At 47.0% G+C, this 70,536-nt stretch overlaps 4 protein-coding genes and 1 long non-coding RNA gene across 9 annotated transcripts; 3 read left to right on the forward strand and 2 right to left on the reverse strand.

Annotated features, from left to right (window-relative positions):
* The first annotated feature begins 14,530 nt into the window (after nt 1-14,530).
* Nucleotides 14,531-18,657, forward strand: LOC120667306 (acyl-coenzyme A oxidase 4, peroxisomal-like). 2 transcript variants are annotated; one of them, XM_039947409.1, is made up of 13 exons: nt 14,531-14,696; nt 14,810-14,911; nt 15,802-15,908; nt 16,098-16,175; nt 16,266-16,389; nt 16,480-16,553; nt 16,683-16,742; nt 16,858-16,967; nt 17,109-17,268; nt 17,358-17,434; nt 17,523-17,694; nt 17,807-17,899; nt 18,095-18,602. In XM_039947409.1, exons 1-13 carry the CDS (start codon nt 14,681-14,683, stop codon nt 18,221-18,223), a joined length of 1,302 nt encoding a protein of 433 aa, XP_039803343.1. In that variant the 5' UTR covers nt 14,531-14,680; the 3' UTR covers nt 18,224-18,602. The 2 variants fall into 2 exon arrangements, 1 of the variants encoding a protein (XP_039803343.1); XR_005672140.1 differs by having other exon boundaries at nt 14,537-14,696; nt 17,109-17,239; nt 18,095-18,657.
* A 1,043-nt stretch (nt 18,658-19,700) lies between these two features.
* On the reverse strand, nt 19,701-28,376 carry LOC120667308. Its single transcript, XR_005672141.1, has 6 exons — nt 28,287-28,376; nt 28,123-28,215; nt 27,896-28,012; nt 27,761-27,793; nt 27,632-27,682; nt 19,701-20,084 (listed from the first exon to the last, which is right to left on the reverse strand). It is a non-coding gene; the product is annotated as an uncharacterized LOC120667308 (long non-coding RNA).
* An 8,480-nt stretch (nt 28,377-36,856) lies between these two features.
* Nucleotides 36,857-39,721, reverse strand: LOC120667307. The gene is made up of 3 exons (XM_039947410.1): nt 37,935-39,721; nt 37,524-37,781; nt 36,857-36,964 (listed from the first exon to the last, which is right to left on the reverse strand). The coding sequence occupies exons 1-2, from the start codon at nt 38,738-38,740 to the stop codon at nt 37,673-37,675; spliced, it is 915 nt and encodes a 304-aa protein (XP_039803344.1). The 5' UTR covers nt 38,741-39,721; the 3' UTR covers nt 36,857-36,964; nt 37,524-37,672.
* Nucleotides 39,722-42,136: 2,415 nt separating this feature from the next.
* LOC120667309 (B3 domain-containing protein Os03g0619800-like) lies at nt 42,137-46,534 on the forward strand. Its single transcript, XM_039947411.1, has 7 exons — nt 42,137-42,274; nt 42,958-43,131; nt 43,700-44,027; nt 44,094-44,284; nt 44,394-44,895; nt 44,983-45,218; nt 45,690-46,534. Exons 2-7 carry the CDS (start codon nt 42,958-42,960, stop codon nt 46,125-46,127), a joined length of 1,869 nt encoding a protein of 622 aa, XP_039803345.1. The 5' UTR covers nt 42,137-42,274; the 3' UTR covers nt 46,128-46,534.
* An 8,125-nt stretch (nt 46,535-54,659) lies between these two features.
* On the forward strand, nt 54,660-57,574 carry LOC120667310. 4 transcript variants are annotated; one of them, XR_005672143.1, is made up of 4 exons: nt 54,660-55,069; nt 55,178-55,220; nt 56,771-56,933; nt 57,369-57,566. XR_005672143.1 is itself a non-coding variant. In XM_039947412.1 (4 exons), exons 1-4 carry the CDS (start codon nt 54,692-54,694, stop codon nt 57,449-57,451), a joined length of 561 nt encoding a protein of 186 aa, XP_039803346.1. In that variant the 5' UTR covers nt 54,689-54,691; the 3' UTR covers nt 57,452-57,566. The 4 variants fall into 4 exon arrangements, 3 of the variants coding, with proteins under 3 accessions (XP_039803348.1, XP_039803346.1, XP_039803347.1); XM_039947412.1 differs by having other exon boundaries at nt 54,689-55,069; nt 56,877-56,933; XM_039947413.1 differs by having other exon boundaries at nt 54,702-55,069; nt 56,883-56,933.
* Nucleotides 57,575-70,536: the final 12,962 nt, after the last annotated feature.

Below are 70,536 nucleotides of genomic sequence, written 5' to 3' on the forward strand. Positions count from 1 at the left end.
CCACCCCCCATACTGGACGTAGGGCATTTTAGATCCGAACCAGTCTAAATCCTCGAGTCTTTGCGTGCTAGACCATATCCGATCAAGCGCACAACAAACAAGCAATCGAGTAGTTTTGTAGTCGCCCATTTCCTGCAGCGACAGTTTTGGCGCCGTCCGTGGGGAGCGTTTTGTGCGTTCACTGCTTCGGCGATCGGCTGGTTTCGATCACCCCATTCGCCGCTCCGGCGGCGAGCCACGGCGAGACGATCCGTTTCGGCTCCCTGGAGTTTCCCACGATCCCCCGCGACGGATTGTGGGCACTTCCACCATTCCCGCCTTCCCAGACCTTCCAGTTCGGAAGCCTGGAGTTCGTCACTGACCAGCTCGGTGCACTGCACCTCCATGAGGAGGAAGCCGCCCTGGCGGACACGAAGGAGCCCTCTGCTCCCACCAAGCCTCGCGACCTGAGGTGTCGAAGATCAGTTCGCTTGCGCATCAAGAAGCGCATGCCATCACAGCCGACCCGCGCGGTGCTCCGCCGCATCGCGCTCATGATGGCCTCCAACCCCGCCGTCGAGGACGTCAACTTGGTCCCCTTTTCTCTGGCCAACGTCTCTCAACAGCTCGCGGGTGGGTCTCCACTCCCGACGCCCGTTCGGCCTACGCAACGCCGCGAGCGTCTACGCTCGGGAGGTGCGCAAGGCCACCCAAGGGATCCACCCCGCGTCGCAGTTCGTGGGCATGACGGAGAGCTACCCTGACTCTGTCCACGACCTCCTGTGCTTCGAGGATTCCCTGAGTGATTCCTCTAGCACGGGGGACAGCCGCCTGGAGGGAACATTCTCGCCACCGCGCATGTGCCATGGCCGACGGTGACCCGCCGCCGGAGAAGGCGCCGTCCGAGCAGACGCACACCCCAACAGACCACCACGAGCGCGTGCTCGCCAACGCACAGGCCCATGGCAAAGGTCTCCTCCATCGCCAACAGACGCCTCCGCCCATGGAACAGCCCCCGCGGGCCCCCTCCGGGTCAAAAGGGATAAACCCCGTGGGTTCCGTGCGTCGGCGCGCACTCAGGGTCAACCACGACATCATCAACGACGCCCGCATGCAACTCCCGCAAGGGTTCCGTGCGGGCCAGAACATCGCAGCGGCCGCGATCCTCCTGCAGACGCTGCCCGAGCTGGAGGATCCGGCCCAAAGGGACCTTCACTGCCAGGTGAGGAACCTGGTGGAACTCGCCGCCGTCCAGCAGGCCGAGAGCTCCTCACTGCATCACCGGCAGCCGCTGCCTCGTGTCCCGCTGGCGGCGCGAGCCATGGTGGGCGGGAGCCATCCGAAGTGCAGCGCACCCCACCCGCACGGCAGCCTGATGTAAGCGGCGCACCAGCCCTGGCAGCGGCGTCCGCTCCTCTCCCGCCAAGGCCACCGATTCACGACCGCGTCGGTCCCAACTACGATGCGCGCAGCGTAATTCGAGGCCGGCAGCAGGCGAGGCACCATGCCGACGTCGACCGTGCGGCCGGTCGAGTAGAAGATGCGCGGGCATACGCGCCCCACCCGGAGCGCTCACCGCTCCGGCGTGGGGGATGCCCCTGCGACCCCGACGTGGATCACGACCGGAGTCCGAGCCCGGACCCCACCGGGCCAAACGCCTTCTCCAGAGCGATCCGGGGGGCGCCTTTCCCCCAACGCTTTTGACCGCCGGCGAACATCGTGAGGTATACTGGGGATATGAACCCCGGCGTGTGACTGGAAGACTACCGGCTTGCATGCCGGGCCGGAGGAGCAAGCGACGACAGCTTCATCATCCATTACCTCCATATATGCTTGGGAGAGAACGTCCGCACCTGCCTAGATTTTTTGCCTGCCGACTCCATCGGTAGCTGGGCAGATCTCCGGAAAGTGTTCATCGGCAACTTCCAAGGCATGTACCTACGTCCTGGCAACACTTGGGACCTCAAGAACTGCAAACAGGAGCCCGGCGAGTCCCTGCGCCACTACATCCGGCACTTCTCCAAGCAGTACAACTCACTGCCGGGCGTCGTCGACGCCGACGTCATCGGTGCGTTCCTCAGCGGGACGCACTGCAAGACCCTGGTCCACAAATTGGGGTGCCAAAAGCCGCGCACTAAGCACGAGCTCCTGGAGATCGCCACCAACCATGCCTCCGTCGAGGAGGCGGTCGAGGCCGTTTTTGAACGCGACCAGCACGCGGCGAAAGAAAAGTGGCGTGACCGCGACAGGCCCTTCTCGAGCTGTGAGGACAGGAAGAACAAGAAGAACTGCCGACCTCCCGCCGCCGGCGAGGTCGCGGCGGCCGAGCGCCAAGGCAAGTGTCCGTCGAGAAACGACCACTTCAACCAGCTCCTGGAGAAGCCATGCACCAACTATGGCTATCCGGTGAACCACAAGTTCAAGGATTGTGATATGATGAAGCGCCTCCTCCGACGGACAGCCAAGACTGATGGCGACGGCTGCGACAAGGGGCCCGACGCCGACCAGGACAAAGGGAAGCCGGCGGAAGGGGAGTTCCCGGACGTGGATCGGTGCTTGGTGATCATCGGCGGCTTGGAGGACGAGTGCTCCAGGCGACTGCAGAAGGTACGGCTCTGCGAGGTATGTACTGCCGCAAGTTCCATTCCTAGAAAGTTGAAGTGGGCGTCCACGCCCATTATTTTCGATCAGGATGACCATCCGGCAAACGTCCCTCGACCCGGGAGCTATCCCCTCGTCGTTGACCCCGTCGTTAGCAACATGCGTCTGTCCAAGGTGCTAATGGACGGGGGTAGCAGCCTCAACATCCTCTACGTTGACACTTTGGAAGCCTTGGGAATCCCACGAGCCTGCTTGCGGGAATCCCTCTTCCCCTTCTACGGCATCCTGCCGGGTATGAAAGCATATCCGGTCGGCAACATCGACTTACCAGTCACGTTTGGCAGCAAATCCAACTTCCGCACCGAGACCCTCACGTTCGAGGTGGTGGACTGGAAAGGGGTATATCATGCCATTCTTGGGCGCCCCGCCTACGCCAAGTTCATGGCGGTGCCCAACTATACCTACCTCAAGCTCAAGCTGCCGGGCCCAAACGGTGTCATCACCGTGACCGGCTCTTTCGAATAGGCCTACATGAGCAGCCGCGAGTACTATGACCTCGCCACCACCGCGGCAAACTCAGCTGAGCTCGGCCAGCTTCGCGCCACCACCGCCGAGTGCCGCCCTGACCCTGGCAAGTCTCGCCAGGCACCGGCCTTCGTCTCAACCGAAGAGACCAAGTCGGTCACGGTCGATGACGTCGACCCAACCAAGACGGTGCGGATCGGCTCCCAGCTGCCGGCCAAATAGGAACACGCGCTCGTTGACTTCCTCCGCGCCAACAAGGACACTTTTGCCTGGAAGCCGTCCGACATGCCGGGCATCCCAAGGGCGGTCGCCGAGCACGAGCTCCGTATTTTGCCGGGATCCAAGCCCATGCAGCAACGACTGCGCCACTTCGATGACGAAAGGCGCAGGGCCATAGGAGAGGAGATAGCTAAGCTTTTAGCTGCCGGCTTCATAAAAGAAGTCTACCACTCCGACCGGCTATCTAACCCAGTCCTTATAAAAAAGAAAACCGGTCAATGGAGGATGTGTGTTGATTACACCAGCCTGAACAAGGCTTGCCCCAAAGACCCTTTTCCTTTACCTAGGATAGATCAGATAATCGACTCCACCTCTGGGTGCGAAATCTTGTCTTTCCGAGACACTTACACGGGCTATCACTAGATAGCGATGAAGGAATCCGATCAGCTCGCGACATCCTTCATCACACCATTTGGCTCATACTGCTACGTGTCGATGCCTTTCGGTCTAAAAAACACAGGGGCAACATACCAGCGATGCATGCAAGCCTGCTTCTCCAACCAGATCAACCCACCGATCGATCCCGACCGGCCGGACCCGCCTCGGGCGACGATCATGGTCTAGGTTGACGACATCGTCATCAAAACACCGCCCACGGACGACCTGGTCGCCACCCTGAGCGCAACGTTCGCAAATCTAAAGAGATTCAACATCAAGTTGAATCCCGAGAAATGCACATTCGGTGTGCCCAATGGCAAACTTCTCGGGTACATGGTGTCCGAGCGTGGCATCGAAGCCAACCGTGACAAAATTGCAGCCATCACTAACATAGAGCCCATCCGCGGTGTTAAGGGTGTCCAGAGGTTAACCAGGTGCCTGGCGGCGCTCAGCCGGTTCATCGCCCGGCTGGGAGAGCGAGGCTTACCGCTGTACAAACTCCACAAGAAATCCGACACCTTTGTCTGGACAGAGGAGGCACAGGCGGCCCTCGACCGCCTCAAGACCCTCCTATCCTCTCCGCCAGTGCTCATCGCACCAGACCCCTGTGAACCCCTTTTGCTCTACTTAGCAGCCACTAACCATGTGGTCAGCGCCGCCCTGGTGGTCGAGAGGGAAGAATAGGGATATGTCCTTAAGGTCCAACGACCCGTTTACTTCGTCAGCGAAGTGCTGACTGACACCAAGTCGCGGTACCCGCAGACACAAAAACTTCTCTACGCCATCATCATGGCGGCCAAGAAGCTGCAACACTACTTCACCGAGCACGAGGTGTCAGTCATCACCTCATTCCCACTCGGAGAAGTTGTTCGCAACCGCGACGCCATGGGACGGATCTCCAAATGGGCAGTCGAGCTGATGGGCTACGACGTCAAGTTCGTGCCATGCACGGCGATAAAGTCCCAGGCCCTGGCCGATTTCATCGCCGAGTGGACGGAAGTCCAAGCTCCGACCCCAAAAATCTCTCACGAGTACTGGACCCTCTACTTCGACGGGTCGGTCATGGGACCCGGCGCAGGGGCCGGGGTCGTCCTGGTCTCCCCAGAAGGAGGCAAATTCTAGTACACAGTTCGCCTCCACTTTCCTGCATCCAACAACATTGCAGAATATGAAGCACTCATCAGCAGCCTCTGCATAGCCATCGACATCGGAGCAACCCGCCTGTACGTCTACGGTGATTCCATGCTCATAGTCGACCAGGTCATGAAGAACTCCAACTGCGAGAGCCCCCTCATGGACGCATACTGCCAAGAAGTCCGCAAGCTAGAAGGCAGATTCCGGGGTCTGGAGCTCCACCACATTCCACGGAAGCAAAACCCCGACGCGGATGCTCTCGCAAAAATGGCCGTCGAGCGCAAGCCGGCGCCCAGCGGCATTTTTGTCAACGACCTGAATGCGCCGTCGGCGCGATAGAAGCAGCCGGCCGCAGACAGAGCAAAAACAGAGGAAGCAGAGCATGCGCAAAAAATAGAGCACACTCCCTCCGACCTAGCCCCCGACCAGGTACCCAGGGGCCCAACCTGCCTCGCTACGGAACAATCCGACCCAAGCCAGGCAGACAACACAGATTGGAGACCCGATCTATTGGCTTACCTCCTCCACGAAGCCCTCCCTGGGGATCGCAACACAGCCTGCCAGATAGCCCGACGAGCCAAAACCTTCGCAGTAATCGACGGTGAGCTCTACAAACGCAGCCCCTCAGACACTGGCATTCTCATGAAATGCATCCCCATTGCCCAGGGCAAGGAGCTCCTTCTCAAGATACACGCCGGAATCTGCGGACACCACGCTACACCACGCTCCTTGGTCGGAAAGGCCTTCCGACAAGGATTTTATTGGCCAACAGCCCTACGCAATGCGGAAGCCATCATCTGTGCATGCAAAGGCTGCCAGTTCTACGCCAAACAAACCCACCTGCCGGCCCAAGCGCTTCAGACCATTCCCATAACATGGCCATTCGCCGTATGGGGTCTAGACATGGTCGGGCCACTCAAGAATGCACCAGGAGGGTTCACCCACCTACTTGTTGCAATTGACAAGTTCACCAAATGAAAAAAGGCAAAACCGATAACCACGATCGACTCCAAGGAAGCCGTCAAGTTCTTCCTGGACATCGTGTACAGATTCGGCGTGCCCAACTCCATCATCACCGACAACGGGACCAACTTCATAGGTCACTACTTCCAAGAATTCGTGGAAGGATACGGGATCCGGATTGACTGGATATCGGTTGGACACCCGCACACAAACGGGCAAGTAGAAAGAGCTAACGGCCTAATCCTCCAAGGGCCCAAACCGCGCATTTTTGACATGCTCAAAAAGTTCACAGGTCGTTGGGTGGAAGAGCTGCCGGCAGTGCTCTGGAGCTTGCGAATCACACCTAACCTGTCCACAGGACTAACACCCTCCTTCCTAACATACGGCTCCGAGGCTGTCTTGCTTTCCGATCTGGACTAAGGTGAGCCAAGAGTCAAAGCCTTTGACCCGACAACGGTAGCAGAAGCCCAGAGAGACGCCACAGAAGTCTTGGAGGAAGCAAGCCTAGCTACGCTACACCGATCGGCCCGCTACCAGCAAACTTTACGCAGGTACCAGGAGAGGCGCATACGGGAGAGGACGCTGCAGGTCGGAGATTTGGTTCTGCGACGGGTCATGACGACGAAGGACAAGCACAAGCTCTCACCGCCATGGGAACGATCTTACAGCATCGCAGAGGTGATATGACCAGGCACCTACAAGCTAAAAGACTCCGACGGTAACATTATGACCAACTCTTGGAATATAGAATAGTTAAGGTGTTTCTTCCTGTAAGAAGCACTAGTGGCTCAGTCCAAGTGCCCCGACCCGGCCACTTCCGGCTCGGAGCACTCGGGGGCCCGACACCTGTCGATTTTGTCTCCCCGCACAATACAATGCACTCACTCGGCGACCCAACCCGGCCACTCCCGGCCCGGAATCACTCGGGGGCCGGACACCTGCATTCCTTACATGTTTATAGCACACACGAACTATCTGGTTTCTAGCACCCCGACCCATACACATCGGGCTTGGAGCGCTCGGGGGCCAGACCATGGTCTTCAACCATCCTACTTTTCGTTGTTTCCCGCCTCTACAGCCCCTTGCCTTGAGCACTCTCAGGCCAAGGCGCTCGGGGGCCTCACTGGGATGGATTGTGCAGTACGCGCACACCAGTTCATCCTATCACAACAACACACAACTCCTTCTGCTGATTCGCGTGCTTTTCATTCTACTCAAACGTCTTTTCCGAACTATCCAATTGATTGCATCCGTGTAACAATCTACGGCAACCAGCGAATGATGCCTCTGGGCCAGCTCCCGGCTATACATCGCAACCCACGATCAGCACGCAGTTCCAAAAGAAAGGAATGGAGAGGACCAAAAATGTTCACGAGTAAGCAGAAAAGCAAACAGCAGAACCTTTTCAAAAAAAATATATAGAAGAATACTTTGACCACAAAGCGCAGTATGTTTTTTCCTCACTAGCAATCTTACATAAGACGAAAACTAATGCGTCGTTTATTTTTGCAACAATGGATCCGCACTCGAGGAAGGAACGGCAGACCCGCCGGTCGACGATGCGTCCGCCATGGCCCCAGCACTCCCGCCGCTGACATCCAGTTCCCGCTCCGCACGCCGGACTCCCCTCACCACTGCAAAGGTCAGACCCCGCGCCACCTTTTCGGCGATGGGCTCCAGCCTCCTGGCCACCACAAGGACGTCTTCGTACGGCTTCCCGGCGGAGAGATCATCCTCAAGACCCGCCAGATCTAACTCCGGATGCCGCAGTACCATGACGCTCAACGCGGTCGAAGCCCCGTGGTAAGCCGCTATGGCCGTCAACGCAGCCAATTCCTTGGGAACCCGCCGAAGTTCATCTTGCAGAGGACTCGAAGGTGGGGAGCTATGGATGCAGGAGCAAACCTCTTGGGCCGATGACCGCAGTCGGTCGAACTCACGGCGCAGGTCTTGGTGCCGAGTAGTCATTTCTGAAAGAAAACATCACTACACCATGAGACCATACTACAAACACAATCAGAAGAACTGCGTCGCGAGGGAAATCACCATCCAGCGACTTTTCCATCACCTGACGCCCGTCTCCTGCTTCGCCAAGTTGGCCTCCGCGCGGACGCGACGGGCCCGCTCTTCCTCCAACCGAGCCTTCACGGCCGCGAGGTTCTGGCGATACTCTTGAGTATCTGAGGAACGCGCGGCCTCCACGAAGCCAGCCGCTTCGTGAGGTCCCGGCGCGCCGCCTCACCCGCCATCTCGCGACCATATTCCTCCCGCAAGAAAGAAGACTTCCTCTTTGAGATATTCTCCAACACCTGGAAAACGAAAGGGGGTCACAAGAAGACACTTGTGGGCAGAAAAGAACAGACCCGACGAAAAGACCTTACCCCAACAGCAGGATGTAGGCCAGAAGTAACAAGCTTTTCAGCTCGCTCTACCTCCTTCAACACCAGGGCAATACGGCTTTTAGCGGAAGCAAGCACTTCCTGAGCCTCGAGACCCTACCGACCCATGTGCCGCCAGACCTTGTCCTCCCGAGAGTCGTTCAGCACGAACCGCGCATCGCCGCCCTCGTCGCAAGACGGCCACTCTAGTGGCCCTTCCGGTAGGCGGTAGGGAACCAGCGTGCCCTCCACCGACGGTGATCCCTCCAACACAGTGGCGCGACAGGGGAGAGTTCTCAGCAGGAACACCCGCGTCGCCCACCGAATGTGGCACGAACACCGTCGCCACGCCGACCGGCGGAAGGATGGGACCTGGCATCGCCACCGTCACTATCTGCGACGAAGACATCCCCAAAGGCACGCGCCCTCCCCGACACCTGGAGAGTAGAGTCGCCAGCAAAGGATGCTCAATCCACTCCACCGGCTCAGCCATCGACTGGAAACCGGTCGGGACCCTGCATCGCCCAAACAAGAAAGCACATCACTAAAGGGCTGCCTCGCCGAAACACAAGAACGAGAGCGGCACTTGCGATTTTGCCGTAATCTTCGTCAGGACGGTCTCGGCCGGTGGTGTAGGGGGCGAACTCGCCACGGCAGCCATTACCACAGGCGGCGGCAGCCCGTCAGCCCCTCCGCGACCTGGAAAAAGGGCGCATTCGTCATCCCGAGAGACATCGCCGATGGCCCTCGGTGCGTCCGAACTCTCGCCCTTGAGTCGTTTCGCCGACTCAGGCTCCGCCGCGTCGCGGGCGTGCTTGGGGGCCCCGGGTCCACTCATCCTGCATAGGGACGTGTCCAGACCAGAGTCCTCACCCCCAAACGACTCCAGCTCCTCTTCCTCCTCCTCCCTGTCGGATCCAGACTCCGGATAATTCAGAGGCCGGGCGTCCACCAGGTCCTGAGCCTCCGCAGCATCCATCCCCTCGCGGAAAAGCTTGGCCACCACCTTTTCACGACTCTCGTGATCCCGGGCACGGAGCGCTCTCTTCCTCTTCCTCTCCGCAGCCCTCCTCTACTGCTCGGCCTGGCGAGCGGCCCCTTTCGGCCCTTTGCCGTGATGGTGGAGAGACTTGGGCTTGCCAAGGCCCTGCAGTCACGAACTATGATGAAACAGGCAAGAAAAGAGATACAGTAGGAGGGAACAGGAAATAGAAGGCAAGACGGATACTTACCAGGTTGGGGGGCGACCCCGACCAGAAAGGAGACGGACCACCATTGGGTCGGCGGCCCTCCCCCGCGATCATACTATCAAGCCACCTCCACAGCCCAGAACTGCCGGGATCCTGTAGCTCCTCTCGCGGCTCGTCGTGCTTGTAATCCCACATCTTCCCTCGCAACACAGAAAGAACAAGCACTTTGCGAAGGAAGATGGTGGCGAAGACACGGGCGCCATCAAGACCGCGGGCCACCAACGCCTTCAGCACCTCCTCGATCATCTCCACACAATTCTTCTGCCTCCAGGAAGCCCCCCAAGTCCAACTCTCCCGCTTCTCCGGGGCATTCCTGGTGAACACAGGGGACGCCTCCTCTCTGCTGGAGGGGTTCCGGATGTAGAACCACTCGTCATGCCACCCCCGGTTGTTATCCACGGGGGTGTACCGGGGATATGAGGCCTTCCTAGGTTTCCGCTGCAAGCCGAAGCCACCCACGGGCGCAATCGCCGCCTCCGAACGCGAAGCCCCAGCATCATGCCTAAGCGTAACTGGACGACCAACGAACATCTCCCGGAATAGATCCACATGTGGATCTATCCCGAGGAACGCCTCGCACACCGTCACGAAGCCCGTAATGTGCAACATCTCGGTGGGGTTGAGGTGATGCAACCCGATTCTCCACTCCTCCAGCAAACCCAGCAGGAAGGGGTGGGCGGGATGACTGAGACCCCGCGCATAAAAGATGCGGAAGGTGTCCACCTCGTCGGGGCGTGGATGAGGACTGACCTCCCCAGGTGGCGATGCCCTCCAGTGAGCCACATTCCTTGGGGGAATCGCCCCCTCCGCGGCCAACCTCTCGAGTTGGGTCTCGGTCAGGGAAGACGGCCTCCACAACGACATCGCCGCAACGGGACTCCGACGGAATTTAGGGAAGAGAGGCCGAGGCGAGGACGACAGTGAGCAAAAGCGGAAAGGGAGTGAACGCTAAAGGCGGCGGAGGAAAGGGGGCGAGGCCAGGCAAGGAAGAAGGTAAAACCCCTCCGCTCCGCGTATTAAAAGGTCAGAGGGTTCGGCCTAGTGGGCCCCACCCACCAGCAAGGAGTCCGGAGCGGCACGACATCGAACACACCCCCGCCGTGCGGAGGGCAGGCCGGGCCCTGTGAGCCAATCACTCGTTATGCACAGTCAAAGCCCGACCATTCCCGACCGACCCCTCGGGTCGGCAGAGCCCGAGGACAGTAAGCAGAACGACAGCAAGGGCAATGGTTACCTTTGACCCTGTCACCCACGGCAAGAACGACCCTCCACCGAGGCGGTGCGCATTTGCCGACCGCTAAAACATGGACAACGATGCCAAGTCTGATCGCACGGAGCAAATTTACTTCCAGAACGTTTTCGTCAAAACAATCTGCCAAGGGCCATTACAACAAACAAGGGCTAGCTGTCCTCGACTCAAGGAAACAGCAAGTACAATGGATCAAATCCACTACATCCCTCACGCGGGAAACCAAAAGAAAAAAGGTGGGAAGGCGCCTCAAGAACGCCTTCTCCAGCTATGGCCTCGCCCCTCAGCTGCAGAAGACAAAGGCAACGATCACCCCGGGCGAGGGGCAGAGGACATGCTCAAGAGAGCCCGCGGGGTGTCCTCTGGAGTTTTCACCGCCTCTGTCTCCCGGGGCCTGTTCCACCAGAAGGCCCTCAGCGGTGGGGAGCATGAGAGGCCACGGCATGGGAAGACTCCGAAGCGGACGCAAGGTAAGACGCTCCGAGAGCGCTACCTTCTGCTTGCAGCACCATGCCCCCGGCCGCGCCAGCGCCGAGGAATACCAAGGGAGCCACAAGGGAGATATGGTCGCTTACCACGCCCCTAGGAAAGGGGACTAGTGGTCAGGCTCGCCTAATCTCGCCCCATGGCACCCCGGTTCCTCAGCGCCAGCACGCGACTCACAGAAGGAGCGCGATAGCAGGTGCGTGTCTGAGGAGGACCCCCCACTGTTCGCAATTATTCTTCTAGCACCAGAGACATAAGCCGTGCTCACTCACATCTGGAGGACGGGTGTGGGGTATGAGGAAGAGAACTACCAAAGGGATTTCCATGATCCGCTTTCTTGTGTGGAACCATGAATCCACAATACCTCTATTTATAGGCAAACACGGGCACAAACGGCCCCAGCGCTCAGCGGGTCAGCCAAAACGGGGCACACCAAGGGCCCTCACCTAACCGAACCCCCACTTGAATACCGACGGGACGACGCCAGGCAACCGCCGCGCCACTCAGGGCACGATCGCCGCACGACCTGCCAATGGGAGGCGGCCCCGAGCGGGGGAAAACAAGGCGCCCGCAGTACAGCGATAAGACACTGCAACCGGCCTCGAGATTCTACAGCGCCAGCGCCCCAGTCGACCATCAAGACGGGCCCGACCCCGTCACTCCATCACTAGCGCACGCCGAAAGCTGAGGGCGCGGGCAGTTGGATGGGATGCCCTGGTCAGGAGTCGTCAAAGCCAAGTCTAGAGGCTCCACGATCATTAAAAAAATCGCGGAGCCGCTCGGGGGCCTCTGACGGGGGTATAAACCCGGGATCCCTAGCGGGCCAGACTCGTACGATCGGGAGCACAGCAGGCTCGCCGGGCCATGAAACGCGACGACCCACTAACCGACGCAGGAAGCTGCCTTCGCTTCTAAGGCAACGAGTCCGGGTGCCCGGCCTCCCGGGACACGCGGCAGCCCCCCCGACCTAACGCCCCGGGTCAGAGCCATGCCGATGACCCAGGACGTGCGCTCCAAGAACGCCGTGCCTCCTGACAGGCGTGCCGGCCAAGATAGGCCCCGTGCAGGCCCCAAGACGCCGGCTCTCCATATCTTGCGGCAAGAGGTTAGCCAGCAGGACCCCTGACAAGGGGACAGCGCCACTCACGCGGGCCCTACGACACAACGGGAGGGGGCGTCCACAGACGCTGCCTCCCCTCACCGTAATGATGGTTGCCTCTGCACACCATCTCATTACGCCAGCGAGTGTGACCGGACGCCCCCGGCCAGACCTCGGTAAGACACCCCTCACCAGGAGTGCCGTCCGGCTGACAAGAGCTACGCAGGGAGGCGTGGGATAGCCCCGCAGACAAGGAACATAGACTCTGGCGGACAAGACCGGAGGAGACCCCCCGAGTGACCAACCAAGCGGTCGTGCCATCCCGACTGAGCCAAGATGGGATAATACCGGGGGAACGCGTCGCCCAAGAGGATCGCCGGGATCATCCCTTGCCCAGAATATCGCCAGGATCAAGCATGCACACTCCCGACCGACCGAGTGGGCCCCGACGACTGACAAGAACGAATCGCACCCCGACGGTGCCAAGACACAGCGCTAGATAAATGTAAACGGGGGCCCCCACCTTGGACTATAAAAGGGAAAGCCCCCCACGTAGGAAAGGGTTGGACTCCCACGGGTTCGACACTGCTTGACCAGCTTGTAAGCTTCCCTCTGAACTTTGAGCACCCGGGCTCGAGAGCAATAGAGCGAGAACACCACCCCCATACTGGACGTAGGGCATTTCAGGCCCGAACTAGTCTAAATCCTCGAGTCTTTGCGTGCTAGACCATATCCGATCAAGCACACAATAAACGAGCAATCGAGTAGTTTTGTAGTCGTCCATTTCCGGCAGCGACAGTTACCTTACCTGTCTGATATCGGGGTTTCCAGGGAGATGGATGAGATACTTCTTCATTCGCTGTGTTCGCTTGGCTGGGGCAGATGGCTGGTGCTGATTTGTTACGAGAGAACAATACTGCTGACTGGCTGGTAGCTAGTGGCTGGTGCTGATTTAGTATGAGAGAATAGTACTGCTAGCTGGTTGGGTGACAAGCCAAGCGAACACAGCGACTGGTTGGGGGTGCCTTTTTCTGTGTATATAACTTACTTGTCAAAAACTGCACACAACTTGGAAGAGAATGAGTCTTTCGTGTTCAAGTTCTGTGGGAACTCGACGGTTTTTATGAAACATGAGAGGGGAGCCCCTACTGAATATACATTAGAAAGTCAAAAAGAATAGAAGTAGAGTTACAGCAAACGTTCGTGAAAAAAAAAGAGAAACAAAGAAGATCAAAAGATTACAATAAAACTTCTAGCCATAATGACATTGCTTCATGTCGATAAACTCGACGTTTTAAGTCTAGATATACATACAGATACAGCTCACATAGTGGTTCACAGGAGATCACTTCATTTGTTACTTGTTGATGCACCTTCTGAGATCCTTTGAAGCTGTTCTTCCCAGTACTTGTGATCATCAGTTCATCACGTCTCAAAAATGGTAAAATGAACTAGAATTTAATTTAGATACCGTGATTCTGCAATCATTGCACTAACCTTATCTGTGTGCAGGAAATGAGGTACCTTATCCCAGACGCTAATCTTGTTCTTCGATCATTGGTGTCAACGGGCAGGCACCGCACGCCTGCGCTTCCAGTAGCCGGCCGGCGGACATGCCACGGAGACGCAACGCGGCGGCGGTATCGCAGCCAGCTCGAGGTGCCGCTCCCACCGCCACGTGGGCCCGCGCATTCGGTCGCCCACGTCATCGTCGGCTGCAGGGCGGGGCCCGCCTGATGATAGGGGCGTGGGAGCCCATGCCCATCCCTATCCACCACCACCAGCGACGCCACCGCCCCGCTCAGTCCTCTATCTATGACAGGTGGGTCCCGGGACGTTCCCGCACGTCAAAAGGCTCTGCCTCCGGGTCTCTGACCCTCCGAGGCCTTGCTTGGTTTAGTACATTTTAGAAAATAGTAACACTTTGATTGCTAGTTACGGCGTCAAATAAAATTAGTTTACAAAATTAACTTTAGAATACCCGTGCTAGAAACCTCGAAGATTTTAATAAAATCTTTGACCGCGTGATTTGAAAATAGTTACTGCAACATCACTGCAGCCAATCATCGATTAATTACCGTCATTAGATTCGTCGCGAAAAGTTACATCCATCCCTAAAAATATTTTACAAATAAATTTTATTTAATATTTCATACATACAAAATTCATTTTTTTAAAAAACGTGCGCGCTAGAAAAACAAGCTAACCAAACAAAAGCCCAAACATCGTCGCGTTTCGTATCGTGTCGTGCCGCTCTTCTCGTCTTCCCTCTTACTCTTCCTCCACCTACTGCTCCGTCTTGATCGGGGAGCTCGCCGGATCCGCGAGGGGGAAGTTCGCGGGGGCCTCGAGCGCGGTGATGGGCAGCTTGGGAGGTGGGTGCCGGACCGAGCTCCCCCCGACGGCGGGATCCGGCTGGGGGAATCCGGTGGCGGGTTGTGTTCATCTCGCCGTGGCTGACCTGTTCCTTCCGCTGCTGCTGATGCAGGTAACGATGGCGCCGGGGCCGGCGGCAAGGTCGGGCTTCCGGCGCTGGACGTGGCGCTCGCGTTCCCTCAGGCCACGCCGGCGTCGCTCTTCCCGCCCGCCGGTGAGATGTCCCCTCTCCGCCTCCGCCTCCTGCTGTTTCTGTCGTGCCACTAGTTTTGCTATTTTTGGTTCGAATTCGAGAGGTCGGAGTAGCTCGATGGAGTCGATTGCGGCTGTTCGGGCTGCAAATGCTCCTTGCTTCCGCGTTGAAGAGATTGGGAGCAATGCCTTGCTCATCGCTTTTTTAGAGTGGAGGGTTGACTGTTCTGTTCATACTTTGCAGTAATATCTCGAGTCTCGTGTTGCTTGATTGGGTGCAAATTGGCAGCGGTCTCGTGTGCACTAGCTTACAAGAGCTGTTAGGTGGAGAATACGAGGGGTTGTTGGGCATCCGGAGGCTGCAACCCTGATTTGGAATTTTGATTTACTTCAAATGCGTTTGATTTTTCCCTCTTATCCATGGTCAGGATTAGTGGAGTTTGGTTCGATTCAGAGCTAACTCACAAAGGCTAAATGCTTAGAAGGATATGGTTGGCATGGTCACATAGGAAATAAAAGTAGTCTTTGTTGTGCATTAAAATCAACTGATGGGCCATCGTATGGATGGATAACTTTCGATCATAACAGTTGACTTTCCTTGCTCTTCTTTTCTTTGTGACAAGTACTTCTGATTCGATAATAATTGGGCGGCTCACTAGTACAGCTTGCATTTAACCACATGTGATGTGGACCTGTTTTGTTATGCTCCGTTGTTGTCAGAAAGAACTAGAGTTTTGTTTTTCAAGCTCTATCCCACCTAGTCCTACTTAACTAAATGCTGGTGGCAGTTTGGTTAGTTAGCAGGGCGTAGTATTACAAGCTTGGATTACTGTATCAGAGCTTGCAGCAGGTGAATTACGACTTGGGGCATTTTTTTTATCAACTTTTGAGCTCACCTATTTATGATTGCAGTGTCGGACTACTACCAGTTTGATGATTTGCTGACTGATGAAGAGAAGGCACTCAGGAAGAAGGTCCGAGGCATTATGGAAAAGGAAATTGCGCCCATTATGACTGAAGTACGTTTTCGCTTCTTAGTGAAACATGTCTTGTGTGCTGAATCTTGTAGCAGCCTAGTAGATACCATACTTCTTCTCTACCATGACATTTTAATCTCCCTTGGACTGACTTGCTGATGCATTGTAAGTCTGCGATACTGCCTATCGTCATGGGCTATTAAGCTTACATGGTGTCATTTTCCTCTGCAGTACTGGGAGAAGGCAGAATTCCCATTTCATGCCATTCCCAACCTTGCAACTCTTGGCTTAGCTGGTGGTACAACAAAGGTACAAACCAAACAATTCGTGCTCTGCTTTCGAATGTCAGGCCTCATCCACATGCACATTTTATTGATGTTTTTCCATTCAATTGTACAGGGGTATGGGTGCCCAGGACTGTCACTTACAGCTAGTGCCATTTGCATAGCAGAAGTTGCACGTGTCGATGCGAGCTGCTCCACATTTATTTTAGTACACTCCTCTTTGGCTATGTCCACGATTGGTAAATCTAGCATTCGATCTTGGCTAAGAAAACAACTTTGTACAATAAAGCTCAGTGTTACAGTTTTTTTTCTTTCTTTTTTAAGTGTAGCCCTTTGTGGATCCGAGGCTCAAAAGCAGAAATACTTGCCATCACTTTCCCAGTTCAAGACTGTTGGTTGTTGGGTGAGTTACATTGTCCAATTTATTTTTAATCATTTGCTCTTGTACTGTCAGCACCACCACTCATCGCTTCAGTATTGTGGATGCTATTTGATATTTCACCTTCCTGAGAGAACTATCTCCTTTCTACAGGCATTGACAGAGCCAGATTATGGAAGTGATGCCAGCTCCTTAAGGACGGCAGCAACCAAGGTATATTTTATTTGGAAGCATGATTTTTTTTCCTGAAGATAAATTTGGATATTTCTATTGATGATAGAGATGTGGCCTTTTGACACTAACCATGTTGGGGTTTTTTTTTTGGAAGGTACCTGATGGTTGGCATTTGGATGGCCAAAAGCGTTGGATAGGTAACAGCACTTTCGCAGATGTGCTCATCATTTTAGCTAGAAATGCAGATACAAACCAACTAAACGGGTAATCATCTTTTTTTTCTAGCCTTATGTTGCTGGTACTGTTAATATTGTTCCTGTTCATCTCAATATGACGCTTTAGCTATTGCTGATCAATGCAAGGAATATATTGCTCGCTGACAATGATTGTGATACACTATTCTAGATTTATTGTAAAGAAAGGAGCTCCGGGTCTAAAAGCCACAAAAATTGAAAACAAAATTGGACTCAGAATGGTTCAAAATGGAGACATAATTCTTAATAATGTATTTGTCCCTGAGCAAGACAGATTAACAGGTATTAATTCATTTCAGGATATAAACAAGGTACTTATACACTTTTACAACCTCCCATACTCTGTGCTTTGTCGGACAATCGGAATTTTATTTGGTTAAAGTTCTAATTTCTGAAACAGGTTCTCGCTATGTCTCGCATTATGGTAGCCTGGCAACCGATAGGCATATCAATGGGAGTTTTTGACATGTGCCATCGGTGGGAGTCATTTTACTAAATCTATTTGTAGTTTGTCCAGCCTAATATGTTTAAGATTTCTACTAAATCACATTCTTTTACCGGACAGGTATTTGAAAGAAAGGAAACAATTTGGAGCCCCACTGGCAGCTTTTCAGCTCAACCAAGAGAAGCTTGTACGTATGCTTGGCAACATTCAGGCCATGCTTCTCATTGGCTGGCGACTATGCAAGCTGTACGAGTCAGGCAAAATGACACCAGGCCATGCTAGTTTAGGCAAGGTTAGTAATCTGCAATATTGCTAGCAATTGTTTCCTCATCTTGGCTCCCACGAAGATTGCATCATTATTTGTATCTTGTACAATCTACTGAGAATTGATAACATTGATGCAGGCATGGACGTCCAGGAAGGCAAGGGAGGTAGTTTCTCTTGGCCGAGAGCTATTGGGCGGCAATGGCATTTTGGCTGATTTTCTGGTTGCCAAGGTAAGAAGGGCTGAACATTTGTTGAGATTTATTCTTCTGATATTCTCCAAACATGAAAAAATAATTAGAAAATTTATAGATTTTCTACTACCTGCTTATTTATGATAGACTCATTGCACCTTGTAAACCATGTGATTCGAGTTTCGACCTTCCATGAAGAAATAAGTTGCCCATAACAGTCCCTTGTCTCTGCAGGCATTCTGTGATTTGGAGCCGATTTTTTCATACGAGGGCACGTATGACATTAACAGCCTGGTGACGGGCAGAGAGATCACCGGGATCGCTAGCTTCAAACCTGCTGTGTTAACAAAATCACGCTTGTGAAATTCTCCATGTTTTCTCTTACAGAGGAAGCCACCGTGAACACAATAGATGCCCACCTTGTATAAAGTCTCATGACTGGGAAAAGGAGCCACGGAAGATTATATTAATTGCACTGTCAGTTTTTCTGATGGTGCCCGTGGTCATTTTAATTTCGTCTTGCAAATTTTCCTAGCTCGAAATAATGCCATCTGTTCCTACATAGATGCCACTGCTACATATATATGGCTGGTAGAAAATATATCATTATGGATTGAGTTCCTGATGTAACACACATTTGTTTTTAAGAATCTTCATCCTAGTGGTTCTAGTACTGTATTATAAGACAAAAAGATGTAGCTATATGCTTATAATCAGATAAAACAAAAGGATTAAGGTAAAACTGTGGGGATCGCTCGGAGACGGAGCTAGAAATAATGTAAGTGGTGATAACTCAATCAACTTGTGTTTATGCATGTTTCTTCACAACTCATATCTGTTCATCTTTCCACTCCTACTGATTGGTAACAATAAAGCTGTGAGTTACAAATCAGTTCTTTGTGGTGCCCTTAATCCATTTCCTCTTTACTTTGAACTTGAGTCATGTTTTTGCATAAAATAACTAGTATCAGTTCTGCAGAATAAGGAGTCTGTTTTTTTTTTCCCGAAAGAACTAGTAACTGTTCTGTTGAGTAAGGAGGCAACGACATTCCTGTGACGCGTTCTGGTGAAGTGATGATGAGCAGCAAAAGCTCAACGAGCTGTCCAATGCGTAGACTCCAAACTTCATTACCAGACCAAAATCTGTAGAAATCTGTAGGATCACTGGCGTGCACGATTGAACTCATTAGTCGTCTCCTTTTTTGATACGACGCATCATGTGAGAAGCTCAACTATGGGTCTGTTTAGATCTAAAATTTTTACACCCAAAAACGTCACATTGAATGTTTGGACATATACATAAAGTACTAAATAAAATCTATTTATAAAACTTTTTACACGGATGAGTTGTAAATCGCGAGACGAATCTAATGAGCCTACTTAATTCATGATTTGCAACAGTTATGCTCTAGTAACCCTTCACTAATTATGGATTAATCATAAATTAATTAGATTCATTAATTACAACTCATCTGTGCAAACAATTTTGTAATTAGACTTCATTTAGTACTCTAAATTACCAAAATTCTTTTCCAAATTTTTTCGGAAAGGGGATCTAAACACGGCCTATAACAAACTTGGATATACATAAACAAAGCCTGGAACAGAAAATTGGACAACTCCAGTGCACGAAGAAAGAAAGACAACAGCTACCGGCGTTGGATTCACTCTATTTCTTCTTTGGACGTCAGAAAAAATTTGGAAGAATCCCTAGCGAAAAACTATCTCTTGTCGTCGCTCATGTTTCTGTATTTTTTTCCACGCACTCCAGTCATGCGCCTGTCACTCATGCTCAAGCACCCAATGGCAGTTTGCTACGCTGAGACGTAAAGATGAACACTATCATGCAATTTAAAATTGGTTAATCCATTTTTGCCGCTTGCGACAGAAAAAATAGCAAGGTGATAAATATTTGCTGCCAGACAAGCAGCAGCATAATACAAACGCCAATTGTTGAAGAACCATCCTACGGATCTAGTACAATTCAAGCAAAACCTATCTGCTTACCCAATCCTGCAATAAATAGTATTATAAAACAGTTGTCAGGCTGCAAATCTTGTCTCGTTATCCACCAGAACAGATTCAGATAAATACTTCACTAATTATGGACTAATTAAGTAACTAGGAATCCGAAGTTACTACGGTGGGAATCACTCCAATAGCTTTGGCGACTCCTATCTTCTTTTCAACATATATAGTGCGCATAGAACTTTGGTCTTCTCCTCTGAAATAAAAAAATAAAATCACTTTCGCTACAGTACAGTGACAAAAAGTAGACCAGTTCTTACCACCACTACCGGAAAACGCACAAATGCCGAGTGTCTCCAGTTTTGCCGAGTGCCAGACCACGGGCACTCGGCAAAGATTCACTTTGCCGAGTGCCAGACAAAAGGCACTCGGCAAAGATGTGGCACACGGCATGCCAAAACGTTACCGAGTGCCGGCCGTCGGCAAAGAAAGGCACTCGGCATAGCTCGCCTTTGCCGAGTGCCAGCGGGCGAGCACTCGGCACTCGGCAAAGACGGCTCACGTGCCCAGCACGCGCGTCCGCCGTGCGACGGCCGTCAGGGTGGCTGACAGCCGTTAGCTTTTGCCGAGTGCTGCAAGGCCGGCACTCGGAAAAGACTAAATTTCGCCGAGTGCCTGTAGGCGGCACTCGGCAAAGCCAGTTTCGCCGAGTGCCATCCACATAGCACTCGGCAAATAATTTCTATTTTTATTTTTATTTTCATTCAACTTTTTTATTATCAACTCAAATTTGAAAAGTTAATCCCTGGAAGCATATGATACTTTTATTAATTATTTTACTATATTCTGATATTTATTTCTGTTTGCGGTAATATTCTTTGAAATTATGTATAAATTATAAGTGGTTCGAAATTTCAAAATCTTTGAAAGAAAAAGTTATATTCATGTATCTGGATGAAAACTGATGCTGTATCAGTGAAAGAAATAAATAGTTGAAGCATGTTTATCACGAAACTTGACCGCAATACTATGCACGGACGTTCAGGAAAAAACTAAAAATAGCAAACAAAGTCTCAAAATCATGGGACATGTTGAGATGTCATGGCTTCATGCAGGGATAGTGTGAAAAAAAATTCAAAGCATTTCGTACAAGTGATAACGTACACTGCTTACAAACCAGAGGATCTCCGAAGAAATTTCAGAGATATGAAGAATAATCGGATAGATTTATACTCAAAATAAAAGTCGCATATGAATTTAAATTTGAAATTTTTTGTTTAGACAAATAATAAAAAAGTATGTATCCCATGAAATTTGGGTTATTTTTTTTGAATTTGTTTTTTTTTGCCACTCATTGGAATAATTGTATTTAGTTTGAATTTTAACTTTAGACGCATGAAATAATAGATTTTTCTTCATGAAATTATGATCCATAAATTATTGACTTATGTTGGCAAGTTTTTTAATTGATATTCATTAAAATTTTGTAAAACACTTGATCAAAACAATTTTGTTGATATAAATTAAATTTAACTATGAAATACATGGAATAATAGTTTTTTTGCATGAAATAATGAAAAATGAAAAGTCAACTGTTCTAATCTGAAATACAAATAATAATGCATGAAATAGTAGATTTTTTGTTGAAGGTGTACATTAATATCATTTTTTGAAGCGAGTTCTTTGATTTTGCAGGAAAATTTCTTTGCCGAGTGCTGTACGGGAAAGCACTCGGCAAACTTTTTTTTTTGGTTTTTTATATACTTTGCCGAGTGCCGGGTCGCGGGCACTCGGCAAAGGTTTTTTTCCTTTTTTTAATAGCTTTGCCAAGTGCTGGATCTTAAGCACTCAGCAAAGATTGTATTCGTATTTTTTTCAATTTCTTTGTCGAGTGCCGGATCGGGCACTCAGCAAAGAGGGATGTCCTGGCACTTAAGCGTCCGTGCCCATCACGAAATTCTCTCACTTCTCACTCTCCTCCACACCCGCCCGTGCAGCCGCCGCTGGCACCAGCGCCCACCACCTCCCGCCGTCCTCGCCTCCCGCCGCCGCCGCCCCACGCGCCCGGGCCGCCGCCGTCCCGCTCCATGCCCGGGCCGTGCCTTCCCCCGCCGCCGTCCCGCTCGCCGCCCCGGGCCCCTCGCCGCCGCCGGCCGGGCCTCCCCCGCCGCCGTCCCACGCACCGGGGCCGCCGCCGTCGCGCTCGCCGCCCCGTGCCCCACACCGCCGCAGTCCGAGGCCACGCGCGCCACGCGCTGCCGCCGCCAGCGCCGCCGCCGCCCGGGCCCCGCGGCGCCCCACCGCCGCCTCGGCTCCGCCCCGCCGCCCCCACCCCCACGACAAGGTAAATAATTAGTGTATTTTGTTCATTTATTTAGTTTAATTAGTGTATTTGTGTATTTAGTTTATTAGTTTATTTAAAATATTATTTATATGTTTAGTTAGTTTTTAAATATTTAGTTAGTTTTTAATTCTGATTGAATTTAGTTAAATTGTTATTTATATTATTAGTTAGATGTAATCTACAATTCAATTAAAAATTAGATAGTTTATTTAGAGTCTGATTTAAATATTTATCTAGTTTTAAAGTATGATTTAGTATATTTTCGCCGTTTTTAGTTTATTTAGTAAATCATGTTCGTAGATCGCGTAAACCAGTTAGGCATCTCCCGTTCGGAAGAGATACGACTGGAGATATGCAGATGTTTGAATATCTTTAATCATATCTGTTTCGAATTGTCCACGCTTCTTTGGACAGCCCGATGATGCGTAGATAGGGTCAGTTTCTATGGTCCGCTCCGATCCGAGGCAGAGTTTCGGCATCACCTCCCAGTTGTTCTCGGGATACATCTCCCTTTCGGGACGTGTATCTGGAGAACAGCAGGGAGGTGCTGCCGAAATTATGTCTCGGACAGGAGTGGATCATAGAAGCTGACCGCATCTACGCATAGTCGGGTGGGATTATGACCTATCTTTACCTACTAGACTCTAAGCCAAAATTTGATAGTAGTCGCTGATATCTTGGAAGATGGATGACCATGAGTGGATGTATACAGGCCGGGTAACTCGAGCTAGCATGACCAATGAATGGATTGAGAAGACTAACGAGTTCTCGGAAGGGGCATGGGCGCAAGCTGAAGGGTCGAGTTTCATGTGGTGTCCCTGCAAGAGTTGTGGAAACCAGAAACGAAAGACAAAGAAGGTCATGGGCGAACATATTGTCAATTATGGATTTACGCCAGACTATACCCGGTGGATCTTTCACAGTGAAGCCCATCGTATGAGGGACGAGGACATGAGGCAACGCATCAATGAATGTGATGTTGCTGGTGGGATTGGAGACATGTTAGACGACTATGAGGAGGCACATTTCGGTGAAGGACCGCAGGAGGAGCCAGAGGCAAGCAAAAAGGCGTTTTACGAGATGTTGGAGGCGGCACAGAAACCTCTTCACGGCCAAACAAAGGTTTCTCAGCTGGACAGCATTGGACGCCTTATGGCCTTGAAGTCCCAGTTTGGCCTGAGTCGAGACGCCTTTGATAGTATGTTGACCGTTTTTGGGAGCATGCTTCCGGAGGATCACATTCTGCCCAAGACAATGTATCAGGCGACAAAAATTCTTAGTGCACTGAAGATGCCATATGAGCAGATACACTCTTGTCCTAATGAGTGCATCTTATTTAGAAAAGAGCACGAGGCTGAAACTTACTATCCAAAATGCAAAGCCTCAAGGTTCTTGGAGGTGGATGCTGGTGACGGTCAGCCTAAGAGGCAGCTCACGATTCCTGTGAAAATCGTACGTTACCTTCTGTTCATTCAGAGGATCCAAAGATTATATGACCGAGGAAACCGCAAAACAGATGACATGGCACAAAAAAGGTGTTCGATACAACCCTGATAAGATGGTGCATCCCTCCGAGTACGCCCAGCCTCACACAGCTTAGGGCACGTACCACCGACTCGACCCCGCCCATACGCCCACGGCCTGAGACTTCTATGTCCAGCGTGCACCAGAGACAGGTTAGTTCAGATTTAATTGTCGTTTTATGATTTTTACGCAACTTTGCTTCATATTGTAACATGGATGTTAAATTCTTGTAGACCGAGATGGAGCAAAAGTGGGCTGAGGAGAGGAGGTGCTGATTGGAGATGGAGCGGAAGCTGAGGGTGGAGCAGTCGGCGATGATGCAGGGCATGGTCACCTGGATGCAAGGACTTTGCGCGTCGTTGAACTATGCAACGCCGCCTCCTCTCATCGCCCTTCCAGCTCAGCCTTACCTTCCTTAGGGACCTTCTAGCACTCCCGTGAGTATGCAGAACCAGTTCATGTGTTTCTATTTATATCTTTGTTATTCTTACTCAATTTATGTGTTTCTATTTGCAGAATCAGTCGTGGAATGCATCGAACGACCCTCCTCCGGACCAGAACTCGCCGGCAGCGCCGTGGCAAACACGCCCCCCCCACCTGTAAGGATCACCGGGGTGTCCGACCCTAGAGGGGGAGGGGGTGAATAGGGTCGCTAATCGCTTTTCTATCCTAGGGCTCAATCTAATTGCATAAGATAAACCTAACACGTCCTACACATGCTAGTTATGACTAAGGTTTATCTATGCTACCCTCTACTTACCCCAAAAGACTTGCAACCTATAGCCAATCCTAATCAAACTAACTAGGAAAGTAAAGGTAAGCAAGAAAGAGTCAATTCGGAAACGTAATGCGGTAAGTAAAGCGGTAAGGGAGAGGATATGCAAAGTCCCGTGAAGACACCAAGACACACGATTTAACGTGGTTCGGTTAGGACACCAAAGTCCCTCCCTACGTCCACGACCACTTGCTCACAAAGAACAAGTGGGATGCCGAGTCTCTTCGCTTGATCACCGTCTTGCCACGCCTCCAAGGCTCTCGACAAGCAAAGGCTAAGTGACGCCAAGTCACAAAGACGTGGTCACCGCCACCGTCTATCTCGAAGCGTCACCACGGCACCGTCTTCACTATCTTGGAGCTTTAACACCAAGTAGGGGCCTCCTTCCCGCACAAAGTGTCGTTGCCACTCCACACCAAGTCGGAGGGTCACACGACGAGTACACAAGTTGCTTGCCGCAGCAAGACTTTCTCTCAAGCTAGTTCTCTCAAGAACTAAGCCTAAACAAGCACTAAGCACTCTCACAAGTGTGCTTAAGCCTATATGATGTACAATGAAGCTCTATGGTGGTTGGAGATGATCTTTAGCTCTTGTATACTTCCTTGAACTCCAGCCCTCTCAAATGACCTGGCCTTGGGGGTATATATAGGCAGCACAAGCAAATATAGCCGTTGGAGAAAAGCTGCCAGAAAACTGCGTAACGCCGGTTAATCCGACGTACCCCAAAAGCCATCATCGGTTTAACCGGTGTATGTAAACTGCTACGTGAAAAACTAGCCGTTAGCAATTAACCGGTGTATCGCCGGTTTAACCGATGCAATCAACCGGTGTATGTAAAATTAGCGTCGGTTTAACCGGTGATTGTAACTTCTTCACGTTCCTCCAAAAACCACCTCTCTGGACAACTGAACCGATGCAATTGACCGATGCATCGTCGGTTCAACCGGTGTATGTATTTTCATCGGTCTTCGTTTGGCAATGCACCGACGTATGCATTTTCTTCAACGTCGGTTAATCCGGTGAGTGTATCTTCAGTTTCCAGCTTCTGGACAATTACACCGGCGTGTGTCTTTTCCTTAACGTCGGTTCAACCGGTGTATTGAATTTCTTCACAGTCTCTTCGATTCTTAACGCCTCCCTTCTCTTTGTCATCACTTGAACCTAAAAGCCTGAGAATAGTCATCTTAACAATCACATTAGTCCAAGTGTTGTGTGTGTCATCAATCGCCAAAACATTATATTGAAATATGGCATGAGATGCCATTTTCGCTACACCACCTGACCGTGAGTGATTTGTAGTACACTAGTGGACTTGTGACATTAATCATGGACATATTTTATGTATTGGACTCATTCTGTGTATCGGACTCATTCTATGTGATGGACTTGTGTTATCTATCGGACTTGTGATATACATCATCACTTGTGTTTGTCGTGGAGTGGAAACCCACAGCCGGGTGGCGTAATGCACCCGCCTAAACCCAGAGGGTGAGTACTCGGGGGTTAGCTAGGAATAGTTCGATCTCGCTGGAAGAACACGATGAACACAACTGGTTTAGAGTGGTTCGGGCCGCCGGAGCGTAATACCCTACGTCCACTATGTGTTGTATTGCTTGTGTTCCCTTCGTCTCGAGATCCGAGAGGACTTGAAAGAGTCTGAGAGAGCTTGAAAAGGTCTGGTGCGTGCAGCGAGCGCCTCCCTTTTATATCTCAAGGGAGGCGCGTACATGGCCGTTGGGTCCCCGACAGGTGGGCCCAATCGAAGTAGTATAAAATAACATATTGTTCATACATTATGGCGTTGCAGGCGAAGGAGATCTCATTCCTGGATTTCCTTGCCTGCCCACGGGATTCCTCCGTCCAGCATATCCATGCACTGTCTTGTCGAACGGCGCCAGGGTGTAGCTTGCGGCGTTGCCTGCAGTGTAGCTGAACGGGCCGTGTAGTTTGCGGCGTAGGCGGTATGATGGAAAAGTGACGTGCCGTCGTATTCAATTAATGCGGCAGACGGGCTCTGCGTGGTTGTGGCGCAGGCGGCTGCACTTTGTACCTCGGTAATACGCGGTCTACAGTGAGGCCTGACAAAGGCTACCCGGCGTGCCGCGGCGGCAGAGCACGCCTCAACCACCCGCATTGAATGCGGTGGGTGGGCGAGTCTTCCAGCGGAAGACTCGCGTCCGCGCCCGCGGGACACGTGGCCACCCCGGACCCCGCCGCGGCAGTATGCTGGTTCTGCGCGCGTGGGAGGTCCGGACGGGCGCAAGGAGGTCCCGGACCCCTATGGGGGGGTCCAGGCCCTCGGCTGTTGGCTCGGAGCTTCCCCTCCTCAGGGACACGTGGGGTCACCAGACCTGTCCCAGAGCGAGGAGCGGGTCCGGGGCCGTTGGCCCGGTGAGGTAAGAGCCTGACCCGTGGGGCCTGGCTGCTCCGCCCCTTATGGCGTAGTTACGGCTGACTACGCGAGTCCTGCCTTGCTGCAGTAAGAGTGGGTATCCCTGCTACAGGGTACCGACAGTGTTATTTGTATCGGTGCTATTCTCGTAATTGTCAATTATATATTTGTTATAATAACTGCCTGTAATGTCCTTGCATTCAGATATAATTTTGTTGTATTTGTATCGAAAAACAGAGAAAAAAGGAGAAAAATACTCGGCAAAGTGGCCTTCAAAGGGTCAGCAGAAAAAGGACTTTGCCGAGTGCTAAACTCCTGGCACTCGGCAAAGCCTTGACACTTTGCTGAGTGCTAAACAGTGGCACTCGGCAACGTGTCAAGACTTTGCCGAGTGCCAGGGATCTAGAACTCGGCAAAGAAGCCACGTGGGACAGCCGTTGCCGGTGGCTTTGCCGAGTGCTTGGACCCGGCACTCGGCAAAGTTTTAAACTTTGCCGAGTGTCTACCGTTAGGCACTCGGCAAAGCAGCCGCTAACTGTTGCCCCACGTGGTAGCTTTGCCGAGCGCCGAGGCACTCGGCAAACTCTTTATCGAGTGCCCAAAAGTTGGCACTCGGCAAAGCCCCCTTTGCCGTCAGGGGCTTTGCCGAGTGGTCTACACTCGGCAAAGGCTTCGCCGAGTGCAAACAGGCCTTTGCCGAGTGTAACTGGCACTCGGCAAAACCCCTGAATCCGGTAGGGCACCGTAAAAATGGTCAGAGTACTGTACCTGGTGTCTTATAGCATATGCGATCAACTCTCGACCTTTATCCTCTGTCACCTAAAGAAATATCATGGTATCAAGTAAAAGCTATGTTCCAATACAGTCCAGTTAATGTCAGATACGAAAGGCATATACTTCCGGAGTAATGCCTACTGTGCAAATACGAAACTGAAAAGGGAATGAAGTGAAGCAAATAAGCATATAAAATACGAACACGAATGAGCATATATATTGCATTGTAAAGAATTATTTGGCAGAAATTTCACTGACATCCTTTTCCATCTCAGAGCAGTTGCAGTCATTGTCCAGCGCATCTTTCATTTCATGATGGCGTAGTGGAAACTTCTCCGATTTAAAGACTTCATTCAAAGCCTCCTTGAAACTCTCCTGCTCAATGTTCAAGCGAAAAGGCATGTATTAGTAGTGATCATCAACAAGCAATCATCACTACATATCTGCTTAGCTCCACAGGAGATTGCCTTGCAGTACAGACTAACCTTCAGCTTTGTGATCCGCTGCCATATTTCAAAAAACACACCATCTAACTCATTATACCAAAAAATATCGAAGCACATGCAATCTCTGCATTCCTGAATCAAAACATGCAATTGTTAGATACAAATTACCTAAATCAAATTATTGAGCATGTAAGGGATCTTACATAGTAGGCAAGGCGAGCTAAATTCTCAGTTATCATGGAAAAGTGAGAAGCGATCTTGATTGCTTGGTAACATCCTCTGGTGCATATTTGTAACAATCCTAAAATTTGAATTCAAATAAACAAATTTTCTTACACGTGGCCCCCACGTGTCAGTCTCTCCCTCCCCTCTCCCATACTTCTTCCTGTTCTGCATGTCGCAGTAATGGCCCGATAACCACTCACTAGCAAAAGTTATGAATTTTTGGACGTATAGTTTGGGAGGTACTGTCAAATCTATACCGCGAAGATTGGTGATATTGAGATTTAGTTGGGGCCTATTTTGTATTCACTAGTTGATGCAAAAATGGTTTTACCTCCCTCATGTATGATCCAGTTATTCTTGTTCCAATTGTGGGACATAAAAGTGGAGATACAATTGTTGAGTTATTTAATCGGTGTTCTAAATTCAGCATTTTTCATGAATTGAATATTAGTTGCTATCATGATTATTTAATTTAATCAAGGTATTGGGACTAATCAATTCATGATTAATTGCAGAATGCCGAACACCGATAATGACTCCTCTGCGCCCAATGGTGCTAATGCGCTGCCACCGCCTCCCAATTTGGTTGAGGCAATCGCGGCCATGTTGACTGGGCGCGATGAACAGACGGAACTGCTCCGTCAGCTCGTTCATCAAGGTGCTGCACCGCGGCATGGAAATCATAATCATCACCAGCCGCCTGTCCCTGGGTATCAGGAGTTCTTGGGTACTCAGCCACCGCTTTTCCATAAGGCGGATGAGCCACTGGAAGCTGACAGTTGGCTCCGGACCATTGAGTCCAAATTCACTCTATACCAGTATAATGACAATGACAGGGCATCATTTGCAGCTCAACAACTCAGAGGTCCTGCACGTACGTGGTGGGATAATCACGTAGCTATGTTCCCTGCTGGCACTCGATTTTCTTGGGATGAGTTCAAGGAAGCTTTCAGGGCACATCATATCCCTGCAGGGGTGATTCGCAGGAAGCTCAATGAGTTCTTGGCTCTGAAACAGGGCAATAATACTGTGACACAATATGCTCAAGCTTTTAACACTTTGTCTCAATATGCTGGATATCATGTGGAAACAGATGAAAAGAAACAAGCATGCTTCAGGCAGGGGCTTAGCAGCAAGCTCCAGGAGCGCTTGATCATGTTCAAATTCAACACTTTTAGTGAGCTGGTCAATGGGGCTATCACTCAAGAGGACGCCCGTATAGCTCACCAAGCAGAGAAAAAGAGGAAGGCACCAGTGGGTGGATCTTCTAGTCAAGCAAACTAGAGGTTTCGTATAATTCAGACCGGACCCCCTCGTGCACCTTATCAGCATCGGCCGGTGAACCGACCAGTACAGTATCAGGCCACATATCGGCCTCCACAACAGCAGTCGGGTTATCGGCCAACACAGTATCAGTCGGGATATAGACCACCTCAGTACCCACAACCTCAAGGGGTAACCAGATCTCCGGTGCCTCAGCAGAATGTGCAGAAGACGTGGGTGCAGCCGCAGGGTGTACGCCCTAATTTCCCTCCCTGCTTCAACTGTGGTCAAGTTGGTCATTTTGCACGCGAATGCCCTATGCCACCTAAACAAGTTCAGGGTTCTAATCAGCACAATCAGAAGCCAAAAGTGGCTCATTTCAAGCCAGGACGCGTGCATTATACCACGCTAGAGGATGTTCCTGAGGGAGCTCAAGTGATGGCGGGTATGTTTTCAGTTCATAATCAACCTGTTACCGTATTATTTGATTCGGGTGCATCTCACACGTTTATTAGCAAGGAGTGTGTCATTAGACTGGGACTGAGAATAGAGAGCATGTCCAAGCCGTACCATATTCACTCACCTGGGGGAAAATTAATCACCAATCAATTTGTTAAGCAAGTACCCCTACAGTTGCAAGAGAAAATTTTTCCTACGGCCCTTATAATTCTACCAACTCAGAGTGTAGATATTATATTGGGCATGAATTGGATGGATGGTCGAGGAGTTCTTCTAGACACTACCTCACGATCTGTGCATATTAACTCTTCCATTTATGGTTCTATGACTTTGAATCTGGTGGACCATATACCTTCGACATCCACAGTGAATCAGGTTGAGGCCAAAAGTCTGGCTGAAATACCAGTGGTGTGTGAATATCCGGATGTTTTTCTGGATGACTTACCAGGCATGCCACCTGACCGTAAGATAGAGTTTGCCATTGAATTGCAACCAGGAACGGCACCAATTGCCAGAAGACCTTATCGTATGCCACCCAATGAGTTAGCAGAACTAAAGAAGCAATTGCAGGAGTTGCTTGATAAGGGTTATATCCGTCCTAGCACTTCACCTTGGGGCTATCCAGCGCTCTTTGTTAAGAAGAAAGATCAAAGCCTCAGGTTGTGCGTGGACTATCGGCCTTTGAATGCTGTCACTATCAAAAACAAATATCCACTTCCCCGAATTGATATTTTGTTTGATCAGTTAGTCGGGGCCAAGGTATTCTCCAAAATTGATCTTCGATCGGGCTATCATCAAATAAAAATTAGGCTCGAAGATATCCCAAAGACAGCTTTCTCCACACGATATGGGCTTTATGAATATCTCGTTATGTCATTTGGATTGACGAATGCCCCAGCTCATTTCATGTATCTCATGAACTCGGTGTTTATGCCCGAGTTAGATAAGTTTGTTGTGGTTTTCATTGACGACATTCTTATATATTCCAAGAATGAAGAAGAACATGCTGAGCATCTTCGCATTGTTCTTCAGCGTCTTCGGGAACACAAGTTGTATGCCAAATTCACCAAGTGTGAGTTTTGGCTAAAGGAGGTTCCATTCCTGGGTCATGTCATTTCAGAGAATGGAATTTCTGTTGACCCTAGTAAAATCCAAGATGTTTTGAATTGGGAAGCACCTACATCTGTTTCGGAAATTCGGAGTTTTCTTGGGCTAGCAGGATATTACCGGCGGTTTGTTCCGGATTTTTCAAAAATTGCTAAGCCCATGACTGAGTTGCTCAAGAAAGGGGTGAAATTTAATTGGAACGATAAATGTGATCAGGCGTTTCTGACCTTGAGGAAATTATTGACATCTGCTCCTGTTTTAGCCCAACCTGATATTACTCGAACCTTTGATGTATATTGTGATGCATCGGGTACGGGTTTAGGTTGTGTCCTCATGCAAGACCGTCGAGTAATTGCTTATGCTTCCCGAGCACTCCGACGACATGAGGAAAATTATGCCACTCATGATTTAGAACTAGCAGCAGTGGTTCATGCTTTGAAGATCTGGCGTCATTATCTTCTGGGCAATCCTGTTCACATATATACGGACCATAAAAGTCTCAAGTATATCTTCACCCAGAATGAACTAAATCTACGCCAAATGCGATGGTTGGAATTGATTAAGGATTATGATTTGGAGATTCACTATCACCCGGGTAAGGCCAATGTGGTAGCAGATGCTTTAAGCCGCAAGGCTCAGTGCAACTGCCTGTCTATTGTGCCTTTCAATGAGACCCTTTGTTATGAACTGGAAAAATTAAACTTGGGGATCATCACGCAAGGCAGTCTTGATAATTTGGTCCTTTCACCTACTCTTCGAGATCGGATTATTTCTACTCAAAAACATAATGTCGGGATGGAAAAGATTCGCCAAAGACTTGCGGAAAATGACCCGGGGGTGCAGTGTTTTCATCTAGATGAGGCTGGAATTCTATGGTTCAAGGATCGTTTGGTGGTACCTAAAGATTTAGAGCTCCGAAAACAAATCTTTGATGAAGCTCATCTCTCTAGGTATTCTATCCACCCGGGTAGCAATAAAATGTATCAAGATTTGAAGCAACGATTCTGGTGGACCAGAATGAAGCGGGAGATTGCTAATTATGTGTCTGAATGTGACACATGTAGAAGGGTCAAAGCGAGCCATTTGAAAGCAGCAGGTCCTCTTCAGCCTTTGAATATTCCATCTTGGAAGTGGGAGGACATCAGTATGGATTTCATTGTCGGCTTACCCAAAACTTCAAAAGGATACGACTCCATCTGGGTTATTGTTGACCGTCTTACCAAATCTGCACATTTTCATCCTGTGAAAACTATTTATACGGCCAAGCAATATGCTCAACTATATATGGACCGTATTGTGAGCCTTCATGGGATTCCAAAAACTATCATTTCAGATCGTGGCACACAATTTATTGCTCGGTTTTGGGAGCATTTCCACGCCGCTCTTGGTACACAACTGATCCGCAGTTCAGCTTATCATCCCCAGACCGATGGTCAAACCGAGAGAGTTAATCAAATTTTGGAAGATATGCTGCAGGCTTGTGTACTCTCGTATAGTAAAAAGTGGGATGAGTGCCTACCTTTAGCTGAATTCTCCTATAACAACAGTTATCAGGAAAGTATCAAAATGGCTCCTTTTGAGGCATTATATGGACGTAGGTGTAGAACTCCATTGAATTGGTCAGAAGCTGGTGAAAGAAATGTATTCGGCCCTGATATGGTCAGTGAGGCGGAAGAACAAGTCCGGGTTATACAGGAGAACTTGAAAATAGCCCAATCCCGGCAGAAAAGCTATGCGGACAAGAAACGTCAATCGATCTCGTTCCAAGTGGGAGATCATGTTTATTTGCGGGTATCTCCAATGAGAGGAGTTCAACGGTTCGGTGTGAAGGGAAAGCTCGCCCCTCGCTATGTTGGGCCTTTTCCTATCATCGAGCGATGTGGGCCGGTAGCGTATCGCCTGGAACTTCCTGCCCAATTATCCGCAGTTCATAATATCTTCCATGTCTCCCAGCTCAGGAAATGCCTCCGTGTTCCAGACAAGATAATGGACATAGAAAAGTTACAAGTGGAGCCCGATCTTGTCTATCCAGAGCATCCAGTGAAAATTATTGATCACAAGACTCGAGTCACTCGAAATCAAACCAGCAATTTCTATAAGGTACAATGGAGTAATCACTCAGAGCGAGAAGCTACCTGGGAAACGGAGGAATTTGTTCAATCCAAATGTCCTGAGTTGCTCCAATTATACCAAGGTATATGATTTTCCGACTTCCTTTCAATTCAGCACTTTTCTCCTAAATCTCGGGACGAGATTTCTTTTAGGGGGAAGGATTGTAACAATCCTAAAATTTGAATTCAAATAAACAAATTTTCTTACACGTGGCCCCCACATGTCAGTCTCTCCCTCCCCTCTCCCATACTTCTTCCTGTTCTGCATGTCGCAGTAATGGCCCGAGCTCTCCCGAAGCTCCCCACCGCTGTGCTTGCCGTCGTGGACGCCGATCCCGGTTTCCCGGCCGTCGGTGACGCCGCCAAGTCGCCCACGACGTCCCCCGAGCTCGCCACCTGCCCTCACTCCCGTTTACGCCTCGCTCCCCTCTCCTTCTCCTTCCCTGGTCGCCATGAACGGCGAGTGAGCAAGCTCACTGTCTCCCGCCGATTCGCGAGCTCCGCTCCACGGATTTCAAATCCACCGCAACCAAAGCTCGACAACCTTCCTAGCTTCCTCCTCGACCCCTCCTTCGCGAGCCTCATCGACCAAATCGCCGGGAACCGAAGCTTTTCCGGCCGCCAGCCATTAAAGCCGCCCGAGCTCCACTCCGCCGTCGAACTCCCACCTCCGGTCACCGTTTTCTTCGCCCCATAGCTCAAATCGACCCTAGGTGAGCCACTGATGCTCGTGCTCTCCACGTTCCTTCACGTTCGCATTGTTTCCGCGCTCGTTCCACGCCATGTCGCCGCCGGCCGTCGTGCTTGCCGCCGCCGCCCGTTGCGCGCCATGCTCGCGCCGCCCCCTGCCACCCTTGCACGCGCACCAAAGCCGCCTGGGGGCGCTGATGCTCGAGCCGCCCCGCCCCGCCGTCGCCTGAGCCGCCGCCGCCGGCCCAAGCCACGCCGCCGCCGCCTCTGTCTAGCGCCGCCGCCGCTAGGGCTCGCCGAGCCGGCCGCCCCGCCGCCTGGGGGCCGCGCGCGCGGGCCCCACCGCGCAGCAGCTCCTGCGCTACCGCACAGGACGCCGCCGGCCGCCGCCGCCGCTGGCCTCGCCCCCCTGCGCCGGCGAGCGCGCCATGGCTCGCGCCTGGCCTGGCCTGGCCGCCCTCCCCTGTTTTGTCCCACTGACCAGTGGGGCCCATTGGTCAGTGGGGGGGTTAAGGGGAGAATTTTCTTTTATTTGTGTTTATTTTCTGCTATAGCTTGTAAATTCCATATAAATTCAAGGAAAAATGTGAAAAATATAAAATAAATTTTGTTGGGTTTGTTAGAGTAAGATCTATAGAGGAAAAATATCCACAGTGGCAAAATGACATTTTTACCCCTGCAATAATTTAGATTGTGTTTAGTCTTGCTTAATTAATTTCTATAGATCTGTTAATCTAAAGATTATGAAATTTTTGCAGTAGCTTACTTTAAACATGAGTGATCCACCATAAAATTTTCATACTCATAGGACCTAGTTTAGTATATGAATATAATATGGAACCAAACATAAATATGTGTATAGGTATAATAATATTTATTCTACATGTAGATTTTTATACAAATTATAAGAGGCAATTAATAATGTCTTTGCGAGTCATATTTTGTTTTATAATAAATCATGCTCTAATTGATAATTTAGCTTCTAATTGTTCCTAGCACTTAGGGTTAAAGTTATTTATCACTATATTTGCATCCTTTTGTGTAAATTGTTAATTTGTTTAATGTTTATCCTCTAGTGGCAAAGTCATGTTAGCATTTACTCATTGTTTCATATGCATACATATAGAATCCGCGACCGAGGAAGTCGTATACGAGGTGATCGCGGAGCCGCAGGAGCAGACGGAGCCAGCCCCGCAGGCGTTTCGTGACGACCCGGCCCAAGGCCCAGTTGACACTAGCTCTGAGCAGCAGCCCGCAGGCAAGCTCCGGAGCATAACCTAATATTTTAACTCATGAAATGTTATTTATGTATTTACTTATTTATGCATTAAGTTTCTAGGCGTTGGATGAAACCTTAGTTGCATAATTCCTAGGTTCCATTGGTCGGAATACTAGTATGTATATGTCGTTATCCATGCCATGCTAAAATAGGATTCGGTAGAAGTCGAGTAATGTCCTGTTACTCGCGAGGTATAGGATGTCTTTAAGATTTGATTATGGATTGTTGGAATATGGAGGAAAGGAAAAGAATTGGAGACCGGACGGGAACTGTCTAGCCCCGTCTGTGTCGGTTAAGGACCGTACCGTTGTCGGCCCTGCTGATCAGGTTCAAATTGTACTAACCGCATACCGGGAGTAGGAGGTAGTCGAAACCGGTAAGCCGAGTACTGCCTTGCTTCGAAAGTACAGGAACCCGCACCCAACTCCTGGGGCGAGTCGAGTAGTCGCGGAGAATTGGGATGCAGATGTTTACTTTTGGTGGTCTCACGTTGAGCTCGGCTGACCATATGTCGTTGGGCTGGTTCCTGTAGTTCGAGGCGGGGAGGGGAATGGTTGGTATGTATAGTCCGACGGGGCAAATACGTGCCGTGTTGGTTAGGTCCACCTTGCAAGGTTAAATCGGATCGATTCGCCGTCAGTCGCTCGCGGACATGAGCACCTTGATCCTCGAGTCACATCGTAGTAAGAACATGGAAGTGATTGAGATGATCGGTATAGTTGTACCTAATCAATTGTTTTTCCACACTGATTGTTATAGAAGTGCAAACCTTAGAAAATAGGTACTCCTTCTTAATCTTGAGCTAAAATAATGAAAGTAAGGACTCGCTCTTAATTGCTTTTCCGCAAAACAACCCACAGCCAGAAAGCCGTGCATGTCTAGATAATGGGCTATGTATACCCATAGTCGGGTAAGCCTTGCGGAGTATTAGTATACTCAGGGTTGTGGCTTAAACCATTTCAGGTCAGGATGGGATCGACTTCTGCCCTTGTTGTGCTAAGTTTATACAGCTTGGCGCGGATGGTTGGGAGGTGGCTGGACCAGATGTTTAGTCTTTGCTAGTTACAAAATCACACACCGTGAGCTGAGTGTGTGATTCGATACTGCGTTGGTGTAGTATAGTCGTCAGGTTTCCTATATCGGACTTTGTTTTAAAATAAAGTTACTCTTGTATATTGTTATGTAATGAAACCAGGGTTGTAGAACTTATTGTACTATACTCGGTATTGTAATCGTATTTTTATGTACTCGTCATGTTTGTACTGCCTGCGCTCACCTTCGCGTGGGACTACTGGTGTTTGTTTCGATCGGAATGTCGGTTTCGAAAGGACTGTCAAATTAAACCGTTAAGCCAAATGTGCCTGATGTGTTCAAATGATGGCCATTTAGCTTAATTTGAGTTTTAATTTGGCGGTTCTGTCACAATATTTGCCCCCACTAAACAACAGAGGAACTGTTATGCTGGCACAACAGATATAGACACAATGTCATTATATGGTTTTCATACTATAAGCGGCTTCTTAATCAGTAAATAATCATCCATCCACTGTTTCAAGATAAAAAGGTTGTTAGTTCCAACAGAACAAACCAAATGACAGTACAAAATTTTAAGCTTTTGTCAAACTGATACAACACATACCTTAAGTTCCTTTAGTAATTCTTTCCAGTACCTAAGATATTCTAGTTCAATCTCATAGCTATGGAAGTATTCGCGGTACATATCCCAATTTTCATGCCCACGACAACTCTACACAAAAAGGATGTATATGAATATATAACTTGAAGAAAAAACGGAATGCATATGAATATATATAACTTGAACTATGAACTCCAAGCTGCAAACAGACAAATCATTTTAAACAATATTTGGTAACAATACAGCGAAGAAACATACCAGAATTCATCAAAGGTCAATACAAATTTATACGAAAAGTAAACTCAGTTCCTTTTCTAATAAACAAATTCATTTACAGGCATCGTTAGAATCTACCATTGTCCAATGGGGCCGGGGGAAATGCCTTTAACTATTCAATAAAATAAGGTAGTAAGCAGCAGATAAGTGTTGTTTAATAAAGGCAAAAATAGATCAATTACATGAAAACCCGTCCAAAAAATTGAGTAAATTTGAATAGTCTGGGACCTTAAAACAACTTTGTACCTTTTTTGCATCTTAAAATAACTTTGCACCTTTTTGCAAAACCAGAACAGTACACACAGAGATTCCCATTAAGTTTTGCAACCGCTAGCAACTCATAAGATAATATATTTTTAGAACTACCCATGCATTAATATATAATGATACTTACATAATTGTGAGGGACTAATCGTTGGTAGTCATCCAAACCAGCAGTTGGGTGGTAAAGGAAGGACCAATCAAATATCTCACTGTTCTCAATATGCCTAAGTAAACCCTCCTTTTCAAGATAATCCAGGAGCTGATCCCCTTCCAGTTTAGTTACATCTTCCTCAAGGCACTCAAGTTTCTCCGCAAGAAGATACAGTGGGTGGTCATCTTCCAACTCAGAATTATACATCTCATTATTCTTGCGGCTTTGTCGTGCGAACTGTAGACAATAAGGTCAACGATGCACGCTACAATTAATCAAATACAAAGACATATAGAGAAAAACTAAACAATATTTCAGAGAAGTAACACGAATAGACAATAAAGCAACAGTCGGCATGTAATGGCAGATAGCTAGGAGAATCAAACGAACCTTGCAATATTTGATGCGATACAATATCTTGCGGACTTGCAGTTCATTGAGCTGCTCATAGTCTGGTTCAATAGAATAGAAGTGTCAACTTCAGGAGACTTGCAGGGCAGTAGTTGGAGGTAACCTTCAAATTCCTCATAGCTGATATCCTCTCCCAACCCCAATTCATTTAGCTCCTGGATTGCATAATCCACTTCATGTATGTTCCTTATAATCTCCTCCGTCCAACGTTCATTCCTGCTGGCAGTCGATTCCTTTCTATCCTTCGCAGTAGTGTTGCCAGGGTTGGAGCTTGTTCTTCTGGGTTTCTGACCAGTGAGAAGGGGTTTCCTTGGGACAGCAGATGCATTCCTTTCAGAGTGCTTCTTCCCTCTGGTGGCTGGTAGGTCTGTGATGGGGCGAGCCCTTTGGGTGCCTGACGGGTGATGACGAAGCTGTGGAGAAGGTTTTGTGGTCTCCTTTTTATAGCTTTTCTGTGACATCTCCCCACTCAAGGCCACACCTGCTTTCTCCTCCATCCGGTTCTTCCGTGGCATCTCACCACTCGAGCCTGCAACAACCTGACGCTTCCGTGGCGTCCCCGCACTCGAGCCCGTAACAGCCTGATGCTTCCGTGGCGTCGCAGCAGCAGCACTCGAGCTCGTAGCAGCCTGATGCCTCGGTGGAGTCCCCGCAATTGAGCCTGCAACAGCCTGATGCTTCCGTGACGACCCTCCACTCGAGAGATTCGCCAGAGGAATCTCTCCCGCCGGACCCGTGCCGCCTATCGAACCAGTGCCCTTGTCGCGGAGCTTTGGCTGCGGCATCACATCAGCACCACTAGAGCCCGCGCCCTCCAATGGGCCCTTCCAGCGGTGCTACGGCGGCGGCAACCCCCCACTTGTCTCCCCATTGCGGCGCTTCGGCGGCGGTGGCGGCATGCCTCCGAACCCTAACCTGATTTCGCCGACATGGAGGATCCTTCCCTCCTTCCTTCTCGACAGGTCGGTTTGGGTGGGGAGCTCGGTTTCCCTCTACGATGGCGAAACGAGTCCGAGGACGAGGCAATGGCGTATGTGGATATGATGATGGGCTCGACGGCCTCTGCCTTCGTTTTCACTGGGCCAATTTAGGCCCATGCGGATCCATTTTTCAAATAAACGAATTACAAAAACCGGCATAAAGTGTTTGCCAATTGGGCGCTGTTGGAAGTAATTCACCGCAGGAGGAGGTAGAGGGAGCGCTCGTTGTTCGTTGAGCCGTCAATTTACAGAGGCCCAATTTGCAAAGGCAACGTGCGAGGTGTCATGACAAACATATAAATTTTGTTGCGGTTGAACAAGATAAAGTAAAAGGAAACAATAACGATGCTGGAACAAAAAAAGAATATATTTTGTTTGGTTCATAGTAAATGTAGTTTGTAATCTTGGGACATAGTTTGAAAAGACTAATGACAAATAAAACTGTTTAACGGAAACAATCTAAATTTTGGCGCCGGGGAACAAAAAATGATTAACAGGGAACAAAAAACAGTTTGAGCTTTGTTTTCTTGGAACAAACATTATTTAACACAAACAAAATAACTGTTGTGATGGACTTCCTTTTTTCTTCTTCCTTCTTTTATTCTTCTCTTTCTTCATTCATGGTTGAAAATTATAAGAGAAGATTAAACAGATGAAACTCTAGCAAAATCAACGGAGCGAAAACAAAAACAGTAAAATAGCAAGGGAATGGAATATCTGGAGGAACCGGAAGCCTCACCAGAAACCTCTAGAGTACAACTGAACTCTAGTGAGGGATGGCCGGAAGCCACCTGAGAAGAACTGGACCTCGAGAGAGGTGGAGAATGAACTCCTCGAGAGAGATGAAACGGGGAAAGAAAAAGTAGATGGGCCAAAACTTTCTGTATCGTTCCGATTTTATCGGATATCTCCGAAGAGACTAGACGGGCCAAAATTGTGGACCGTAAAAATAAAAGCAATGGAGCAGGTCATGGTGAAGAAAAAAACTTCTGCGATAAATCACATGGCACCCCGCGCGCTACTTGCAACATTTGCATGCCAATCCCTCATCTTATTCACGTAAGGCATAGAGTGTTTTACAAAATCCTTTTTTTTTGTCAAGCATATAAGAGCATCTCCAAGAGCTTTTCCAAAAATCTACTCTCTAAATTACCATTTGGAGAGTCATTTGAGTGAAAATCGTTTTTCATATCTTTGTCTTTTCCAACAGCTCTTCTATATCTTATTTGTAGTCTAGAGAGCCATCCTTACTCTCCATATTTGGCTAACATGAAATCCGAAATAGAGGATATCTATCTTTGGATATTTATTTGAAGAGCATGTTGGAGGCTAATTTTTCATTAAAATCTCTATTCCTATAAATTAGAGAAGATATAAAACGTCTCTTGGAGATGCTCTAATAAGGATATTTGAAGCACAATTCTCGATATCTATTTCTACCGTTTCTAAAGCAATCATCCATTATTCGGAATCATAATCAGAATCTGAATAAATTAATTGAAATTGTAATAAGAACACAAACAAATCGATTAGTCAATCCCCATCAAAATCTGGACAAGCAATACCTCGCGCCGTCATGGTACCGACCTTACACGGAGTGAACACAAAGTTGGTGGTCTCATATATATATATATATCCGGGTAATAAAATTTATTACTCGTAGCGACACAGGCATCATGCTAGTAATTATCTATTGTGGAATAGTGTTCCACGGCTTAGTATGTGTTGTCTCTTCTCAGGTTACAAATGAGTGAGATCTATTATCTTATTATTTAGCCAACAAACAGAGTCTCCATATTCGCTCTCAAAATTTAGAAATTTCCACGTTAATTGAAAAAAGTAGAAAAATAAAAATTACCACCACTGCCATACAAAAAAATTAGCCTAAAATATCCGTGTGACTAATTAAAAATCACCAACGAAATGCCACTATAGAAAATTAAATATAAAATACCAATTAGCTATGTATCAGTTACAAACATATACTATTAATAAAAATTAAAGCTAATATCAATCAATCAAAATAAAAAGAAAATAAGAATAATTATATGCATAATATTATTAAAGCTCAACAAATCAAATTGTTATTATAAGTAGATCATATTTGAATTGTTTTAACTTATAATAAAACATAATTTACGATAATGAACAAGGTGATGTACGATAACAAATAGTATAATTCTTTTAAAAATAGTAAGGATACAACGACATACAAAATTTTGAATTTTCAATACTAACCGCGCAAATGCGCGACCCATATGCCTAGTTTTAGACATTTAGAGTGACGTTGTGACACGCAGAAATTTTATTTTGACCAATAATTCCTAGCGCAATATAAATACAAAGTATAACTGAGTCGAAACATGAATAATTATAACACTTAGGCCCTGTTTAGTTCCCAAAAAAATTTTGCACAATCGTCACATCGAATTTTTGGACACATGCATGGAGCATTAAATACAGTTGAAAAAATTAACTAATTACACAGTTTAACTGATTAGCACGAGCTAAATCTTTTAAGCCTAATTAGTCTACAATCTTCTATTATCTTATTATTTGGCCAACAAACGAAACCTCCACATTCACTCTTAAGGCCTAGAAATTTCCACATTAATCAGAAAAAAAATTAAAATTACCCACCACTGCCATTACGAAAAAATTAGCCTAAAATACCCCTGTGCCTAATTAAAAATCACCCACCAATGTCATTATGAAAATTAAATATAAAATACAATTTAGCTATGTATCAGTTATAAATATATACTATTAATAAAAACTAAAGCTAACAACAATAGATCAAAATAAAACGAAAATAAGAATAATTATATACATAATATATTTAAAGCTCAACAAATCAAATTGTTATTATAGGTAGATCATATATAAATTGTTTTAACCAACAATAAGATATAATTTATGATAATAAACAAGGTGACCTAGGGTAAAAAATAGTATAATCTTTAAGTAAGAATACAACGACATGCAAATTTTTTAATTTTCAATACTAACCGCGCAAATGCGCATGCTATATGCCTAGTTGGACATTATTTGTCAAATAACAACAAAATATGCTACAGTATTAAAACTCAAATTTTTTCACCAACTAAACACACCCTTACTTCAATTTGACAAATTAGAGTTCAAGTTTTTAACCCTCTGACTACTGTTCGCAACAGTAAAGCTACCAGCTCTACTAAAAGGTCGCAGTGTGCCCATTTAATGGGGAACTTGATGCAGCGCAAAGCTTTTATAAAAAGGGCAAAGCGTTGGGTAGCTGGGTTTGAGGCGCGCGTCGGAGCCTCGGAGGTGGAGCAAAGGGAGGCTGCTCCGTCGTAGCAGGTTAGGCTATGCTCTTCCTCTCTTCGTGCTCCTTCTTCCTTGGGACAGGGAGGTTGGTAATCTTTGCTAGGGCAAGCTTGTTGGTTCCACGGCGCCGACGGGGATCGGGAATCTATCGCCGGCGGAGAGGGTGACTGGGTGAGCCAGAGCGGCGCCGGTGTGTGCGTACTTAGTTTGATCCAATCCCTCACTCCCTCGATAGGTCAATTAATGCGGCTAGGTTCCCAAAATGTGAATGCCTTCCTAAAATGTTTCTTTCTGTCAGTGTTTCTGTGAATCGGGGTGGCCTTCTTCTCTAGATACTTTGGCAAGAATCACATTCGTTTCTCAATTTCCCCAATGAAGTTGGGACTTGGGACAGGCGGACAACACGTTTCTTTCCACAAGATGCCGAAATCTCCCTTCTCTGCTCTCTCCTCTTTGCACAGATTCCCCGTCCTATGTTGTAAAAATTTCCTGAAAATAATGGTGGCGCAGGGTGAAAAAAAAAGAAGGAGAGATAGTTAAACAGAAATGGCAGGTACAATCTGTAGGCAAAGTTTAGCCGGTGGATGAATTATAAATTGCTGTTTACCCCCGAAGTCTTCTTTGATTCATTTTCGTATGCAGAGCCACGGGGGTATCTCCCTAGAGTGCAATATTTGGGTTTTCTTACCAACTGTCTGGTGTGGTTTCATTGATAGATGGGCAGCACTTGTGAGTGCTCCTTGAGGTGTCCGGATCACCATTACAAGAACTGCATGGGCAACGAGGAATTGCAACTCCATGATGTCACTGATGAAGATTTCAGGGACTGCATCGGCAATAAGAAGACGCGATTCCATGTTGTCGCCGATGAAGATTTCAGGAGCTGCATGGTGAGTTTGATCCACTGGACATTGCCACCCCCATGCACCTGACATGTACCTCCTTCTGACAGTTCTTTGGGACCAATGTTGCTTCCAGCACTTTTTTTTTTCTTCACTTGACATCTTATGACATGCATCTAGATGAGGGTAATGGAGGTGTTTTTAAATGTAACAGTAAATCAGAGAGGTTGTCTCAAGATTCCAATCCAATCATTCTCTTCTTAATACATAAGCTGTGTTCCATCCTTGCATTGTCTAGATTAAAAGATTCAAAGCAGGAGAGGCTGCTTTAGTATCATAGATTCCCAGCCAAGATATTTTGTTCTTAGTACATGGCCCATACTTAATTTCTTTCACAATGTTGCATTATTAGTTATGCTATGCAATACTTCACATATGAATACTTCTTTGGAACCAAAAAGTGTCTTTTGAATTTGTTAGGTATTTTTTAGTACTGTTCAGCTGCCAAAAAAATATGCAAGTTGATAACTGGCACCTTGGAAGCAATAAGCCTTTTGTTAATTTGTAATGTTCTTCTGAAACTTCTTACCATAACTTTATTTTCATCCTACAACAGCGCATACCACCGGATGTTGGAAGTCATTTTAGGAAAATCTCGTCTGAGACCATCAAGATAAATGCTCCAAATGGTTGCCTATATGATATCGGGGTTTCCAGGGAGATGGGTGAGATAGTACTACGTTCTGGTTGGGATGTTTTTTCCGCTGCACATAACTTGGAAGAGAATGACTCTCTTGTGTTCAAGTTCTGTGGGAACTCGACCTTTAAAGTCCAGATATACAGTTCACATGGTGGTTCCCAGAAGATCACTTCATGTGTTAGTCCACCTTCTGAGATCCTTGAAGCTGTTCTTCCCAGCACTTGTGATCATCACGCTTCAAAGGGTAAAGTGAATTAGAATTTACATACTGTGATTCTATGATCATTTCACTAATTTTATCTATGTGCAGGAAATGAGGTACCTTATCCCAGACACGATCAGGAGACAGCTGAGTTTGACTATTTAACATCAGGAGGCTCCTGTTTAACCAAGGCACAAGATGAGAAAGTATTGGAAATGGCTCACACATACAGGTCTCAAGTTCCTCTGTGTGTGGCGGTCATGAAGAGAACCAATGTTGATGTAAAGGGTTGCTATATTGTAAGTTGCATCATTTTTTAGATCATTGTTATTATGCTTAATTAAGGTACTGCAATCTGATTTGATGGTTAAGACTACATCTTGTTTTTTTTAAAAAAAATTCCTGCAGAGTATTCCATCTATACTCTTGAAAAATGTTACAGAGGAGGCGTTTAAAGCTACTGTTAAACTAGAAGCACCTGATTCCAAAATATACAGTGTTTCAGCTGCCCAACAAAGTGATGATGAAATAGCTCTCCAGTCTGGATGGGATGCTTTTGTGGTTGCTCATAGGGTGCAAGAGGGTGACCTCATCATTTTCAGATACAAAGGGAGCTCTCGCCTTGAAGTTTTCATCCTTGACCAAAATGGTTGTCAGAAAAGCTCTTCATGTTTTGGCAAGGGATATGTTTCCAATGCCCAAGAAATATGTGATGATTCAGTCAAAATTATTGATCCACCCCATACAACGGTTGATATCATCGACCTGAGTAGCAGCAGTTCTGATAATGATGACAATGTGGCAGCATACACTGAGAAGTCAGCTAGGCTCCAGAAGCGGTACTTTGACCGTTGTGCAAAAACTAGGAGGATGGATTCAACTTCCAGCCAATCTTGTACATTAGGCCATGGTATTGTACTTATTTATTTAGTTACATATTTTAAATTCTTGCTATTTACTCTATTCTTATTATATGAGTTGATGGCCAATATTTCAGATCATGAAGATCTTCAAGCATATATGGTGGATGGGGTCAATCGGAGTCGGAGCCCTCTCAATTCCAACTATTATGTGGTTCCATCCCTGCCTCTCTACATTATATCAAGAAAGACAACTCTATCTGCAGCACAGGAGAAGATGGTTCTAGAGAAAGTCCAAGCAATTGGATCTAAATTTCCTATTTTTGTGTCAGTGATGAACAGAACCAGTACTGGTGGGAAAAATTTCTTAATGGTAAGTTAATAGTACTTGCTTATGTACACCTACTAATAGGGATATGGTTATTAACCTTTGGTTAGTGTTCTATCCCGTATACTGTAAATATTTTGATTTGCTCTTGGATAGAACACATCTCTGATGAGAAAAACTTGCAAGAAAGCTCTTATTGACGAATGAAATGCTCATTTCATCTTGGAATTTTACTATCAACAATAAGCCCATTTGAAATTTGATGATGCGAAATTTTACATGGATGGTGCAGACTTTGCACTCCTGCAGCAAATGAGAGTCATTTGGTAGCATAGACTATTGTTAGACACCACTTTGGGAAGAAAAATGTTTGGACCACATGTCGGTACACACTTAGTACATGATGATGGGTACACAGTAGATGAAGCAATCATTTTCTTAAATTTTTGGTTTTTTCATACAGAAATTCTCAATTATTCAGTTATCATCTGACACCCCATTTTCACTTGTAAATAGAGATTTGCCACGGAATATGCTAGAAGATGTCTTCCATTGGCAACCCAAGATCTTACTCTTCAGCTGGAGGGTTGCCCGGGCAAGCAGTGGGACACCGTGCTGCATGTTCAGGGTGGTCACGTGAAGATATCCGGTGGCTGGGCTGAATTTGTCACCGACAACTGCCTCTGGCCAGGGGACATATGTATGTTCGAGCTGGTGAAGATCACAAGGAGGCTCAAGATGATTGTGCATCTCATTCGCAAGTGGGGTGTTAGCAGCCGAAGCCGCGACGATGCTGATGTTGCTGGGCCTCAACAGGGAGTACGTGATCGCCGGCGCAGCTCCAGGATTACCGGCAATGGGTGCGCAAGTGATGTCATGTGTGCGCGTCCCCTCTGCGTGCGAGGGGGAATGGGGGATAAATCCCGGCGGGAGGGAGAGGAAGAGCTCATGTAACAACTTACCAAACAACTCGCACTGAGTAACCATTCCTCGTCCCAAATCTCTTCTCCGGTCCTAAGTTCTTGCCTATTCCCTCTTCTTCTTCTGATTATCCAGTGCCTAACATGGGGTGCATGTATATAGAGAGAGCTGTAGCTTGAGCAATCATAAGGAGCTGGAGAGGAGGCATTCCACTTTTGTGTTCATGGTCTCCACCTGTCAGGGATATCCATGTGAACTCCATCTGTGATGATACCTGGGTTTACGTTTTCGCTGATATTAAGTATTTTAGATGTTACTAGTTGCCATCAAGTAGGCTAATTTGGTATGGTGAGAACAGGGGAAAAAACATCTGTCTGCCTGGAGGCTGAATATTGTTATTTGTTAATTGTGACAGTCGTTTCTTCAGGACATTCAGCACATTCTTATGTTGTTTTCAGTACGCAGATGATCATGTCTCTCTACTGTGTCAACCAGATCGTAGCTGTGCCCAACCTTTGGTATGATACAGACACATTTCGTCCGTAACAAACGGGGCTTGCAGTTCTGTTTTCCGGACTCACGGAACAGATATACATTGACTTTGAGACATCCATTCTTCAGGATCCAAATAATCCATGTCGTCAAACACTGTATTAGTTACCAATCAGATATTTGATGTATCATCAGTTGTCATCATCACTCTTGTAATGATCATTGGTTTTGTAAGGATCGGCCTCAGCCATCAAGGCTGAAAGAGTCTGCAGGAGAATTATTACATAGGCCAAGGTAGGAGTGGTGAGACAGGACACGAAGCGATGGGGACCCAAATATCAAGTTCGTTGCAGACACATAGTGCCATAGTGGAGAGATGATACAAGCCGTTGGTCCTCCCAAATCAGCCAGAAAATGGCGATGAGAACCAGCGGCCAAACCGCACGGCACTGATCTGCCGGAGACTCTAGCACCGAGAGTTCTTCGGCAGCGGCGGCGTCAGCACAGCGGGAGTAGTTTCATGATGTGCCATCGAGGCGCACCGAAAGCTAAAGGTGTGTGTCATCGGAGCACGTACAGTTCGTGCCCCGTTCCATCGGCCATGCTGAATCCGCACAGGCCAGTTATTCTTGTTATGGAACCTAAGTGAAGCATTGGTCAGCAACATCGTCTCCCGATGCCTCGCAGGCCTATGCGTACCTCCCATAGAGAAAATTGATGAAATTTAAGAGATTTCTAGAATATGTGAACGTGTATACAGAGTTGTACAATTGGTATACTCTTACTTTTATACACCATGGAAAGGGAGGGATGAGAGCGCCTGGACCTTGTGGGCGCGACACGTGTCCTAGAGAGAGAAAGCCTGACGCGGGGCATGTATTCGGACTATATGCAACAATTAGCTCATTCGTGTCCTAAAGAGCAAGCTCGACGTGGGACATGGATTCGGCCCATACGCGACAATCAACACATATGTAACCATCAACGCATCAACAATTTTGCTCCATATTTCCAAATGGGAGCGGCGTAGCGCGCTCTTACTCTTATACGCCATGAAAGGGAGTGATGAGAGCGCCTGGACGTTGTGGGCGCGGCACATGTCCTGGAGAGAGGAAGCCTGACGCAGTATATGTATTCGGTCCATATGCAATAATCAGCCCATTCGTATCTTGGAGAGAGCAAGCCCGACGCAGGACATGGATTTGGCCCATACGCCACAATCAATGCATACCTAGTGAGCGCGACGTAACCATCAACACATCAACCATTTTACTCCATATTTTCAAATGGGCGCGACTTAGCGCGCAATTTACCTAGTGGCTTTTATAGGCGCACAATTTCCCGGAGGAGCATGAGTGTCTAGCTTGATTGCTCACACGATTCTCTGCAGTAATGTGATCGTACCATAATATATTCCAAATCACAGTACACGTCGGTACCCTTCGCCTCCATGGCTCCGGGCCATGGACGGCCTGAGTTCAGTGCCGCTCCGGCGCGCCATGGCCGGGCAGGACCCCAAGTAGGGGTGTGCCGCGGAAAAGCGCCGCTGCTGGAAGGAGGTTCTCGTGGGATGCCTGGCGGCCCGGCTGGACGCCGTCACCGGCTGACCGGCGGCCGGCGGCCTCACCTGCTGGCTGCTCCGTGCGTGAAGCCAGCAAACTTTTGCAAAATGCCCCCCCTGGTTCGCGATCAAAATTTGATAAATACCCCCAAGAATTTACATCTACATTTAGGTCCCGATATTTTACAAATAGATCCCTAGTTTGGACCATCCGAATATTTACAGCAACTCGTGCTGCCTGCAATTAGAACAAGATTATTGACCAAGGATATTGGAGAGATTTCTCACCTCAGGTAGTGGCTCAGGACACTGCCTATCGAACTTATGCAAAAAGTAGAATCACGATCCACCTATATAAATCAAGAGTTATGATATATGTTATTCTACGCCCTGTAAAATTATACCTACATCTTGCATATACAACTAAGAAAAGTAACGGTAGTCATCAATAGTCAATGCCAGTATACTGTGAATTACCGTTTACTGAACCAAAAATTCAGTATTAAATTAAATTACCGAAGCTTGAATTTGCTCTCGGGTACAACATTTTCTTATCAAAAAAAAATTGCGAGAAAGATCGTATTGATGAAATAAGCACTCATTCCATCTTGGAGTTTAACGATCAACAGTAAGCACATTTTCTAAATTTGATTATGCAAAATTTTAAATGAATCTTACAGACTCTGCACTCCTGCAGTAAGTGAGAGTTATTTGGTAGACTATCTCGATGCAGTGAGGGTAGTTTCATGATGCGCCATAGAATAGCACATGGATTTCCTGGGGTGTATGATCTCAGGACAGGGATGCAGGGGTGAAGCCAGACCGGAAGAGCATCGGGATCCCATGTATAAAACGATGGGTACTAGCTACAGTAATTTACCATTGATATTTTGGAAGTCTGTAAGGGTCAGCGGACCCAAATGGCAAGGTACAGCTCCGCCCTTGCATGGGTGCCCCGTTTCATTGGCCATGCTGGATTCACACAGGCTGGGTTGCGTGGTATCCTAACCGGCACGACGAATGGCTGAGCAACATCGTCTCCCGATGCCTCACAGGCCTATCTGTACCTCCCATGGAGAAGTGATATGGAATGAAACTAACTAGGAGAGATTTTAGAAGTATGTGAGCATGTACGTACGTGGAGGATGTATCACCACTACTGCTGAATAGTCGCCAAACGACTTTTGAGTGGCCTCAAGTGAGAACCGGGTGTGATGAAACGAGATGCGACTCAAGAGTTGTAGACTTGGCTTGGCTTTTATGGGCGCACAATTATTTCCATGGGAGCGAGTTGGTGCCAAGAGCCCGAGCCCGGCCGGAGGAGCATGATGGCATCCCCTGGCCAACACAATTCATTGCAGAATCCTTGCTTGATTGCTCACATGATGATTGGGCGCTACAGTTCATTCAGTACCCATATTCTATAGTGATCCTGTGCAGTAATGTGATTGTAATATGATACCAAATTGCAGTACACGAGCACGTACGATAGCTCGACATGCACATGTTCCTAGCATGCAGTTACAGACATCATTGACTTGTTGGTACGCAATTTTTTTTTTTCACAGAAGCTAGCTAGAAGCGTACCTCAGCAGGAGCATGGCCAGCTGCGGTTGCTACGGCTGTGACATGCTTTGCAGCAACAGCAAATGCGAGTACGACAACTGCGATTCATTGATGGCCTGCACAATGCTGAATGACCCTGATCATACTCGAGTCCCCTTTCAGACTGCCTGAATATCAGGCTGCCTGTTCTTTGCCTTGGTCCTGCAAATCAAGCCCCAAGTCTCAAGTGAATCTCCTCATCATGATCGATATGGGATATATACACAAGAGGTCAAGAGCTGCCAATTCTGAACTACTGGCAGCTGCTAGCTGGCTGCAATCCGCTTCTGAATTTGCACTCTGCAGCACTGCATACAAACACACAGCAATGTGTTCATGAATCATGAATCCTGAGTTAGCTAGCGATGACCGGTGCTAGAGCGCGCAAGGAGGAAGAAAATACATGGAAACACTCTGTTCAGTGGGAGAGCTCACTATTATTAATCCTTAGATTTCGTTGTTATTTAGCATCGCAAACTGTATGATCAAAGTAGGCCAATTTGATATGGCCAGAACAACTCTGCGTCTACCTGTAGTCCAGCTGATTTATAAATATTGGATTCCCATATTACCATATTATATGCAGGATTGCTTGGAGATAGCCAACTGTGACCTTCGCTCCTTCTGGAGATTTCTAGTTTCAAACAGAGCCATCTTTCACTGATCCTGAGCATCTTTCCGTTCTTTCCATATGCATTATAGGAACACTCATGGCTTGTGTACCATCTCCGGTGGCAACTCTAAATCCATGCAAGGCAGACTGTTCACTAAAGTACCAGCATTAGTGAACTGTTGGACAACATGGTCCCCTGATACCTCGCAAGCCTATGCCTATCCCTGAAGAAGAAAATGGTTGAAATAAAGGAGGAATTTTCTGTACAACTGAAAGTGGCTATGTGAGAAGGTAACACTTGTGACTTTTGAGATCGTAGGCTCTGTGCTGCTCTTTATAGGCGCGCATGCATGCCATGTTTCATGGGAGTAAAATTTGCTGTGCCCAGAGGTCGGCAAGGAACATGGGTAGCATTGTCATTCAGAAACCAGATAGTGTACATTCATTTAACGTGACATTCATGCTCAACTACAAACACGATTAGGTGCTTCAATTCATCTTAAGTCACTACTACAAAAAAACATTAACCGTGACCTTTAAAAATTACCTCGGAGGTGGGCATAAAAAATAACCATCTTGGTTAAACCGAGGCGGTCTTCTTATATTAACTGAGGCGGTTATGACAACCACATTGGAAAATATATTAACCGAGGCCGGCGTTGTAAATCAACCACCTCGGTTAATCAGGCCCAGCATGTTAGCCCACACAACCAATTTGTTTTTTTTTACTTCGGATGTCTGAACTTTTACAGGTGGACGGTCCGCCCAGATTGTGCAGACCGTACGCCAGCTAACCCTTGGTCTTGGACCGAAGGGGCGGACACTCCAGTGGTTTGGAAATCCAAACTTTTCATGACTTCGGATGTCCAAACTCTTTCTTTTTTTTTTGACTTCGAACGTCCGAACTTTTACAGGCGGACGGTCCACCCAGGCGGTGCGGACTGTCCCGCCAGCTAACCCCTGGTCTAGGATCGAAGGGGCGGCGGTCCGGCCCTGTAGGGCTAACGGTCCGCCATATATCTTTTGACCTAAAAGGATCGAGGCCCAAGAAGGGGGTTGAATTGGGACTTTTTCAAATTTCTACCTAGTCCTTAACCTAGACTAGTATTGCCCAATCTACAAATTTGAAACCTAGTCACTAGAGCACGCTAGCAAAAGATCCTTAGGTAGGTAAACACACTATCATGATCATTTTGTCTAGATGGTGGCACACCAGCAAGATCAAAACCTAAGCAAGAGATCACACTACCATGCAAGTTGTCCTAGTCAATCTACAAGCAATCAAAAGCAAGAATAATAACAAATGGATTTAATTGCTTGAAATAAAAGTAAGAGACACGAGACAACCGGATTTTTTCCCGTGGTATCGAGGAGTTGACGCTCCCCCCTAATCCACGTTGGAGCACCCACACAAGGGTATAGCTCCCTTGCTTCACCAAGGAGCAAGTGATCACTAAGAATGCTCCTTCTCCATCTCCGGAACGGCGAGCTTCACATCGTGTACAATCTTCTTGTCTTGGGGCTCCCACAAACTCCAAGAGCTCACCAAGAACCTCCCGATCACCGAGACCGGCTAGGTGCCGTCAAACACCAAGAGTAACAAGCTCCTAAGCCTTCACTTGACCTACACTCAGTTGGCCCTAACTCAAACACACTTGCTACACTTGCAAAGGTTGAATTCTTCAAGGTTGAAACACAATCAATGTACTAGATCTTCACTCTTTTGCTCAAAGCACTTTCTCTTCTTCTCAAGGGTGGCCTCAGGTATTCAAGGTGTCAAAGGCAGTTCAAATTAGCCAGGGGGTGCCCTTATATAGAGTGGAGAAGGTCACATAGCCGTTGGAAGTCCACTGCAGAAAAATCGTGACCATCGGAAGAACCGACGGGTTAGAAAGTGAATGCGTCGGTTCAACCGGTCTCTCTGTGTCCAATTAGTAGCCGTTGGGGTTTTTGACACAGTATACAGGCTTGCGTCATTGCACCGGTGCATGCTCCGTAGGGGCATCGGTTCAACCGGTGCTGAAAAGGTTCACTGATCAACTCAAACAAGCTCTCTGGAACATAGTACATCCTATGCACCGGTGGTTGATTCTGAAGCGTCGGTTCAACCGGTGCTAAAGACGAGTTGAGGTCCACCAAACATGCTCTCTGGAATAAAGTACATCTAATGCACCGGTGCTTTGCTTGTGACCATCGGTTCAACCGGTGCTATAGAGATTGTTGACTTGATTTCCCCTTGTATCCAGAGAAGATAGACCGACAGGGGCGTCGGAACTTCCGCCAAGCGTCGGATGCACCGAAGCTAAGGCATTGGTTAAACCGGTGCTGCAGTTTTTCTTGATTTTCAGCTGAATTGAGTTGGAGTTGAATATAACTTCGATTGTTTCTTCTTCCAAGTGTTGTGTCGACTTATTTTGACTATCTTGGGCTGTTTTTGAGTGAGTGTGCAAGATTTCTAAGGCCAACTCAATTTTGGTTAAGCTACTAACTCATGAACCCCTCTTAATAGTACGGTCAAGAACTAAAAACTATAAACCCTAGCTAAATCAAGTTTCCTTCATCTCTTTGTGACACTTGGGACTAGAAAGATCCTTAATCTTTGGAATTGAGTACTTGGCACGCATGATTGTTTTGAATTGAGGGGTCTCCTTTCATATTTCATATGAGACTAATCTAATCATTGATTTTTCCTTCAAAACACACGTTAATCGCATACGATTGTCATTAATCACCGAAACTTACCATTAGCATCTATCGGCCTATATGCGCTTCATGACCGAGACCCTATAAATTGCCTGCCGCTTTCAAACTGTCCCTCTCCACTCACCTCTCTCTCTCTCTCTCCCCCCTGATTCCCTCCCTCCCTCCGTCCCCTCCTGCGTGGGGCCGGATCTAGCAGCGGACGAGGCGGCAGTGGCGCGGCTCCCTTCCCTCCCTCCCCTCCCTCGAGGGCGCACTATTGGACCTCTCGCGCGGCGGATCTTGTGCAGCGGACCTCGCGCGGCGGCGAGCCCTGCGCGCATGCCAGCGGCGGGACGTGGCGGCGACGGATGGGTTGTGATGGGCTCGGTGAGCTTTCCGTTTTTATTTTTTTATTTGATTAGCCGAGGCGGGCATGAAAACTGCCTCAGTTAATGCCACGATTAACCGTAACATTTGATCCGAGGTGGTTGCAAAAATCGCCTCGGTTAATGCTTTCTGTAGTAGTAGTGAGTTCCATATTGACTTATATTCAGTAGATTATGTTGATTGTACAATAGTGTGATACAGCATGGTTTGTCATTTATAATGTGTAGTGCATTTTATGAGTAGAACCATTGAACTAAAGCAACCTAATAATTCAATGTGTTTTTTTCATTTTTTCATTCAACCTATCTAGATGAGATGAATTTTGTTCATACCATTATTGTTTTTAGTTCCTTACAAGTAGTAATATGTCCTCTTATAAATTTAGGGAAAGGTTCTTTTTCCGCCTGACCCTAGAAAAAAAGTAGGCTTAATTTACTCCCCCCAAACTTTTTTAATTATTAGTCCAAATTATTATTTTTATTTCTGCCTGTACAAATTGAGTACAAGTTAAAATTTTGTGGGGTGACAAAGGCGCTTGTATCCTATCTTAAAAAATAAATTAAAATTTCCCATCATCATTTGCATACTTTGGGATAAATCCAATACCAAATTAACCCTAGAGATACAAAACTGAACAAAAGAATATTGATATATTTTTTAACATCAGAATATAATGTTATTGTTGTTACCCCACAAAATTTGAACTTAAACTCAAATTATATGTGGCGAAAAAAAGATATCTAATAAGGGTAATTGGACCAACAAAAATAGTTACGGACAATCAATCCTAAATTTTAGGGGTTAAGTAGATAAAATGGATTATTCGAGGAAGTAAAATAAACTTCTTCCATTCAATTATGAGAGCTATCCTCAACCCACATCTCTTCGCATCTTCACGTGCTACATTGCTAACTAATAACTATGTATCATTAAGTAGTATCATTTGTTAGAATGCAGAACCCACCATAACCAAATCAAGCTTCCAAAACTCCCTACGCGTAGGGCGGCACATCCATCTTTGTAGTATCATTAGTTAGAATGCAGAACCCTTAACCATACAAGCTTCCAAAACTCCCTAACGCGAAGGGCCGCACATCCATCTTCTTGAGCATATATGTGTGGTTTATTGGTTGGTAATGACTAATGACTTGTTATCAGCCGGCTGTAATTTGGCTCATCTTTACGGCCGTAGTCCGCAGCAGGCTGCTCTTCGCGCGATCGCAATACTTGCAGGCCAACCATCTTCTATCCCGTCCCATGTGTGGCTCTCCTGTTCTCTCCATCCATTTCTTCTCTCCCGCATGCTCCCAACAGCCTTATCCCTTTGCACCTGTGGCTCGTGTTTTCCCCATCCATCCCTTTCTTCTATCCCAGCGGCATCTCCTGGGCGAGCACCGGCGAGAGGGTGGGCGGCGGCGCTTCCTGGGGAGAGCACCGGCGAGGTCGCGCGGCGGCGCCTCCTGGGGCGAGCACCGGCAAGGGATGAGGAGCGTGGAGGGGGGATGGAAGACCCTCGCGGAATCGCAGACCCTCCTCCGCTGCCTCTCCACCGTGCCACCCTCCTCGTCCTCGTCGCCGTCCTCATCGGCGCTCTTTCCTCCACCGCTCGCGCCGATCTCGTCATCTCATCGGAGGGTCAGTACAGTCCTCGCTCCCCAGATCTCGGGGGCCCAGCTCCCATCTCTCTCCCACCTTAGCACTCTCGGATCTAATGCCGCGCGGGTTTTGCTTCTCTCCTTGCAGGCTGATCTGACTTCGCGTCGTTTGCATCCTCGCTTCCCTCGAGGTTTGCTGCTAGACTTTGTTTGTCTCGTGCTCTATTTTTTATGAATTGTTCCAGCCCATTGAACTCTCCACCTCCTAGTATGGTAGATGAAGCTAGCAGTTTACAGAGTGAATCATGTACTAAGCCATGGCTACAACTCTATTCACGTGTGTCCAAATTGCTTACGTCAAAATTTAGACATTCTCAATTATCTGTTCCACGAAATCTGGCCAGCCTGTGTTCATTCAATTTCTATTGGATGATTCATGTTGAACGAAGGTTTTATATATTGACTTCAATCTTACATATTCGAAGCAGGTCGGCCTATTTCACTGTATGCTAAGCAACTTTTCTGTTTAAACACAGGCATTAATCTGATCATAGGTAGGCAATAATCTACTATTAATAAGGCAAAGTATCATTTATGTGTTGGCTAGTTTATGGGTGTGTTTTTTTTTTGCTCCGATTTGATATGATTTGCATATCATTTTGTGTAGATTATGCAATATGCTACTTGGTATACTAGATTAGTTCTAATGTATCTTGTAGCTCTTATTTGGTTGGATTGACACAAGAGTAGCTGCCTTTTGTTCGTCAGACTACATTGTTCCATAAACCTTTATCTCAGTTTTGGTTCAGCAAATCAGCAGCTTAGTGTTTCAGCTTGAATTGCCCTTTTAGGCCAACATCATTTTTTAGGCTCCCCACATGTAGAACTAAGCACAAGTTTTTAAGCTTCCCACGTTGTTGACAACATCAGCTTCACTATTATAAAAATCAGCCGAGATTTTGTTGTTCTGGAACTTAATACAATGCCATGTACTAGCCCCAGCTCGCCAACAACTGCCTGAGTGCAACATCAAGGATTTTGCATATTTGTCATCTAGGAAATTATAATCAAATTCTGGTGTTAGCTCATTTAGATCCATTCTATCTTGCTTTTTGCTTCTCTTTTCTATTTTTTTCCAACTGCACCACAACAAATCTGATTTTTTAGACAGCAGCAGCATATATGCATCAAAGCAATATAAGTCATTTTAACAGGCAATAATGTGTTTCTAAATAGGCAAATCACTGTTTATTGGTCAAGCAATTATGCATTTTTTCTTCCAGATTTCTTGCTTAACCAGTATCAAAGCAATATAAGTCATTTTAGCATGCAATTATGCATTTTTTTATTCAGCCACGTGATTCCTTAATTAACGACCATCCTAACATCAAGTAGATATTATTAGTACTTTTTTTTCCTTTTATTACTATTATTTGCTAAGCCTGAGGGGTCAGACTTGGGTGTTCATTTAAAGTTCAGAATATTGTAGTGTTTTTTATAGACTAGCATCAACTTGAGAGGATGTTAGTGTGGTTAACAAAATCTGGCAGGTAACTAGAATACTAGTTTGTGTTTGAGTATTTGGCTGCTCGTCTTATGTTTAGATCAAAATTTTAATTTTAATTAGGAAAATTAGGCAAAGTACTGTTATTGGAAAGGTACTTTACCTTTTGATTTTGTTCTGCTCAATTGGAATTGCTAGCATTTGTCATAGTTTCTCCACTCCGCTACTTGCTGGTAGGGATAACATGATCTCATCGTCTGTTATTTCATTGGGTCGGCAAACTAGTATTCCAAAGGGATAACATGAGCTCTTAACCTCTTCTTTGATTGGGTTGGCACACCGGTTGCAGCAGTTGTTTTGTTACCGCAACAGGAGCAATATCTGTCATCAGTTTGGGCAGGTAAGTATCTTAGTAATCCAGCAAGGTTTAAGATGTTAGGTACATGGAAAGTCTTTTTTATGCTATAGTATTACAACTATTGGTTCTGTTGTTTAGGTCACTGTGCCTTTGTTCATGTTATTTAATCTATCCTATAGTTTTGCTGGTCAATTACTTTGTTTAGAACAATTGAACAATGATGAATAGGGTGAATTTGCATCTAACACATCTATAAAATCATAGCCAAATTCTGGTGGGAGCTTGATTAGACAGGAGCACCTGAGTATTTTTTACATGCATCATAAGCAACTAAATGTGAATCATCTAGCAATAATATACTGTTAAACAACTAGATTAGCTATTTTTTGTTCATGATATTTCCTGTATGTCAACTTTTCTAGTTTGTTCAGCAGCACAATCAATCTAATCAAGCTTTTTTTATCTGCATTCAATCAGCCTCTGCGGCAGTGGATTCAATGGACTCGACACAGCACATCCATCCAGATTCTGACACAAGCAGTTTAATTTTTGTGATGTAGCATTTTATTTTGTAATTGGAGAATCTGGGGAATATATTTTCCCTCATGAGTCTACTTGTTGCTCGAATCTAGAAATAAAGTTGTAGATGATGGCAGCATCAAAATACTTATTCGATTTGTGTGTCACGCACTCTATCTGTTCTGTTTTCCCTCTCTCTCTTTGCCTTTGATGAACGGAGGGGAAGGGACAAGGGGTTTCGGGGGCCCGCCAGATTGTGGCCCTTAAAAAGGTGGAAATGGAGGTGAAAGTGGGGGCTTTTCCGAAACAGGACAATACTAATATAGTATGCTTTCTAAAAATGGATCGGCCGTATGGATAGGTTATATTACGGCTGGGTGTAAATTAGCTGGGTCCTTATTGGTTTGCTGCTGTAGAGCGTGCATCTTCGGTAGGAGATGTTGGGTCAAAGAACATCGTTGTGTGCCCTTGTAAGTGCAAATGATGTAAAGGTGTGAGCACATCCGGCTCGTGCCCCGTTCCGTTGGCCATGCTGAATGCACGCGAGGCGGATGACTTGCTAATATGAAGAACTCGTCCACGGAATCGACTCCTGATGCCTCGCAGGCCTATGTGTGCATGTTCCGTGGAGAGAACGAAAGAAATGAACTAGAGATTCCCCAAGGGATAGATGCCATCGTGTAACTGCAGGATATCTATCGCTATTAAACTTTTGAGTGGCTAAGTGAGAAGACGAGCCTTGTGAGTTGTGACCTCAGGGTCGAAAACTTTGTGTTGCTTTATAGGCACACATTTCCCATAGGAGCTAGGGATGTCAATTAATATGACCCTCACACTACTACAAAAATAGGCATTCCACCACCTCCGATTAGTACCGGTTGCTTTAAAACCAGTACTAATTGTTATATTGTGATCCAAATTTTGTACAAGAAAAAGGCCATCTTCCAACAGAGCGGAGCGGAGGCCCGTCGACGGGAGACTTGGGCCAGAGCATATACCCTTAATTAGGGTTTACTCCACAGTTCATTATTCCTCTTGTAAGCCGCCGCTAGGCGTTGTACATAAACACCCGATATAGTGAAGTTCTTGCTGGCTGGTGCCCGTGGTTTTTACCCTTTGCATTGGAGGGGTTTTCCACGTTAAATCCTCGTGTCTTCTGTGGTTTGATTTCGTTGTTCTTCGTCATTTCCTCGCCGTCGCTTCTAACACTAATGTCAATTTAGTACCTGTTCTACAACATAGTGCCCTCCGGAGCTATTTAGTAGCGGTTTTTAACACCACCCGCTACTACCATTTAGTACCGGTTGGTGTTATCCTCACCCATTTAGTACAGAATCATAACACACCCGCTACTAAATGCCACCATTTAGTACCGGGTGCTGTTAAAAACCGGTACTAAATGGTTATGGCCGGTACTAAATGGTCCGCCGAGGTTACTTCAAAAGGATAGTATTTTCTATATACTCACATGTGTTGTGTGAGTGGGATAGTAGGGGAGACTACACGTGAGGCCATGGATCATGGGTTCGAACCCCACGGCGCACGCGCATTTATCCAGACGCATTTTTTCTAAATGGTAGTGCATTTAGGTGCGCTACGATTGATACTAAATAGAGGTCCATTTAGTACCGGCCAGCCGGTACTAAGCTCCAGCCGTCCGGTACTAGAGCTACTTTTTGTAGCTGTGTTAGATGCACCTCAAACCCTCTTTAGTTCAAAATTTTATACTACTTCTCCAAAATCAGATCTCATTTTGAAAAATTAGTTCAAAGCCTTGAACTAAAGAAGGTTTAACGTGCACTTAAGAGTCACCAATTTGCACCACAAATAGGAGCTATTTCGTTTAATGTGCCAAGATGCCTAGTGATTTTTCGCAACACTGCTATAGGTTTACGATAGATATATTCTGAAAGTAGCAGCTATATATACGCATGTTTCAAGTTTCAATCATGGTGCATGCACTATGGAATAGAGATCTTTTACAGCGCACAATACTACCACTTGGTAGTGTATGGTATAAAGAAGGATCCAACCATCCATTGCTAAGGGTAGATAGTAATTATTAGTTTGATATTAATTAATGGTTCCAGGCAGTAGTATACCTCAGCAGAGCACAAATTCGAATATTTAATAATCACCATACACCTAGTTTGGATTGCGATTAATAATCGCCATCTGAATATTTACATCAACTCATGCTGACTGCAATTAGAACAACATTATTGACCAAGGATACTAGAGAGATTTCTCACCTTAGGTTCAGGGCACTGCCTATCAAACTTATGCAAGAAGTAGAATCACTATCGACCTATATAAATGAAGAGTTATGATATATATTATTCTACACCCTGTAAAATAATACCTACATCTTGCATATACAACTAAGAAATAGCAACAGTAGTCATCAATAGTCAATGCCAGTATACTGTGAATTACTGTTTATCAAATCCATTAAATTCAGTGTTAAATTAAATTACCAAAGCTTGAATTTGCTCTCGGGTACACCATTTTCTTATTGGAAAAAAATTATGAGAAAGATTGTATCGATGAAATAAGCACTCATTCCATCTTGGAGTTTAACTATCAACAGTGAGCCCTTTTTTAAATTTGATGATGCAAAATTTTAAATGGATGGTACACACACCACTCCTGCAGCAACAAAGAGTTGACTGGTAGCATAGACCATTGTTCAGCGGCGAACTCACCGCAGCGGGGGTAGTTTCATGATGCGCCATAGACTCGCACACAGATTTTCTGGTGCGTATGATCTCAACACATTTGGTTCATGCCCCGTTCCGTTGATCATACTGAATCCACACAGGCCAGATTGCGTGGTAGCCTGACCGGCCAGACGGGTGCCTGAGCAACATCGTCTCCCGATGCCTCACAGGCCTATGATCTGTACCTCTAATGGAGTACTGATGAAATGAAACTAATAAGGAGATATTTTAGAAGTACGCATGTGAGCGTGTACGTGGAGGATATATCACTGGCTAGTCGCCAAACGACTTTTGAGTAGCCTCAAGTGAGAACCGAGTGTGATGAAATGAGAAGGTAAACCCTTGCGACTCAAGAGTTGTAGACTTGGCTTGCCTTTTATGGGCGCACAGTTTTTATGCCAAGAGCCGGCCGGAGGAGCATGATCATTCAGTGGCATCCCCCAAAATGGCCAGCCAGCCACACAATTCATTGCAGTATCCTTGATTGATTGCTCACACGATTATTGGGCGCTACAGCTCATTCAGTACCCATCTTCTATATTGATCCTGAGCAGTAATGCCATGGTACTAAATTGCAGTACACGAGCACGATAGCTCGACAACAGCAGTTACAGACATCATTCACTTGTTGGTACGCAAATTGTTTTCAGGAGCATACCTCAGCAGGAGCATGCATGGAATTGTTGCAGACATTTTTGCAAAGACATGTCTGGACCATCAAACCAGAAAATTGGAGCAATCAAGCTGCAGGTGTCGATCACTAGAAGCATGCAGGCTCATGATGAACGCCATCACCACATCCGCAAAAGTCTGGAATGCATGTGTAGAGCTGAAGCTGGAGTAATCAGCGCCTTCGTCTCCATAGCTCTAGGCATGAATTCAGCGCCGCTCCCGTGCCGCACGCCGTGGCCGGGCAGGACCCGAAGTAGGGTGTGCCGCGTACCGGCGCCGCTGCTGGTAGGAGGCTCGCCTGGGATGCCTGGCGGCCCGGCTGCCTGGACGCGGTCACCGGAGCCGGTGCGGCCGCGCGGCCTAACCTGCTGCCGTGCGTGAAACCAGCAAATTTTTGCAAAACGCCCCTGGTTTGCGATCCAAAGTTTACAAATAACCCCAAGAATTTATATCACATATGGGCCTTGGTATTTTATAAACAGACCCCTAGTTTGGATCATGATTAATAATCGCGATCCGACTATTTGTAGATAGCCTCTTGTCTCGAAGCAGCCCTTTCTCGGCCGTCCTGCGCAGGCGTCCTCCCCGTCCTTGGCTTCTCGCCGTCCGCCTAATCTGCTCTAGTAGCGGTGAGCGAACTCTGGAGGCGCTTCCCGTTTTCCGCTATCTCGTCATCACGGCTGAGCTCACACGGCCAGGAATGGCCCCTTGGGGTGTGGCTTTGCACCGCCGCCGCCTCCATCTCCTTTGTGGTGGGCCGAAATCTCTGCATGTCGTTGCGTGGAAAAAGATGAGGTAGAAGAAGTGTGGGTCCCACTGGTTATAGAAATAGAAGGAGAGAGCACCGTATACTGAGTTAAAGCAGGGGCACTGGGGTCTTTTCGCGTGTCCCTTTCACGCTAGCTATGTGACTTGGCATGCCACGTCAGCGATTTTGGCAAAAAAAAAAATAGTTTCGCGCGAAGAGTAGTAGTAAATATATAGAAGCCAAAATAAAAATAGCTTTTGAAGGAGTATCATTGATAAAAAAATGGTAAATAATTAAATACCCCCAGTTCCGGCGTTTTAGCGGAGCTAGAGGGTCCTTGCTGCATAATTAAGATAGGCCTGGCTTAGGTGCTTGGGTAGGCAACCAAATGCTATGAGGCTGCTGGCTGCATTACGCAGGCCTGAACTGCAAGTCTGTTCAGGCCTGAGCTAGGGAACCGAACATGCCCTAAAGGAACACTCATGGTCATGGCTTGTGTACAGTGTATCCGGCGGCAACTCTAAATCCATGCAAGGCAGACTGTTCACTAAAGTACCACTATTAGCGAATCATTCGACAACATGGCCCCCTGATACCTCGCAAGCCTACGTCAATCACTGAAGAAGAAATTGGATGCAACAAAGGAGGAATTTCCTATGTCTATCACTGTCTCACTGTGGCTAAGTTAGATGGTAGCAGTAGTGACTTCGGAGAGTCGTAGGCTTTGTGCTGCTCTTTATATGTGCGCATGTTTCATGGGAGTAAAACTTGCTGTGCCAAGAGGCCGGAGGAACATGGGTAGCATCGGCATTCAGAAACCAGAGCGTACGGCACATTCATTTAGCGCGAACATATCCATGCTCAATTACAGACACGATTGGGCGCTCCAATTCATCGTATGGAATTTTGATCAGGCGGATTATATTGTGATTGTACCGTAGTGTACTTACACCATAATAAGAAGTGTTATTTCTATTTCTCCTTATACAAATTGAGTTTAAGTTCAAATTCTGTGGGATGACTAGTGACTTGACGTCCTATGTCAAATTAATACATTAAAATTTCCCGCGGCCATTTGCATAGGTTGGGACACATCTAATACTAAATTGACCCCCGAGATACAAAAGACATGTCATTATGGGACACATCTAAAATTTGCATGAAAAGAATATTGATACATTTTTCTACATAACAACATTGGACTTAGAACTCAAGTTATACACGGCAAAAAAAAAAGACATGTCATTCTGGGTTGGTTGGACCAACCATAACAATTTGGGGCAGTAAATCGAGCCTAAATTTCAGGCTTGTAAGAAGAAAAGGTGGATTGTTCAAGAGAGTAAAATTAATTTTTCATCAAATTATGATAATAATCCTTATCGCACACATCTCTTCGCATCTACATGTATGTGCTTACATTGGTATTTAATAATTATTATGATTAGTCACATTAAAAGTAATATCATTACTTCATTAGTCAGAATAATGTAGAACCCTTAATTAACCAATTCAAGCCTCCAAAACTCCCAACGCGCAGGACTGCAAATCCATCTTCTGATTTTCGTGACCAAATGTGCTTGTTGATCAAGAGCATGCATCTTCACTAGTAAAAGCTGAGTCAAAGCACATCATCGTGTACCCGGTGCAAATGTGTATGATCTTATGCTCGGAGCACAAAATGTCCACTCGGCCACTCCAACGCTGCCTGACGTCAGCAAACTGAAGGAATAAAGTTCCTCCAAAATTCCTGTGAAAACACTCCAATTCAAACAGGGCCCAAGATGTAGGTATTGGTTGTCAAGGTCGTCTCCTGATGCCTCCCAGGCCTATGTGTATCTGGGACGGAGGAAATGGATCAAATCAAGGAGGAATTTGCAAAAGATGTAAGTGGAGAAGATCATGATACAACTTTGAGCAGCTAAACAAGAAGGTAACCCACCCTTGTGACTTAGAATTTCTCTTATATATTCATTAGAATTTCTCTTATATAATTCATGGGAGCTAATTAACTTTCTGTTCCTAGAGGCCAGAAGAACATAGTAGCATCCCGTGAAATTGCTAACCAGACATCAGACATCAAGTGCATTAACTCAGAGGATACAATTTTATTAGCTCGACATATTCATGCTCAATTAATTACACGTTTGACTGGGCGCTGCAATTCATTTAGTGGTTCCATATCGAATTTTGATTCTGCGGATTATTGTGATTGTACCATATTGTATGACATGATGACTCGGCATTTTATAGTGCAGTTATACAATGCTTTAGTGCATGAGAACCAAAATACAAATTCTCTGTGTTTTAAACTTCGTTGCTTTTATTATGAGATTGAATTTGGTTGAGTTCCTAATCCATTGTTTTCGATGCATGTTCTCCTTACAAGCAGTAATATTTTCTATCTTACTATTACTAATTGGAGGCTCATTTCGAGTCTCCACATGAAGCCAACTAGGATCTCATGTGGACACTCTAAAAAAATAAATAATTCCTATAAATTCTCACAAAAATCAGAAACATCCAGCCATCAATCCAACAACTCTAATTATAATAATCATCGGATCTGTTATCTTTTCTAATAAATTACCCACCTCTGCCATTATGAAAATAGACTAAAGTAACCCCCTAAACATAAACATGTATCTAAATTATCCACCTATGGCATTATAAAAAAAATCTAAAGTAATCCCTAATCTTTGGGTAAATTACCCACCTATGCCATTATAGAATAATACAAATACACCCTAAATTTTTATATAAATTATCCAATTATATTATTAATCTGAATTTAAATTATATAATTATAATAAAATATTAAAGTACATCAGTATAAAATTCTAAATTACTCTTCTATCATTATCAATATATTATTTATATTATTGAAGTGCACCAATATAAAATTCTAAATTACTATTTCTATCATTATCAATATATTATTTATATTATTTTTTATATAAAAATATTACCCATAATATATGCCACCATATATTTATGTATTATAAAAGAGATAAGAGTATCAATTTACAAATAAATAGTTCAGCTAGATATATATCGAATACATATGGAGGTGTGATGTAAAATGAAATCTATTGAAACTAGATAATGATAAAAATATATTTTAGAGTATGTGTTAGAATATTTAGTAGATGAAAAAAGATATGAGATAGATAATTATAATTATTGATCTCATTCCTATATTAGTTCTTATTAGCCCGAGCAGGAGCACGGGTTGATAGACTAGTATATTAAGGAATTATGAGAGTAATCATCGTACACATTTCTTGGGATCTTTTTGCTCCTCCTTTCCCCCCTACATATACATCTCTTGGCATCTAGTTATTCTTTTTTCTCCTTCCCCTTCCCCCTACCCAGCAGCCCACTGCCTTCCACTTCCACTTCCACAAGCACGTCCAACCCCCGACCAAGATTAGGTTGGTCTTCTATCGCCTTCTCTTCTCCAACCCGACCCTAAACTGATTTGAGATGTCTACCCCCCGTGCTAGACTTGTCCAACTAGCAGCCCCTATAATGATCCATGGCCTCCTGCTCGTAACAGGAATGATGGGATGTCTGAAACTCTGAAGAACTGCATTGAGGAGCATCCTAGCTTGGAAAGCATTTTGAGTGGTAGGAAAGTCTTCTACATAATGTTCTGTTTGTAATAATAATTGTAGTCTATTAGTCTTGGCCAGTTCATCATATGAATTTGAGTAAAATGCACTGTGGGTCCTTAAACTAGTTCTCTTGTTCTGTTTAGGTCCATGAACTTTGAAAATGCATTTTTAGGTCCAGGATCTATTTAAGTGAGCCATTTGAGATCCAAAACGCCATTGACTAGCTCTGATCATCTACGTGGATCGCCAAGCCGGCTCTGACGTGGACCTGGCCTGTGTGTTGCCATCTGACCGGAGGCAAAAAATAAAGAAAAAGTGCAAGTAGGCCCTTCCATCCCGACCCCTCCTTATGCTCCCCTGTTCTTTCGTCTTCCTCAGCGATGAGGCGGAAAGGGGCGATTAGGGCGGCGGCGATCGGCGTTCATCAAAGATAGTGAGGGGCCGGCAGCAGTGGATGCTCGTGAGAGGATCTGAAGGGAGGCAAGGAGGGACCAGTCGTGGCACTTGAAGCGCAGCGATGGCGCCGCGATTGCGGCGGAAAGCAGAACCTGCGCCCGTGTATGGTGAGTCGATTAAAGCCCCAATCTTTAAGATTAGTTAGTTGTCGGTCGAGTATTGGTACACGTAGATCATGTATTTGGTGGAAATGTCGGGTATTTGGTCGATTTCAGGAAGATTGTTAGGGTTTTGGTTGAGCCGTGGGGTTTTGTGGAAGGTTGTGTTCATGATTCATGTGCAATTTTGTGTAGGTTCTGGTAGTGATGAGTTCACAGTAGAGGTCCGACATGGCGGGTTTTTTGTTGGGCATGGCCAGTTGAGGAGCTATGTGGATGGGAAGGTTTCTTTGTTCGATTATTGTGAGTCAGAGACATGGTCTCCTTTGTGGTTTGATGATTTCATAGAGCAACTTGGATATGAGAGGACTGAAAGCATGAGGATTTACTGGCAGTTACCTGGGAAGGATGTGGCTGATGGATTAAGAGTGATTTCCAATGACTCAGACACTAATGTGATGGTGTCAGCTGTAGATAGGGTCAAGAACCTTGTGGTATACTTTGATCATGATGATAACATTGCAGGCTTGGACTTTGATGATATTGTAGTGAACCTAGTTGCTGATTTGCCCAAGGTACTGAGTCCTCACAAGGTGCAGTATGTTCCAAAGAAGGTGGATGATAAGCTACCAAATTTTTACAGTGATGTACCAAGCACTAGTTCATAGTATACCACTGCCCTCTAGTTTCTGTCAAATGGTTCTGACAATTCAAGCTCATGTGATGCTTCTCAAATTACATTCATTAGTTCTTGGTCACAAAGACTTCAAATTCCATACATTTCATGCTCAGTTCATACATGCTAATAGCTTCCATACATTCGATGTTCAGTTCTTAAACACTAAGAGCAACAGCATCACACATTGCACACACAGAATAGACACACATACAACACATATTGACTTTAGCAACCTAACTATTTCAGTGGCATTCTTCTTCTTCTTCCATTCTCCTTCTCTAGCATGCAGAAACTCCATCCTTGGGGTGCAATAGGGCCTTCCAGCTGCGTTGAACTGCCTCCTTTCAGCAACCCAAGACTCCTTAGCTTGACAATGTAATCTTCTTCCCAGAACCAAAAAGGGCATCCACTTCCATCACGCTGCACAGACCAACAAAACAAGCTCAAATCTTCCTCAATTAAACCAAAGATGAGCGGGCAACAAATCAACACATCAACTCACACCCGAACTCACCTTGTGCAACGGGCAGCAATAGAACACCTTCCCAAAGCTCCATTCCTGCTTCGATCTGCGCCGCACCACTTGCCGGAGCCCACAATCAGTGCAAAGGATGAACGGGAGCTCATCCGCACCCCACTGCTCCGACGCCGATGCACTGGATTCGCGAGCCATGGCATGGATCTGGGCCTCAGGGGTAGGCACAGAGAGGGGGGAGAAGAACACGAGAGAATAGAGGATGAGATTGCCGTCAGAGGGGGGATGATAAATAAAGGGGAGCCATTACACATTACTATAGCAGGGTGTAACGTCCTGAAAAATTCACCAAATTAAATCACGCGCTAAAATATTTCTTTTCAAAAATTTTATCGTTGAGTTCAAACCTTCCTAAACCCCTGAGCCTTTTTTCCCCGAAACCGTCTCATCAGATCTCTACCCCGACACCCGAAATCAATCGCCGTCTCGTCTCTTTCTTTTTCCTGTGCGTCGCGTACCGCCGACCGCTGCGTCACGCCCGACCGGCGCGCGTGCGCGACCGGCTGCGGCCGCCGCCGTGAAATCTGCCGGACAATCACTCTCTCTCTCTCCCTTTTCCCTTTTCTTTCTTTTCCATTTTTCTTTTTCTCTTTCCATTTTTTTCTTTCTTTTTCTTTTCCCCTCCCTCCTTCCCTCTCCTTCCTCTCTCCTCTCTACAGCGCACCGCAAACTACGGAGCGGACCGCTCGCCGCGCCGCCCCGGCCACACACGCGCGCACACCCGGCCCGGCTCCCCGACCTCGCCCTCCCACGCGCAGCCGCAGCAGCTCGCCGCCGCCCACTCCCCGCGCACGGCACGCGCTTGCTCCCACGCGCGCCCCCGCGTGCGCACGCGCGCGCTCGTCGCGCCGCGGCGCACCGAGTCGCGCACGACCGCGACACCGGCTCGCCCGCACGCGCATCCGAACCACGCCGCCCTCGCCGCTCGCGCCGCCGTTCCTGTGCCCGCACAGCACCCACGCGCCCCATGTGTCTGCAGTGCTCGGCGCGCCGCTCGGCCTCTGCTCGAGCCATCCCATCGCCCAGTGATGCCTCGCCGCTCGCGCCGCCGCTCCACGACGACGAACGCCATTAAGGCGCCCCGCACTGCTCGCCGGCCTCCATCCACGCACCGCCGAGCTCCACCACCTTACTAGGCCTATAAAAGGACCCCTGCGCCACTCCCAAACCCCACAACGCCGACCACCACCGCCCTAGCCTCCTTCCAAGCTTCCTGTGCCACCGCCACGGCCATAGCCGGCCACCTCCGCCCGCCACCATCGCCCGCCCTCCACATACCACCTCTGCCCGAGGTGAGTAGGGGAATCGGACCCCCTCCTCCCCTTCTCCCTTTTTCCCCCTGATCCCGGCCGCCGCCGTGCCCTGGGCCGCCGGCGAGGGCCACCGCCGGCGCCCAGCGCCCCCTCCCCTGTTCTGCGTCGAGAGGAAGGGGATGAAGGGCTATTTTGCCCTTAAGCCCCTCCCCTTCTTCCATTTTGCTTAAGAACTCTTCCACCCTTTTGGCCTTTTTGCAAATTAATCCCTATCCTTTATTATATTTACAAATAAACCCTCCATTTTATAAACTTATTCATAAATAAAACCCTACCCTTTTCTAGAATAACCCAAACATTCCCCAGAATTCTAATCAGGTCCTTTCACTAATTACAAACAGGTCCCTGACTTATTGTTTAACCCCTAAACCTTTATAGAACCTATCATTTCATGCGCCAAACAATCTCCGATCGACCTGAAACTTTACCACACCAAACCTAACATAGTTCTGGCCATGCCAATAGGAAACCGCCCAGAAATATTACTTCTATCCCCATATATTAATTGTTTCCGATTCGAGCTCAACAATAAAACTTTTATTTCTTTTTCTTGATTGTGTGTTTGTTTGTACGCATCGTAGATCACGGTGTGAACGAGGGAGAACCCATTGACGAGCAGTAATACGAGCAGGTGAACGAGGACCAGTTCCGCGACCCCGAACCCGAAGGACAGTACTTCGATCAGGACCTCCCGGAAAGCTTTGAAGGCGGCAAGTTCAATCCCGCCCTTTGATGCATATTTTGTCCCATTTTTTATAAACACAACCTATTGGCCTGTTTTATAAAATTGCATATGCTTTGCCTGCTGAAAACACAGTTGGATAGCCACCCCTTGATTTGTTATAACCATTCCTTGACCACCTAGATTAATGGCTGAATGTGTTTTGTTTGGACGTTAATCGCTGCTAGAACGCTTAGGACCTTATACACAATACAACTTGTTTTATAAAGAAAATGTGTGTGTGTGTGGGAAGGGAGAAATGTGGAATTTTCGAAAGATGAGTTTAGACAGGATGGATGGCATTTCTGTGTGATTTGCCAATTGGTGTGCTTGTACATGTGTAGTTAAGCAAGGAAGGGAGATATCCATCTTGTCACAACTAAGGATCGAGTTGGTGTGTCATCTCACCTAACTCTATTATCGTGCAAACCACTCGACCGTTGAATGGGCAACGGCTTAGCATAAACCACACTAGTTAGTCTGATAGCCATCAGGAGAGCTGAGAGCAACGGGTGATCAAGGAGAAGGGATTAGCTCTGTATGACTTATGCCTTGGTTAAAACCTCTGTGATAGGTCAATGACCCCTTGGTGGATCCCGTGATGGCTAGTCAGGTCTAGCTAAGGTGGGTAATGGCTTTGTTGGGATCTGCACCGACACTACGGTCATCGAGTTGTGGTACCCCGCTTGTGGGTAAAGTTGCACACCTCTGCAGAGTTAAAACCTATTCGAATAGTCGTCCCCGCGGTACTGGGCGAGTTACGGTGTGGTCACATAACTAGTGTTTATTTTGGGATGGGTTGGCGTGAGTTGTTTTGGGGATGTTTCCGGCAGTTGTGCCGTGTGCTACGGCGGATGAGGAGTCCGGTAGCAGTTTAAAATTTGGGTCTTGTGTGGGCCAACATTATATGTTATTCGGTACAAAGAAAACTTGCTTTGAAAACCCTTTCTCTCAAATGAACCCTTGCATATAAATCAGCTTTCCGCAAATTAAACCTTAACCTTATCCTTGATTTATCATGTGCATTATATTCTGTATATACCCCTCCGTGGGTGTGGTTGGCCTTGCTGAGTACGTTTGTACTCACCCCATTCTAAATTTTTACAGAGGAAGATCCAGACTTCGTTCCCGAAGACGACGAGTAGAGGTTCCGTCCTGCACCCAACCTTGCCTGTGGATTAGGGTCACCCGCAGGAGGTTCCGCATGGCGCAAGACTCTGACGACGCCCTCTTCGTAGTTAATATCGTCGTGTGAGTGTTAGTTATTATCCTCGCGATAGTGGCGCTTCACTGCCCACTTCCGCGTAGAGGTGTACGGTGATGTACCATCTGATGTAATAAAAGTGTTATCAGCCTCCTGGGACTGATAATGTATTCACTTTTAAGTCTTCTCTCATGAGGGGACGCTTCACAGGGAAGGGTGTACTTGCAATTTTTTTTTTGCCTCCGTTAGATGCCATGTCCACGTCAGAGCCGGCCTGTCGGTCCACGTAGACGGTCAGAGTAGGTCAAGGGTGTTTTGGACCTCAAATGGCTCACTTAAATAGATCATGGACCTAGAAATGTATTT

This window comes from Panicum virgatum, chromosome 3N, assembly GCF_016808335.1.
Source record: "Panicum virgatum strain AP13 chromosome 3N, P.virgatum_v5, whole genome shotgun sequence".
Taxonomy (NCBI): Eukaryota; Viridiplantae; Streptophyta; class Magnoliopsida; order Poales; family Poaceae; genus Panicum; species Panicum virgatum.

Bases quoted from the DNA above. Each gene is read 5' to 3' on its own strand.
- LOC120667306 (XM_039947409.1), top strand. The intron at 16,554-16,682 runs GTGAGTTACATT...TCCTTTCTACAG, and splicing joins TCAAGACTGTTGGTTGTTGG to GCATTGACAGAGCCAGATTA. The intron at 17,435-17,522 runs GTGGGAGTCATT...TTTACCGGACAG, and splicing joins GTTTTTGACATGTGCCATCG to GTATTTGAAAGAAAGGAAAC.
- LOC120667307 (XM_039947410.1), bottom strand. From the start codon at position 38,740: ATGCCGCAGCCAAAGCTCCGCGACAAGGGCACTGGTTCGATAGGCGGC. The intron at 37,782-37,934 runs GTTCGTTTGATT...TATTGTCTACAG, and splicing joins ATCGCATCAAATATTGCAAG to TTCGCACGACAAAGCCGCAA.
- LOC120667309 (XM_039947411.1), top strand. From the start codon at position 42,958: ATGGGCAGCACTTGTGAGTGCTCCTTGAGGTGTCCGGATCACCATTAC. The intron at 43,132-43,699 runs GTGAGTTTGATC...ATCCTACAACAG, and splicing joins AAGATTTCAGGAGCTGCATG to CGCATACCACCGGATGTTGG. The intron at 44,028-44,093 runs GTAAAGTGAATT...ATCTATGTGCAG, and splicing joins TGATCATCACGCTTCAAAGG to GAAATGAGGTACCTTATCCC.
- LOC120667310 (XM_039947412.1), top strand. From the start codon at position 54,692: ATGTGTGGCTCTCCTGTTCTCTCCATCCATTTCTTCTCTCCCGCATGC. The intron at 55,070-55,177 runs GTCAGTACAGTC...CTCTCCTTGCAG, and splicing joins TCTCGTCATCTCATCGGAGG to GCTGATCTGACTTCGCGTCG. The intron at 56,934-57,368 runs GTAAGTATCTTA...GCATTCAATCAG, and splicing joins TCTGTCATCAGTTTGGGCAG to CCTCTGCGGCAGTGGATTCA.